Source organism: Corvus cornix, chromosome 21, assembly GCF_000738735.6.
Source record: "Corvus cornix cornix isolate S_Up_H32 chromosome 21, ASM73873v5, whole genome shotgun sequence".
Classification (NCBI taxonomy): domain Eukaryota; kingdom Metazoa; phylum Chordata; class Aves; order Passeriformes; family Corvidae; genus Corvus; species Corvus cornix.
The window spans coordinates 4483173-4537220 of NC_046350.1; the positions used below are offsets into that span (position 1 = coordinate 4483173).

The 54048-nt window shown below is 40.8% G+C and overlaps 1 protein-coding gene and 1 long non-coding RNA gene across 13 annotated transcripts; one reads left to right on the forward strand and one right to left on the reverse strand.

Moving 5' to 3' along the window:
* Positions 1-4555: 4555 nt before the first annotated feature.
* LOC104693299 lies at positions 4556-9297 on the reverse strand. 2 transcript variants are annotated; one of them, XR_002046937.2, is made up of 3 exons: positions 9260-9297; positions 7327-7422; positions 4556-5723 (listed from the first exon to the last, which is right to left on the reverse strand). It is a non-coding gene; the product is annotated as an uncharacterized LOC104693299 (long non-coding RNA). The 2 variants fall into 2 exon arrangements; XR_752523.3 differs by lacking the exon at positions 9260-9297 and adding an exon at positions 7989-8481.
* Positions 8521-43567, forward strand: GNB1 (G protein subunit beta 1). Of its 11 annotated transcripts, none has more exons than XM_039564011.1 (13): positions 8641-8954; positions 17899-18003; positions 27121-27172; positions 32945-33052; positions 33659-33697; positions 34325-34431; positions 34848-34911; positions 36626-36788; positions 37584-37650; positions 39085-39286; positions 39563-39779; positions 41420-41531; positions 41845-43564. In XM_039564011.1, the coding sequence occupies exons 4-12, from the start codon at positions 32996-32998 to the stop codon at positions 41524-41526; spliced, it is 1023 nt and encodes a 340-aa protein (XP_039419945.1). In that variant the 5' UTR covers positions 8641-8954; positions 17899-18003; positions 27121-27172; positions 32945-32995; the 3' UTR covers positions 41527-41531; positions 41845-43564. The 11 variants fall into 11 exon arrangements, with proteins under 11 accessions (XP_039419948.1, XP_039419949.1, XP_039419951.1 ...); XM_039564012.1 differs by lacking the exon at positions 17899-18003 and adding an exon at positions 25638-25700; XM_039564014.1 differs by lacking the exons at positions 8641-8954; positions 17899-18003 and adding an exon at positions 8521-8543.
* Positions 43568-54048: the final 10481 nt, after the last annotated feature.

The following is a 54048-nucleotide window of genomic DNA, read 5'->3' on the forward strand; positions in this document are numbered from 1 at the left end:
GAAGAGCAAAAGAGTCATTGAGTTTCAGTCACATCCAGATGCTCAAAGTGAGAGATTAATAAATAATAAATAGGAGTAGCATCAATTACAAATGCCAAAGGGGGATGATGTCTCTGGATGCATTTCTGCTGACTGGTGCATATTAGAAAACCACAGAGTGCTTTTAGCTTTGACTCCAACATTAATTTTGGCAGCGGAAAGAGGTTTTATTAAAAGTACTGAAAATGTCATTCATCTTTATTCGTATTACATTTCTTACAAGGCTTTAAACCCCAATATGGAACTATGGGGAGATGAAAAAATTGAAATTGACTCATCTGATCGTAAAAATAAATGAAACTCTAAACACGTTCTAAATAGTAAGAAGTACATTTGGGTATTATATTTCTAATACTGTAAGGTGGTGCTGATATTATCTGTTTTTCAAGGTTTGTTTTTTCTCTAAGGTGTTCTTTTTGAATCCCTTACAAACTAAATTATTTGTAGGTATGCTATGATGGTAGCGCATAATCCATAGGGGAAAAAAATAAATAAAAGGTGGGAATGTGAAGAACTGAAACAATTCAATTACTATTTTTAAATTCAAAGGAAACAAAACTATTCTTTGAAGTACTACCCAGTAATCTAAGAGGTTCAAAGTTCTGCTGTAAGCCCATCCATTTATTCAGAACTGTCACCATGTTTTTTTGTCTATTTTAGTTAAGCGCTGAAATGAATATTGATAATGCTGGATCTTTTCTAGGATGTTCCAAAGCTGAAGTTAGTGGGAAATTTGAGTTACTTACAGTCTAGGACCCCTAACCTGGAATTCAGATTTTTCTGCTGCAAATGCAAAATTTCCAAAATCCAAAATGAAAAAAAAAAAAAAAAAATTCTGATGCAAATCCCTACTGGCACCACTGTGGCAGAAATCCCAAAAGCCCAATGGCCTTTATGTTGTATTGGATTGGCACAACACACCCCAGAAACAGAACAGCACAACTCCACCTCAACACACGTTGGCAACACTGGGGCTCTGTTGCTGAGCTTTTGGAGGTGAGAAATGGGCATTTCATGTTGCTCACGGTGTAATATGAAAGCTGGTTTCCAGCTGTTACAGTTCTTGAGTAAAAATGTCTTTAATCAAGCATCAAATCTCAACACACAATAATCACCTACAAGTAGATTTTATTCTCAGGTCTGAAACTAGTTTGTTCAGTGAGTAAAAAGTTAAAGATTTTTAGAGGTCACTGGGATTTTATGGGTTTTCTTCCTAGTTTTGTGTTTGTTCATGACAATGTTATCATTGGGGAAAGGGGGTGGTTTATGTTACTTTGAGTATCTATTTTTTAATGTATTTCTTGACTCTTTAGAACTTCTTAGTCCAAACTTGTTTGTGTTTTAAGGTTTATAAAAATATTTCCCATCAAAATTATTTCTTCAATAAATATTTTGGCTTGACTAAGCAAAAATAGACATGTACAGGGGCTTATTTTTTTCCACTATATGTAATTGTATAAAAACTAAATTTCACATGCTGTTTATTTACTAAAACATTCATTCAGCCTCTGAAAATCAGACTGTGTTGGCTGTTTGTACTTTGTCAGTTCCCTTGAGCAGTGGCTTGAGAGATGTTACACTTCATATATGTTTTGTTTTGCTGCTTGGAAACATGAATTTTATAAGCATGTTTTTTGTAACAGGTCCTCACATGGAAGGGTTTCACAGAATCAGGATCTTTGCTGACAAGTGGTTTGAGATTTGGGATATTTACTGTAACAGATCCCAGAGGTCACAAGAAAGTTCTCTTTTTTGTAAATTTAGAACCCAGCCCAGCCCCTTGCTCGAAGAACATGAACTTTCAGAGATAGAAGTGTAGAGCTCGGCTGCAAGTTCTTTCATTCTGAGCAGAAATTGAACTGTATTTTGCTTGGTCCCAGGACATTTTCCCAAATAAGTACTTATTTTTGGAGTACAAGATGTAACCATCACTGAACCTATTCATTTTATTACCTACAGCAATTAAATTAATGACTACTGACCTTTTCAAGCACACCTTATCCCTCTTTAAGGCAATTAGGCTTTGTTTGACTTCCCACAGATTCTCCAAGGACAGTGGTACAAGTCCCCTGACCATGAATATTTTTGGTTTATGACTGCAATTTTTGTTTTCTGGATTGTGGATTCTTGCAGCAGCACTGAAGTTCTCCTTCAGCTGCAGGTCAGGCTCTTTGAGAGAACAGAAATGTCTGGTAGCAGCTTCCCTAGGACACACACCTGTGCCCACTTTCCCAAACTGCTATGTCAAGGATGGAAGAACGGGATGGAAGCTCTATGGGAATCTGACACACAGCAAGATAAGCAAATTCTTTCTCGAACTTCACCACAGGTCTGGTGTGTCTGACATCATGGAAAGTTTAGTAGCTAGGCTGAATTCTCAATGTGGATTCTAAACTCCCAGCATCTCCTGGGTCCCAGTTGTTTTTCTGTTAGTTGCTTAGGGAACCCCTTGAGGAAAGTCCCTTTAAATGGGGAAATATGAGGCTTTAAGCTTTTCCTCAAACTGCTTGATTAGCATTCATGCAGCCCAAATGTTACTTACTTAAAGGAAGACCTACATGTGTGCAATTGGTTGTGTGTTTATAGATGTGTACATACACGCTGCAGAATCTGATTTCTAAGATGATTATAACAATTCCCTTTGTTGCTATTATATTATTTTCCAGGAACACCAAAGGACTTTTAAAAGCCAAGCTACAGCTTGCAAGTTTAAAGGTACAGCAAAAAATGTAAACTTGCAACAGATAACTGAGTACAAAGGAAAACCAGAATAATCCCCAGCACATGGAAAAGAGCTCTGATACAATTCTGATTGTAGGGAAAAAGCACTCAAAGCTATTCTTCTGGTTTTCTCAAGATGGATTTATACAAATAGAATAAAAAAAAAATGGGAGAACTGGTGTTTGTTAAGTGCATAAGCATGCTCACACCAGCCTTGAGACACCTGTTTCAAGGTTGGAAGATGAAAAAACAGAAGAGTTCAGAACAGAGCTTACTCCCAGCAGAGGAGTTCTGTATTTTGTTGAACAAGTACCCACATAGATTACAAAACTCTGTATCACACTGTAGGATTGTATCACAGTATAAAATCATGTGTTGACTGTGAGGAACAGTAGATCCAGGTTCAAGCAACCCCAATATTTCATCTCCCTTCTTTCTATAAACTGCTGGGTGTTGGTGGCTAAATAATTTTACATCATTCTGCTGCAGCTTCCTATGTTTTTTTTTTTTTTTTTGCTTTGGAAAATGCTTCAAGTTCTGCTAAACATAGGAACTAGGAATAAATTTGTATTATCGTTGAAGTCAGAGATACCTGTGACATTGATTTTTTAAAATGGGTCACAAGGCAATAGGAGCAAGGTTTTTCCCTGGAAATAAAAGCACCTCCAGCCAGAATTGGTGAGAAAACAAGACTAGAATTTGTGAGAAAACAAGACTGGAATTTGTGAGAAAACAGGACTAGAGATAATGCGTTTTAGGACATGTAGCCCAGTGTGTCCTGTTCCAGTGTAGCTTATTGTGCTTCTGTTGAGGACGAGCTCTTCAAAGACAGTCATATACAGACATGATTATATATAACATATATATAACATTCCCAGGAACACACCCAGGACAGCTGTGGGCCCTCACAACTGTGCTGCTTCACTTACACGGCAATGGATTTTTCCAAAGGATTTTGAAGTGACTTGCAAAGTCTCCCAATGGTTCTGAATTAACTGTCCTTGAACCCATTTCACAGATAACCCATCCTGATCCTCACCATAAGAAAGGAGTTCAGGATCATCTTCCACCACTGTATCAGTTTAAAACTCAGGTGTATGGACTTCCCTAATTGACATGAATTCAACTCTCAGAACCAGTTCCCCTTACCTTAGAACCTTGTCAATTATATTCTCTGCAGACTAACACAGTTCTGCTAATTTTATGTGATGTTCTCAGAAGTCGTTTAAAATAACTCTTTTGTTCCATAATAATAGGGAAACTGAAAGAAACTGTGAGAATGCAGAATGTAACTAAGGAGACTGAGCTACTCCTACTTTTTGCTCTGCCTGGCCCCACTGAGGATTTATATTCAGTTTTCTTTTACTTATTTATTTTCTCTAATGAATGATCTTGATATTCTGCTACCTGGGTCCTTCCTCAGAAGGTAGCAGTGATGATTGTCATCCAATTGTCAAAGAAGTGACAAATAACAGCAGCTTGGAACAGCTCTGAATAAGGTTAAAAAAAATAAAACAATAGTAAAAAAAAAGAGTTCTGAATAGACTCAGGATTGAAGCATAGCTGAAGTTTAGACATTGTATAAGCTTCCTTTAATTTTGGTGCAATGTCAGGAGAAATGAGAGTTCTGCTTTGCTTTAGGGACCAATTGGAGAACTTCAAACTAATCCAAAATCACGTGAGTGTCTCCTTGGCTCTCTCCAGGGTTCACAGAAGGCACTCTTATAGCCATCAAAGGACACAAAGGCAGACAAAATGTTATGGAATGGGAAATGGTGCCGGTGTGATTCTGGAATATGAGGTGGAGTTTTGAGTCAGTCTATTTAAAACACTTATCTGAGGTTACAAAGAAAGGAGGCAAACCATAATTATTTATTATTTCAGCAGTATTCTTATACCATCCGAGGAGCTATGGAATCTTGAGAAGTGCTGATTTTTCACCCTTTTTCAGAAAGCATAAATTATACCTGTTTGGTGACAGTTATTCTTACAGAGACCAGGAGCATCTTGATTTACCTTAAAAACTGTGCAATATTTTCACTCAGATACCAATATGTAAATTTTGATTATAACAATGTTAGCGGCATGCAAAAATTAATTACTTTATGAAGTGAAACTGCCCGAAGTTTCATCTAACTCAGGATGTTCCCTACGAAGGGGTTAATGTCAGCTGATTGAGAAAAAGGTGCAAGAAGTTTTGCAATGGAGAACTATGGAGCAACCTTTTTACAGAGAGGTTTTCTGTGGCTCTAACCCAAGAGGAAAACTGTAACTTCAAGGTGGACTAACAAAAAACCATAAAAATTGGTTTTATTAATTATCTATACCAGTTCTTCAGGTATTTACAGGTATTTTCAGCTAGTTAGTTTAGTTACAAACAATATTTTTGCAGTGTGTAGAAACAGATAAACTTATGTCTGATAAATCCACTTATTTCTGGTGATTTGCACACTCGCCCACTGAACACTAAAAACTAGGGCAGTTTATGGATCTGTGTGCCCATACAAAAAAAGTTAAGATTAAAAATGAAAAAGAAATTTTAAAAATAAAGGTAATGCCTGTGCAGTAGCTTCCAGCACGGGACAGCAGAATAAACCACCCTGTTGCACACAGCAAGGTGGGATTCTTCTGACAGGTTTTAAAATGCAGCAAAACTGATTTGTCCAGTGAGATTTACAAACCAAACCCACCCCACCTGGAACAACCTCCCCTCTGTAAACAACCATTTCCAATCCTCAGGATCCCTCCCCATAATAGCAGTGGAACTGTACATCAGTGAAATTTCTCACTGGAGAATAAGATATAATTAAATCACAGGATCAGAAACAGGAACTATTGCAACAGTTGTATTTTTAGGTGTGCTGAAAGCATTAGCTGTGTGTAAATGTGCTATAAACACTCCTGACTGATCCAGATTCCTTACCCAAATTCCATGGATTTGAAGACGTGGCAGAGCACAAGACCTGGGGAGAGAAATTCCCTTTAGCTCTCATGAAACAGAGAATGCATAAAAATTAGAATGCAAGAAAAAAATTAGAGATTCCTAGGAGAGGATAAGATCTGAATGTGTATTTTATTAAAAAAAAAAAAAAAACAAACAAAGCATGTTTAGTTATTAGAATTGGTAAAAGAATGTAAGAGAAATATAAGGAAGAAAAGCAGTATCTGTATGATAAGAACGTGCAATGGGAAAAAGGCATGCATTAGTTCATAATGATAACACTTGTAATTATGTAATTTATGATATAATTAATTCACACTACAATTGTTCTAGTCCAATAACAAAATCTCAATGCAGCTATTTTCTCAAAGAAGCAAAATGTGATTTACTATTTGCTATCAATCTCAGAACGTTATTTTTGTTCATTACGCAGATTTTTTTGCTGTATGATCCAGTGCTAGCTGAAAATTTTCCACAAAATCTTGTAAAATTGAGAAATTTTTCTTTGTAAAACCAGGATTTTTCTTCTTCTTCTTCTTTTTTTTTTTTTAAATCCTTTATGGAGAGTACCTTTTTTTTGCCTGATGTGGTAAATGGTCATTCTTTTCCACACAAATGGTGTATTCCCAAAAGGATATTTTAATCTCTGCTAAGACTAAAAGCAATCTCTAACTAGAAAATATTTAATTAATTTTTAAAAATCATGCAATTTGCCTACTATAAATCTCCCTGAGATTTAATGACTAAAATATTGTGTGTAACTGCTTTTGAAATCTGTAGGCAACTTTGCAAATATCTAGTAAAAGTTGTGGTGTTCCTTAAGCACTTAGATTTAATCAGTATTTTCCAGATGGGGATGCTGGATGAATCTCTAGCCTCAAGAACATTGACATCCCCACATGCATACAATGTGGTTCCAGAGATTTTAATAGGATAATTCCTGTCCACATTTCAGGGGTGGAACAGAAATTTCCCCATGGTTATTGGAAAGAATATTAGCAATTTGGGACAGCAATTCAAGAATAATTTATTCTAATTTCAGTAAATTTCTTATTTCGTTATTTGTAAATCTCAGGGTGATGAATTGAAGCTTTAGTGCATCATAAAGGTTATTTTAAAACAAACATTTGATTATTATAAAGCAAAGGCTTAACCACACGAGGATCTAACAGCTTTTCATAACAGACAACCTGAATAATAGCCAACCCACTTTCCTACAGTTTAATTGGCAAACCTGCTCTTTCTCTTTCTAATTAAAGGTAACCACACCTCCCTTCAGAAAGCATGACAGAAGGAACACTTTGGTTTAAATTCCAGAGAAGCAAGAATCTACCGGGGGAAGAGTTTGCAGAAAAAATATTGGCCTCTTTAACCTTTTTTTTTGGTTGTTTTTTGTTGCGCTTTGTGGGGGGTTTTGTTTATTTTATTACAGTGTATTCGAGCTGGATAGGTTTGAATTGAAAATTGGCTATAATGCTGTGGGTTGTTTCACTTTTTCCTATAAACCTATTTTGGTTACCAAGTAATGTCACCTTTCAACAAGGTATAAACATATACTGGGAAAAACCCACAGATTTAGACCAGTGACAGGAGGAAAAGTGATGCAATACTGTATCTCTACTTACTTTTCAATATTAATTAGGGTTTCAGTATGCGAGTTCTGGTGTGAAATGATTCCATTTTGGTAACATCTCTCCTGCCTGGTTTGCCTGAGGTCCCGCCTGCAAGACAGAAATCGCAATTTTTATGCTTCTTTTTTGGTTTTTTTTCCCCTACTTTCTCTTTCATGCAAACCCTTCCAGAGCAGTGATAAATGCTGTGAGGAGAATATGAAAAGAACGCTGTGGAAACTTTGGCTGTGTAAGTACCTTTATAAGCAAAGCTGGGAAAATAGAAGTTCTAAGCTACAGAATTGCTACTTGTCAAGTTCCTGAGGGAAAGATCACAGAATCACAGATTTTTTTAGGGTTGGAAGGGCCCTCTGGAGATCACCCTGGCCAAGGCAGGGTCACCGGGAGCAGATGAAGCAGGAACGTGTCGAGGTGGGTTTGGAATGTCTCCAGAAAGGGAGACTCCACGCCCTCCCAGAGCAGCTGCTCCCTGCCACCCTCATGGAAAAAAAGCTCTTCCTCATGTTGAGGCGGAACTTCTGGTTTAGTTTACAGTCATTTCTCCTCGTCCTGTCGCTGGGCACCGCTGACGAGTCTGCCACCATCCTCTGTCACCCCTGGGAGATATTTTTATTCATTAATGAGATCCCTCCTCAGCCTTCCCTTCCCAGACTAACCAGGCCCAGCTCCCGCAGTCTCTCCTCACACGATGATATGAAGGTATTTATTGCTTGCCAGCCTCTTGTGAGCAGCATTTTAAGGCCTGTGGCCTCTCTCCCGCCCTTTCACACTCCGCAGCCCGGAGCGCTCCCATTTGACGTGGTGAGGGGGCTCTGCCTCTCCCAGCCCTGAGCTTAAACACCATTTGTGGGTTCAGTTTCGTGTCTTTCTGTTCCCATCCGGCTCTTTCAGACTTGTTTTTGGCCTGCAGGGCCGGCGAGGCGACCGCGACCCCCCCGTACACCGCCCGCCCTCGCCCTTTGTTCGCTGAGGGGAGGGAGCGCGCGGGAGCGCGGGCGGGAGGAGGGAAGCGCGCGGCCGCCGCCAGCGTAAGGGGCCGAAGGGCGTTGCCCGCGCGCGAGAGCGCGCACCGCGAGGCTCCCGGGAGCGCGCACCGCCCGCCCTCCCTCCCGGCCGCGCTGGGCGGGTGCCCGGTGGAGGCGGCGGAGCCTCCGGTGAGGCTCGCGGCGGCCGGGGCTGTGCGGGGCCAGGGCGGGGCGGTGGAGCCTCCGGTGAGGGTCGGCGGGGAGCGGCGGGACCGCGCGGGTCGGCGGGCCGGGGCGGGGCGGGAGCCGAGCCGGGGTTTCCCGGGCGGGCAGCACGGGCGGGGCGGAGGGAGGAGGTGAAGGAGGGAGGTTCGCCGCGCCCAGGCTGCCGCTGCCCGATGGCTGCGGGGAGCTGAGCGGGCTGAGGAGGAGTCGAGACCCAGCGACACCCCCTCCCCCGCGGATCCCTCCTTCCCGCTCGGCTCTGCCGCCTTCCCCGGGACCCGCCGGGCGCAGCGCGGGCGGCTCCCCCGCTCCTCCTCCGCCGCCTCCTCCTCCTCCTCCGCCCCCCTTCCCTCCCCAGGCCGGCGGGACGCGGGCAGGACCGCGGGCGGCGGACGGACCGGCCCGGTTCATGAGCAGCGGCCGGGAGGGCAGGTAACCGTGTGAGGGGTGCGGGGAGGGCAGGGGTCCTTCAGAACGCGTTTCCCGCCCGCCGAACCCCGGCCGGCCCCACCCCGGGGCCATCTTCCCTCGGCTCCCCCTCAGCCCCGCTCCTTCCCCTCCCCCGCGCTTCCTCCTCCTGCCGCACTTCTCCTTTCCCTCTCCTTTCCTCCCCTGTCCTCCCCTTCCGCCGCCGCACCGGGGGCCCCCCGGGGCCGCCGCCTCCTCATCGCCCCCCGTTCTCGGCGACCCTCGGTATGGCGGGGTTGGAAATAGCCCCCCTCCCCCGCGCTTCCCACCTCCTCGGGGCTCCAGCTTCCCCTAAAAAAGAAGTGTGTTTGTAGCTGGAGGAGGAGGGGAAAAAGGTGGGGGTGGGACTGATTCCCTCTCGAAGGCTTCCAGGCGAAAAGGGAGGAGACCTCGGATCTTGCGGGGTTCCATTTTTAATTGTAATTACGCTGTAGTGGTCTCTGCTAGACGGTTTTGGGGTCTTGTCTTAAGCCACAAAAGGCGAGTTTCCCGAGCGATCCAGCCGGCAGAGGGAATATTTGGAGAGAGATTCAAGGGGAAAAAGAAGCAATGGTGTGTCTGCTGTAATGGTGGAAAACTGATTAAGAGGAGCCGGGGGTGAGACAAACAGGGTAAGGCTGCTTCCAGCACCCCCAGCCAGCCAAGGGCTCGCAGATGGGGCTCATGCTGGGTGTGCTGGGCGAGGGAGGGGTAGGGAAGGTTTTGTTCTCGTTAAAACCGGAACCGAGGATGGATTCAAACCGCATATTAGTTCCCCCATGTATTATGGTGCTGCATATTTTTGTGTGCCCGTAGCAGCGATAACGAAGATCATGGAGGGTGTTTGCTACAATAGAAAGATGGAGTTTTCTCCTTGGAAATGCTGTTTAAAATATTACTTCAATTCCTAGCTTTTTATCGAAAGGCTTTCAGCTTTTTTTTTTTAAATCCATGCAAGGGGTATTGGACGTGTAGGATTTTTAACAGCTTTGTATGGAATGAAGATGTGTAAAGCCGTGCATGTAAATATGAAAGAGATGAGGCGTTTTGTTAAGAAAAAAATCTTGTCCAGAAGAAAATCAGAGTGATATAGAGGTTATCGTAAGATGTCAATTTATCATTCCTGAAGATGAACTGAAATTTTAACGAATGTGATATTTCATTATTCTCTAACAAAGTCATGGCTGGGACTCGTTTTAAACCAGGCATCCTTTCTAGGATGTGCCGACTGCCACGTTATTATGTATTGTCTCCACGGGAGGAAATAGGAGGAAAGGACTGTAAATGTAGGGCTTAAGTGATTATTGAAACAGCTTTTGAGAATAGTTGGCTCAACTTGGAGAGGTGATTTAAGACTGAAAAATTAAACATTTTGCTGCTGTAGGATGTCTGCACCTAATCGTGAGAGATTTATCCCATATTTAAGCTGATCTGGACACAAGGATGTGAATCGAGACAAAATGCTGTCGATGTCTATGTGAAATACGTGTGAGGAAACGAAGATGATATGTTAATACCTAAATCCGTCCTAAATGTGGTAGATCAGAGTTATTTCTCTCCCTTGTGTGCTTGAGGAGAGGAGAAGGAGAAGGGGTGATAATAGTGTAGTTGTTTTGGTGGCTGCAGATTAGCCAGGGTGTGTGTTTGATTTTCTTTTTGCTGTGAATGAATGGATCTCTCTGTGCCTGGGCCCAGTAGCTGCAACAAGATGGCGTTTGCAGCAAGGCAGCTCTCATTTTTCAACTCCTCCTCACCCCAGCTTTGCCAAACTAGATCTTATTTCGTAATTGTGTTTTAGATTTACTTTCTCGTTCTCTTTGCTTTCTTCTGTTCTGGGGTGGGGGTAGGAGGAACATTTGGAAGATTGCTGCGAGAAATCTGTGGGGTTTTTTTCTTAATTTTTGTGAGCTCCTCCAGATAGGAACTAGGTGGGAGGAGTAAATAGTTTTATTGAAATGTTCACATAGGCTCTTAACTGAATAAAGGAGTGACACAATTTTCGCTTTTACCTTGCAGTGCCTGCTTAACACCACCAAAATGTTCCTGGCTTTTATTAAGCCTGTTGCTAAAAAACAGTTTTTAATTGTAGAGCACAGGTATACAAAGACTGCTGGGCCGTGGGTCTGTGCTGGCCAGGTAATCATCAGATCAGAGCCTGTGCAGACAGGTGTCTTTCTGTGGCACAAAAGAGTCTCCTGTCTGCTTCAGAACACTCAGAATTTTTAAGACTGCTGCTGACCCAGAATTACTGCCATCCTCTAGATAACTGTTCTTTTAATGGGTGGGAATAAGAAAGGCTTGGGGGATGTTAAAGCAGCTCCGTGTCTGAGAAGTAGTCTGTTTCAAAATGACATTACAAATTTTTAAAGCCTTTTATGTGTGTTTTTAGTACCTTTTAAGAAAAATGGACTTTTGATTTGTAACTTTTGTGATATTTCACTATAATGCCAAGCTCCTTTACTTTGGTAGCCTAAATAAAATAGCTTGGTTAATATTTGATATACTGGACTTAGGCTTAAAACAATACACTTCCCAGCAAGAAAAATAAGAAATGCTTGTTATGTCTTCTGTATTCAAATGACCTCCAAACCTTTGATAATATCAAACATTTTAGTAATGTTTATCTATGACTTAATATATAATCAGTTGTTTGTTAGTTTATTGTAGTAACCCAGCTGTAGCTCATGCAGAAGGAAGCTGGGAAGCAGCAGAGCTCATTTTCAGTTGAGGCTTCTGGTGCTGGTGGTTTTTTTAGTTAAAAAAAAGCTGAAATTAGCTGAGTACATTTTACTCCTTTGGTGTTTCAAGAACATTTTTTTAAAATTAAGAATACTGTCCAATAAGCTGTTAGTTCCATTTGATGTTAATGTCCTGTTAAACCTGAAATTACTTGTGCAATTTTTTTGTTACTACTACTTTGGCTTTTTAGTATGGGATCAGAAAGGAGCAGAGTGAAGTGAGATTCTGTTTTGGGTATGATAAATGTAAATTACATTTATCCTTGTTGAGTCCTTGCAGCTGCTAAGTCAGTATGTAGCAGGCATCCTAGCATGAAATCTTTGACAACATGGTAAATTAAAATTCCACAGGAAATCTTAGCAGAACAGTTTTTTAAATCACCTCCATCCCTCATGGAAATTTGGAGATGCTGTATTTGGACTTAATGAGAATTCTTGTGTAAGTAATCAATGAAGTTCTGTATAATCAGGGAGTGTATAGAATTTTGTGTAGCATTATTCTTTATATCATCCCAGAAGAAAACACTCCACAGCTATTAAAAATTTTAAAACTTGAACCATGAAACGAGTTTACTTAGAATAAGAAAATCCTTCAACTAATGCAATTTCAAGGCCCTTTAATTATCGTAGAAGTATATATTGTGTTTGTAGGATGCCTTTTCCTGAAGTTAAGCAAGATGTTGGCTGCACTGTGTAACTTCCTGGTGCTTTGGAGGCTTCGATTTGGTCATGTGGAAAACAACTAAACTGTTTCTTCTTAAATAGTAACTTAGTTATGATTTCTCAATCCCTGTGAAACCAGATGCCAATTCATCTGAAACTTTTGTTGTTTTTGTAGATTCCTACCAGGCCTGGAGCTGTGGTTAGGGATGTTAAGCAAGTCTTAGGTTCAGCTGGTTTTATAGTTACTGCAATAAAAAATTGGAGTTGTTTGCATTCTGTGAAACCAGTGGTAGATTTGTCTCCCCTACATAGGGCTCAGCTCATGTTCTAGGCACTGAATTGGATTAAATTCTTACCGTCCATGGATTTTGCCTCTCAGCATTAGTGGATTGGTAATTGATATTCTCAATTTTAATATCCAGTTTTAGCCATATGGCACACTGTATTATCTCAGGAATGGCATTTAGCGCTGCTTTGTTACGAGCAAGCTGAAATGGGAAATTGGGCATTCCAGTGGTTGAATTACACTTAGGTGAGTTGTCTTTGGAGTCTCTAATGCCTGTGGTCATGCCAGAATTTTAGATGGGGACTTTTTTTTTTTTTTTTTTTTTTTTTTTTTTTTACAGGATTTCACTGGTTATGTGGCAGAAAAGAAGTATAACCTTGAAAGCAGCTTGCTTGCATTAATGAAATGTTTCTTAAGCATGTGACTGAAGATAAAGTGGACATTTTTTGAAGGGAGTCTCTTGGTTGCTTCAAGTGCAGACTGAAAATGAAAAGAATACATACTCCATTCAAAATGTTTTTTTTCTCCCCACTGATAAAGTTGGAACTAGTATTAGTCAAGGTCATGATAAAAAACAAAAATACCCCCAAGCCCCTATGTTTCTATTTAACATAGTGTCTCAATTTATTATTTCTTCACAGGGTGTCCAGTGTGCTGGGGATTTTGTGAGTGTGGATTTGTTTTTCACCAAACAGAAATATATGCAGAATCCATAGATACTTGAGCCAACTGGTAGTTGAGCAGAACATTAAGAGGTTTTTAAAAGCTTTGAGCTGGCTATGAGCAGTACCTTTACTTTAGATGCCAAAATAATCAATGTAAATTGCCGTGGAAGGCTTCCTAGTACAAAAATATGGACACTCCAAGATAGGTTTTGAGGCAGAATATTGCATTTTTATTGAAGTAGTAGAGGATTTCCGAGTAGAGAGAAAGGAGATGGTTAGCCTTGGAATACAAAGGCACACTTAAAAATAATTTTATGAACATAAAAATCACGTCTTCTTGGCCTCTTTCTTTAACAGCTGACCTTCTAAAATGAGTTCTTTGTAATTAACATCTTGTAAGAGTATTCATTTGTATTAAATACTTGTCCGTTGCATTTATTAGAGAGGTGCAGAATGTGTTGTGATTTATTAGTCTCTTGGAATATAATGGAATATTTCTGCCTGTCTGGAGGGCTTGAGTGTACTGGTTACAGGGGGTGATGTTTGCCTTGCCCGGTATATTCTTAGAAATGCAGGAATTTTCTGTCTTGAACCCAGCTAGGGAGTAATGACAATATTCATGGATGCCATCTGGAAGCAGCCAAGATGTGGTGTTGCTTGCTATGTATATCTTACGCTCAGTTTTAGTGGGGGTGCTGGAATTAGATGCCTACATGGGAATTTTTCTATGTGTTAGCCAAAAAAAATACTTCTTTGGGGACATTATGGAAGTGTAATTTGTAAGGAGCCTTGGAAATAATAACTTCTTAATTCTCTCCAGGATTTTCAGCACTGGCCTAAAGTGGCAGAAAATAAGGATACATCCAGATGTTACACATTGACCTGGTTATTGATATTTGGGGGTGGAGGGGAGTGTGACAGGACACAGGAATAAGGGCTTGAGAAAGCAGTTAAAAAGCAAATGTTGAGATATTGCTGGATTTAAGTCTTGATAAAATCCAATACAAATCACTCCAGCAGGTTTAAAATAGGAATACTTCAGAAGGTGTTGCAGATATTTAGGGGACCTGGATTGGGGTTAATGAATATGTTCCCTGTGTCAGATATTCCACGGTAATTAAGAATTGTTGAAAACAAGGTATTTTTGTCATGAAGGGAAGACCTACAGTTATTTCTGTATTTGGTGGGACTGAAGGGTTAAAATTTGATCATCTTGTGCTGTGTCTTATTTTGGAATCCTAATAATGGATAAGTGAAAATGAGGCTGAAGACCTGAGGAAGGTGATCTGAGGGAGCTTAAAGGAGACAGGCTGTAAGGTAGCTCTGTAATTGAAGGTGGTAAAGATAGGCTAAATCTTGGAATTCTTTTCATAGGTGGTGTTTAGAACTTGATGAGGGAAAAATTAGTGGCAGATAATACAGTGAAGGGAAAGAGGCTGGTTAAAAATCTAGTTGCCATTTTAATGTGAAATGTAATTCATTTCTGTAAGTAGTCTGTCTGAAACTGCTTCATTAAAAATAAGTATATTCATTTGATGAGGTAGAATATCAGCTTGTCATCTGCAATTTCTAAAGGTTCTGTGTTTAGAAGAGAAATATATTCTAGATGTTATAAGGATTAATTCAATTGTGGACAGTTTAATATTTTTTCTGTGCATTCCTACCTTGATCAGAAGAAGGTTTGCCTACAATTTCATGCCAGTTATGTTTATCATGTTTTTTTCAGATGAGAATATTTTTGATGTCTTCTCGAAAACTGCAGTAATGCCTGCCAGCACTCCCCAAAAAAAGAAAATATTAATTATCTGTAATTAGATAGATTAGATAATTTTTTGTAGCTTTATGTAACGTGGTCCTATATTCAAAGCTATGTATAGATTTTTGTCACTATTTTAAGCTTGTTCTTTTTTTCCCCCAGCAAAGGGAAAAAAAAAAAGTAAAACCAAAATACTTCTCTCTGGAAACTCAGAGCTCCATCCAACTCCATCTAAACTCCTGCATGCTGTGTATCAAAATAGGTTTAGGGAATATTTTATCAGTTCAGATATCACTGCTGATTTGGCTCACCCTCATTGCAAAATCAAACTGTGTTGGGGATGAGGGAATAAATAAGAAATTTCAAGGCTTTCTGTATGACTTTGAAAAAGACAGCTGTGGGTGTTGGCCTTCGCTGACAGGAAGGTGATGCCTTGTCTTCCTGCCTTGTTTTGTCTTCTGTTACAGTAACCTTAATTACAGCAGCTGATGCCAGTTATTTTCTTTCTTAAAGAAAAAGAGTTTCTGTGTAACTGTTACAGGTGAGCTGTTCATTCTGTGCATCTCGATTTTCTTACTGCATTTCTGGCTTTTTTGCCTGGCTTGGATTAGATTTAGGGAACCATCTTAAAAGTCTTCTCAGGCACATGTGCTTTGTGTTTATCCTGCCATTTCAGGATGTACTAAAATCTGTCAATAAATAGAGGTTATCTAAAATTACTTGCAAAACCACGAAGTTATGTGACAAGCTGAGTGGGTTTTGTTTTATTTTTGTGAAATGTTGAAATTTCCAGCCCTGATCTGACAGAAGAATTTTTAATTGTGTGCTTCAAAGTGGAGTTTAACTTCCATGGAAACAGAAATACTCATGCCCAGTATTAATGGGGTGTTCCTTACTGTAAGGACTTTCTCACTGGCACATCTGTGCTAACATGGGATATTTTCCCAGATTTCTTTTCCTGAGGGCGACTGTGCAGGATGTTGAGCTTACAGATGTTGTTGGAGATCACATGTCCTGTTTGTATCTGTCCAGATGTGCCTTGCAAGCTCGGGGTGTTGCTGCCCTTCTGTAATCTGTGGGAAATAAGGCTTTTTCCTGGAATTGGAGAAATTGAATCTCTGGAATCACACAAACCACTTTGTATTCAGTCCAACTGTTTGGAGTTTTTTGTAGGTATTTGAGGGATTTACCAAAACAAATGAGGGATAGGAGGTGGGTCAAAGCTCCAAGGTAAAACCATACAGAAGATGGTATAAATGTGCCTTTTTTTGTTGATGCAGAGATCTTAAAAGTTAAAGCTTGGTTATCATCAGTAGTGAAATTTGTAAGGCCAGGCAGAAATGTTCACTCTGTCGACAGCACTGATCAGAAATCCCTGAACTTACTTCTTAGTTTGATATTTGTGCAATACTGATATTTTCTAGTAAGATCTTTGTGGTGAAACCCAGTGCAGAAAGTCTGGTTTAGTCATATGTGTGAAGTTCTGTTGTGTTTATTTAAATAATATTTGAGCTGATACATCTTGGCTAACACCAAATGGTTCAAGGTATGTTTTGAATGTAACAATGCTTGAATCTCAAAATAAAAAAGTAAACTTAGGTTTCAGTATCTAAAATACTCGAGTTTATAGCTGCATGATACAAAACTTACTACGTTTTGTTTCCAGTAAATGATGTAACAGAGCTAAACAGAGCAGGCCTACGCCTGCTTCAAGATGCTGAGAAGAAATCTGTTTATGGTCCTCTTGCATTTTATCATTTTGGTTCCCAAAACTTTGGGGTTTTTTTTTTGTTGTTTTTCAGATAGCCTAACAAATGTGTTGGGAGGTTGGTGTGGTAATTTTCTCTGTTTGTCTAGAAAAACAAAGTAGATGTGATAGTCTGCTGAAACCTTTGGTGCTTGAAATAAGCTGATACTGTACTAATTAAGGAGCTGTCTTTGTTGGAGCATATGTTTGATATTCCTGTTGCATGTTCTCTGTGAAGTGGCAGAACTCTGAAGATAGGCTGCTGTCTGTGTAACAAAGGTGGTGTCTGTACAAAGATCAGGAACGGGCTGCTTGATGCTGATGGCAGTTTAATTGTGCTGCAGGTTACCAAGTCCTGGATTTCGCTGCAGCTGTCAGATATTATCTGGCCAGCGCCTGAAAACTTACTGTGCAAGTTCCCTGCTGAAAATGCTGTGTAGTACTCAAAGAAAATAAGACTGAACAGGAACCATTTAACAAATTTAAATCTTGACAAAGTAGTGGGGTCTTCAATAGGTGCCTGAGGTGCTGGGGAGGTGGGATTTTGTGTGTGGAAACTCAAATATCATAGACACTCTGGACAGTGAGGTCAAATTGGTTTGACTTAGATTCTTCCTTTCTCCTAACTATGGACAGTAGATGAAATTTCAGCATTTCAGGAGGTACTGAAGTTCAGCACTTCAGGAAGTGCTGTGGTTTATCCTACTGAGACACTCACAGCTGATGAAGGGTGGAGGGAGCTTGTGCAGATCTTGCCTCTGGGGCTGGAAGGTCTGGGCAGAGCGGTTACCCGGTGGGAGCACTTAGCAGCTCCAAGCAAGCACCCTGTGCTGGTGCTTATCCAGAGGGGCTGTGTGAGGCTCTTGGGATCAGGGCAGAACCTCAGGAGCTCCAGGGCTCAAACAACTTTCTTGGCTGCTGGTTTGGCACCACTTTGGAGGTATTTTTTTCCATAGAATAGGTGGGATTGTCTTCTGATGTTTTCAGTTTTGTCTTTCTCAGTTAATTCCCTGGTGTTACTTTATTTTTTTTCTATTTATCGTGGATTCCTCTATATTTTGATCACCTAACAAGATGGATACCATCTCCAGGAATGCAACTGATACTTAAAGATTAATGCCAGAAGTTTTCAGAGGGTTAATGCAGATCCTATGGGAAGAGGAATGTCCAAGGGTGAAAGTGAGTATTTCCTGCTGTACCTTTGTGCTTTCTGCTGTGATATTGGCCCTGGGCTGTACTCTCATATCAGCACTGAGCGTTGTTGCCTTGTCTGTTCCCAAACACTACTTCTCAGTCTGATGGATTCAAGGGCTCCTGCGTTACTCGACTTTTCAGGCTCAGCCTTGCTTTTCTTGTTCTTCCGTACCTTATTTTGTACAAACAGTACACATCAAAATAAAGCAATTGGGAGAAGTCAATGAGCTACTCAGGGCATAAATCATTGCTATCAAAACTAATGGAGCTGCTTGCACATTGATTAAAGATGGGGTATGTTGATTCTGGGGCTAGAGAACAAAGTATTGCTCAGTCTGTTTTGGGTGAAAAGATTAGAGAAGTCATGCCATATTTTAATCTCTACTGAGTATCTTTTATCTGCTATATGCATATAATATATTTTGTTGATTTTAAAGTCCATTGAAATACTACTTATCTTCAGACTGGTGCTGGAAAGCAGCTGTTTTTCATGGTGTAGCTAAACTTATTCTAACAGTGTTCTGTTAATCTCTTACTGAAGATCAGTGTGCTGTTTGAATACTGAATTCTTATTTCAGTGAATTAAATGTATTCTGTTTTTTAGCTGGGGCTTGGATAAAGATCTTTTACACAGTTGTAAAGAATGAATATTTTGCTTTTAGCTGATCTCTGAGGCTTTGTACACTCCGTGTAGCAGAGGCACAAAGGAGCAGATGGTTTGTTCCAATGTCTTAACTCCCCTATTTTTGTTGGGGCAGATGTGACAGCAGCTGTGGTGAGAAGGTAGTTATCAACTCACGTCCAGCCTGACTCTAAGATGGGGGTTACTTTTGTTGCTTCAGTTGGATTTTTCCTTCTTATTATTTTTACTTTATAAAAGCTTAATACAGTAAAAGCTTGCTTGCTTTCTCTGAGTCGTTCCAAGGCAGAGCAGAAAGAAGAATCCCTGTTTCTGAAGCGCTCTCTCAGGGTTTGATCCTGACAGTGAAAGGCATTTTGGGTGGAACTTTTGATCTGTGTGGGGAAGCATAATTGAGATTTGATAGAATATGGACTATCTTGCTGCTCCTGGAAACACAGTGTGTTTCTCATTAGTGTTCTGAGGGCCTTGGTGCAGTGAGACATGGCAGCATGTGAGGTTCTCAGCCTGTGCCTGCATGCTCAGAAGAGGGAAATGCTTTTCAGAAGCAGAGTTGTCCATAAAAGATCACTTTAGATGTGTAAATGTCTCCCTTAGATCAAGAGTAGAGATACCCCAATTTGATTGGTTATTCATCCTTGGTTTTTAATGGCTTTACTTTTAAGGATGTAAAAAGTAGGGTTGCTCAGTGTAGCTTTCTGGAAGTTGGTTGTATTTTTTAAAAGGGTGTAGACAGGAAGCAGCTGATTCTCCTTTGAGTCAGTTGACTCTTTATTAGCTGGCATATGTAGAACGAAATGGATGATTCAGCTCCTGTTGATAAAATAGTGGAGCTAAAATTTATGGAAATACAAAATACAATAATGGGGATTTCTGCTGATTTTCTGTGCTTATGCAGGCACAGAGTGTTACTGATTTCTTTTTTTTTTTTTTTAATTAGTATTTTTCATGTCAATTCTGCTATTTTTGTTTCTGGGTTTTTTTGTCTTGTAAATAAGTGATCACATAGCCCATTTCCTCCTCTAATGTAATAAATATTGTAGTGAGGATCTTAATGTACCTGCTGATGTCACTGTGTTGGTAATATCTGAACACGATTTTTAACAAGGTGAACATCATTCCAAGACAGATGTGTCAGCAAGCAGAGCTGAGAGAAATCCCATCCAGGCTTTTGGAACCTACTTGTTCTCTTTCACTTTAATCCCTGACAGGGCAGCTGATCCACTTGATGGATTTCATTGTAATCTTCAGGATTTTGGTAACAGGAGGTGCCTCTGCCAGGTTTTGCATCTCCCCATTCATTTATTTGCCTGTGAATTCAGTGCAGTGTGATCCAGTCACATGCTGGGCTCCTCTCAGCACCTACTGGGAAATATTTGGGGAGAGCTCCTGATGGAGAAATACATCAATCTTTGTGAGGACTTCCTGAGCATTTTTAAATCACAGAAAATGAACTGAAGGCTACTTGAAAATTGGCTTACCCAGAAGTGACTTTTAAAAGACAGTATTTGGGTACTTAATGGGAATTCTCAAGAATTACATTTCTTAATAGGATTGCAATTTACTAAGAGCATGTTTTAAATTGTGGATTAAAAACTTGTTTTGATACCTGAATAAACATGGTTTAAATGTTGACTTCTACTAAAAAGAAACAACTGTATGTATTTAGGTGTGTAAAGTGTTTTCATTTGCTGTGTAATGATTCTGTCACTGATTTGTCACACTGGGACACTCTGAACTGCACCTACAGCTGTGTGCTTCCATTTCTGGCTTCTAGGAGAAAATGTTGTCTGTATGGCTTGGATTGTGAGCTGCCCCAAACCTATAGATTCAGCTGATAGACATGAGACATCACACATTTTCTGAAAAGATAATATCCTGATAACGGTGGCATTACTTGGTAATATCACAGGAATATTGCAGTCTTACTTTAATTATTAATTATTGAAGCAAGACTGCAATATTCCTGTGGCGTGTGTGCTCTGCCCTGCTTAGGTAGACACAGATTCTTGTGGGTTTGCAGATGAAGTGAAAATACCAGTAAAAACTAGAGGTTCATGATAAAAGGGTTGAAAGAAGCAATGAAAAATGACAGTTGAAGTAAGAAACAACAATTCTGTTACTGTAAGGCTCTGCAGATGGAAGCATCTAGTAACAAATGCTTAGTCATTTCTCTGTTGGTTAATTAATAGTAATATATTCTCCTTCAGTGCTGCCTGTGTTTTGTTTGTCAGTCTGAAGGGAGATGTCTAGTAGTATGGGACAGCAAAATTGCTTGGGTTTGGATAAGGGGTTACTTTAGGAAAGTGACAATTTTCAGTGACTTTTTTTTTGATAAATGTAGCTCGAAATATATGCACAAGCAGATCCTAAGTGTTTAGTGCTTACTCTGGTTGTTTTGGGGTGTTTTTTACATTCTTTTTAAATTGTAAGATCAGGAAGGAAGACTGCCAAAAACATCACTGGCTAGTTGGATAAAATTGATGAGGTTATGTATAAATGTGTTGCTGTTCAGAATGACTATCTGCATAGAGACAAATTTGAATAAAACCTAGAATATTGGCTTATTGTGATTTAATAAATACAAGTTTGTTGAAAACTTACACTAAATACCAGTGATTTTTGTTCTTAAAATAAGTTACGTTTCCATCCATGCTTCTTATGAGGAAGTGTAAAAATGCTCTTAAATGGGAATTCCTCTGAGAGGAAGACAGAAAAGAAGAGCTGTAGTTAGGAAATCTTTGGGCTCGGGCACTAAAGTACCAAGAGTTATTAATATTCGTGAACTACTTCAAAGATCTCTTAAGACCCTTCTTTTTAAAAAATGTTATTTTAAGCATTTGGCTTTAGGCATCTGTTAAACTTGTAATATCAGTTCTTTCCCTTTTTTACAGAAATTCTCTGCTGTACCTAGAATATTAAGATGATTTTTTTTTTAATAATGCACATGGCTTCCAGATGCATTTAGAAAGGATTAATGAAGTGACCTGTTACAGTCCAGATTTTTATGCTTAAATATTGCATCAGTATGATTCTTTTTTTAAATGTAGGTCATGGGATTAGCATCAGGAAATGTGAGTGTTTTGCCAACATGGGATTCTGTCTTCCATGAAGACAGCTGGAGTTTGTGCAGTGTTGGTGGCACAAGGAGACATGGACCACTTCACATCAGAGGTGTTTATTGCAGTCATGTGTCCTGCCATGATCTTAGCATTGTTGTCTGCTTGTTAGGCTGCTATTTTGAGAAAGTGGTAAACTATCCAAAAGGTTTATTTTCAAGTACTTGTTAAACAGAGGGAGGGATGACTCTTTGGAAAATCTAGGCATGCAAGCAAGAGCTGATGGATTATGCATGATTAGCATTTTGGTGACTTTCAGTAGGTGTTGTGTTGTGTTACTGTGTGGTAACAACCTCTGGCATATTGAGGAATTTGAACATTGAAGTTTAACTTTTATGGTGAATTATTCATATTCTGTAGCAGTTTTGGAGGAGACAAAAACGCACTGTTCCTCTGAGACAGTAGCTCCAGTTTGGGACTTCGAATGTGAAAGCGCTGTGCTGAATTTGGGTTTTGCAAGGTCTTTCAAGGTTTCCAGATTTGTTAATATTTTGTTTCTTCCCTGAATTTTCTGAAATAAAAGCCCAATTTTATTTTTTTCTTTTTCTGAATAGTAGCAGCTGTTTATGGTGGATGGGTTTGGTCTGGGGTGTTTGTTACTTTTGTGGGGGTTTTGGATTCTGAAGTGCCAGATTGAAGCAGTGAGGCACTTGTGAATTGCCTCACTGCTTCACTGAAGGCGGTTTGGTGGAAGGCGACGTTGGCTGATTAGAGGCTGTTCTGTGTAGGTCTGTTGTGCCTGCTTTTTCCTGTTGTATGTGCAGTTTAGTGTGAATGAGGTTACAGGATGAAGGAATGTGGCCAGAACTGGAAGGACCCTAGAACTGACCTTCATTCTTTAGCCAACAATTTTCCTGTGTTCTGTGCAGCAAGGAGAACTTTTTTTATTCCAGATGTACTCTTGTAGGTCCATTGAGCAGAGTAGAAAAAGTGCACAAGTTTCTTCCGGAGGAAAACATTTCTAGAGTTCTTCTACTTGAAACAAAACACACAAAATCTCTAAAACTCTCAACATCAGTGACCCTAGAAGTGGGACCTGTCGCTCCATATTGAGCTATAGGTAATAGTGGAGCATTTGTGAAATCAGGTTGTTAAGTTGCAGCTATTTTTAGCTTGTGTAATTATCATTTTACTCGCACACTATATTGAAAATGGAAATTTGTGAGCTCTCTAGCCAGCCAATGTGGCTGCTGCAAGATGAGCATTAACACTGATCGACCTGATGCTTGTTTTGTGTGTACTTCCCACTAATATATGGAAAAATGTCTACTGAGCACAGCGACTGCTTCAGCTGGGAACTTGGCAATTCTTCAGCACAAGAAGCAGCCAATACCTCCCACAGAAACATTCAGCTGTGCTGGCCTTGCACGACACAAGTGCTTTCAGGAAGTTTTCGAAGGAGTTGTACAATCTCCTGTTGTCCCTACCAGGGTGAGCTCTTTGGCAAACCTGTTAGTAAGGTATTGCTTGCTTTTCAGAGTTTGTGTGCTTGGAAATTACAGACGTGGCAGATGGTTCCCAGAAAGGAGACTTCAAATAAAGGAGGAGTTGTATCCTTTCACTCCAGCGTATTTAGATTTATGAATTTGTAATTATTATTTTATACTTCTCTAGGTTGTACTTCAAAGCTGCCCTTGGAGGAGGTGACAGCAAAGACTTGGCTTTCTGGACTCCAGGTCTGCACTCCCCAGGGAAAGTCTGAGCCGGAATTAACTCTTGGAGGGGCACATGCCCAAAACATCCATCAAGCTGCCAGCTGTCTGCTAGAGCTCTTAATGTTGATAATTAGGATCGAGTCATTAAACCGAGGATAGGGTTTATTTGGGAGTTTTTTGTGTACAGAATAATCTTGAAACTTTAAATTTGAAACTTACAATTACTGTTATCTGGTGGCACATTGGCATTTCATGATGTTGGCAGTGATTCGGCAAGATGGTGTAATCACTTGGGCATCTAGATACTGTTCTGTGATAATAATCAGCTATGTAGACTATAAGAAATGATTTTAATAAACTAACTTGCAATTGCTGGTCGCACAGACGTTATCTCTGCCTTGTGAGTGATATATTACAGTGGTGATGATGTTGGGTACCTGAACAGGAGCATCTGCAGGCTAAATTAGGAACTGCCTGCCTCCATCCAGCCATCCCTGCTGGCTCAGGGGTGCTTTTCACAGGGGTGCAGAGCAGCAAAGTAACTTCACTTGAAATTGCTGGTTTATCTTAATAGTAATACTGAGGTTTGCTAGTAGGTTTTTGGATGGTTTGAGGTTTTTTGTTGTTTGTTTGGGGTTTTTTTTCCCTCCAGTGAAGTTATTTTTGAGTGCCTTGAATAAAACAACCCTATGTGCCACTCTCGCAGGAGGATGTGTTATGCAAGACATTTTTAAGATTCAAGTGGTGTAATGGTCATGAAAACCAGTTTTTACTAGTGTTGGTTGAGATCCAGGTTAAACTGTGTTGGTAAAGCCACTAAAATACGTGTGTACAGAAGACTGCACGCATTGATTACACCCCCCACTGAACACATCTCTCAGCTTCTCTGTGTTCTTACAGCAGGGACAGCTGCTGGGAAGCCTGGGCAAACCTCATCCCGGGGTTTGAGCCAGATCCTCAGTTGTCTGATGCCTGGCCCCACATCAGGTTGTGCATGAATTGCTGGTGTGTTTTAAGGACTAGAATGCCTTTGCAGCGATTCAGATACTAGCCTTGGCATCGAGTCAATGTGTGTGTGAAGCAGTCTTGAGAAGGCTGGAATTAATATCCAGAATATTTGGGGTTTAAGTCTCTCATTGAATCTGTAGGTCAAGAGAAAAACGTGTTTATGTGGGTAATGGCTTTGGAGAGGGTACAGTGAGTGTGTTTAATCTGCTTAGGAAGTTGCTTCATTTTGGAGAGTTGTTCAGATTTCCTACTATAAAATAATTCAAAATGCTTGCCGTACTCTTACAAGTCCTCTTTCTTCCTTTTCTTCCCTGCTTTCCCCAGCCTCATGAAAAAAGTTGTGGTGTCTTTTGCAGAAGTGTCTTCTTCATATGGAGACTTGTATCTGGAATATGCTGGAGTCGAGATTAATTTTTAGGCTGGGTTGTCAGCTCAGAATAACTATTTCAGTATCTGTAAAGAAAAAGGGATATTGGGCTGGCAGCAGTCAGTGAGTACTTGTCATAGGGAAGCTTTACCCAGAAATGACGAAGCTTTTGACTTCTGGAGTTACTTTACTCTTTTTTAGTCCAAATGGCTGTGCTGGTTCCTCTCTTGGAGCAGGAGGCTGTGGGCATGTGGGGACACCAGGAACACCGACTATGTGTGGGGCTGGCTCACCTCCAGGTGCTTCGGTGTGGTGGTTTAACCACTTGAACCATGCTCCAAGTGTTCTGTGGAACTTTTTGTTCTCTCCTGTTTTTGAAACCCCAGTTTTTGGTGTCAAGGACCTGCAGCTCTGGGCTCAGCAGGGCTGTCAGGGCAGTGTGCGGAGCTCCTTACAAGAACTCTTTGCTGAGCCAGTGCTGTGGTGCGCAGAATGAACTGGCCTCTAATTTTCATGTTGCTTTTACCAGGCTACATTTTAGCTAAAAATGGAAGCTTGTGGCAATGCAGATCTTTTTTTCATGAGTAGCTTGTCTACTTTTGTCCTTAAATGAGCTCCATCTTTAAGGTAGAATTGAAAATATCTTCGTTGCCAGGACTGCGTTCTGTGAGCATCGCAGGGTGCTTTCAGCATCCTCAAGTGAAAACTTAACCCTTTGAAAAACAAGCTCAACTTTTGTGGAAAAGTTTGCTGTTATGCTTCCTTCCTCTTCTTGCAGGCTGGTTAAAGTGGCTTTTTTTTGTTTTGTTTTTTGTTTTTCTTTTTTGCAGAAGGCATATGAAATCTGCAACACCTCTCCTGCATTAATGAGGGTGCAGCACAGGACAATAATGGTGTGTGCTTTGGCCTTTGCTATTCTGTATTCTGTGTGCTGTTAGTGTGCCAGCATAAATTTACTTGTTTACATTTCAGGTAATTCTTTCAGAATTTCATTAGATTTCATTATCTCTGTAGTGGGGGCAATTTTTTTTCCTGTCAAGACTTCTGAAAGTTGACTGGAGTTGCTGTATTTTCAGAACTTTAAATGGTCATGTCACGTATTTGTGTCTGAGGGGGTGGAGTTCGGCCTCTTAAGTGTGAGTTACTGTTCTATGTCCCAAAGTGTGTTGTTCTGGCAGTAACAAACAAAACTGCTTACACTGTGATGGTTTCATAATCACAGTATTAAACTGTTCATCTATAAATGAGCTTGGGTGAGGATGATCCATATCCTAAGTAGCTTAACCTCCATACCAGACACTGAAGTGGTTTGTAAATTCTCCAGCTAGTAGTGAACTGTAAAATCAGAAACACGCATTATGTGTGAGATTTTAGTTGAAAGTGTGTGGAGTTTTAGGCTGGCTTTCTGATGTAAGGTCATTTTGCTTCAGTACCTTCTTGCTTTGTGCTCAGAATCATCTCCCCTGTCCTGATGCAGCGGCTTTGAACCCTCAGGTGTCCCCTGGCATCACCCCCCAGCCCTTATCTTGGTGTGTGACAGAGCTAGATCCAGATGTTCGGGATGTAGAAGTGATTGTTGGTGTTTCAGATCTTGGGGTGAACAAAAATATTGCTTTGTGCTGCCAGGGGAAGAAACTGTTCCAAAATGTATTATATTTTTCCCCTTGCTGCAAAGCCAGTTTGTTAAAGAGTGCAGTCCAGAATGCGAGTGTGTGAGTTATTTAATGTGTCAATTCTTTTTGTACTTTTTAATATCATTAGTGCTTTAAAGTTGTAACTCTTCAAGAAGAGCGGTGTGCTCTCACTTGAGCTCGTTAGTAGGAGGTTTATGTAACTTCTTCTGATAAAATAGATATCATGATATTTAACTGTGCTTAGAAGGCAAATGTACCTCAGGAACAGGATCGAGCAGAAATAATTCCAGTGCGTTGAAAATGCTGGTTTGGGGGGGGGCACTTTGTAGTACAGTGAAAATTGTATGAGTGAGTGAGACTATATTTTATTCGAATCCTAAATTCTCTAGTAGCATGGACTTCTCTATCAGTAGGGCAGGAGAACTGACCTCAGATTGCAGGAGTTTTCTTGGGAGAAGAATGTCAGAATGAGCTCCTTGACAGAAGCCCCGTCTTTCGGTTGTGTTACTGTTACTAAAACTGTGCCCATTTCCTTCATGAAGGCAGGCCAGCTGTTCAAGTTAGCTAACAGAAATAGTCTGCACTTTGATAGTAGTTTAATTTCTGTTAGATTTGTTGAGAAATTGGTGCTCTTTCTGATAATTACATTAATTGTGGTTTTGGTGTCTTTTTTTTCCAGAATTTACATGTTTGACAGCAGAAGTTGGCTTTCTACTGTAGTGAGAGAAAATGTAAGTAGAGAAAAAAGATGATTTTTTTTTTTCCCCAGTCCTTGAGAAACATCCTATTTTTAAAAAGTGGTTAACTTCATGTTTCTGGCTGTTAATCTGTGCAGCCTAAAATACCTGTTTTCTGCTTTAGCATGTGTATTCTTGTGTCAACAGGAAGGATTTTAAAATGGCCAGGAAACCTGCTAAATAATAGATGTTAGTGCCTGCCTTCTGTCAGAGAGGGAACTGGCAAAGCAGAGGGAGACCACAGATGAAACTGTTTCATCTCAGTGGGGCAGGGAACTGTAATAAATAAAATGATGAGAATAGTCATTCTCTCATGAATGAAAAATTACTTCTCCACCATGTTTGACAAAAGAAGGCCAAATTTCTTTTGAGCAAAGTGGCTCTTGTCAGAATGTTCTTTTCAATGTGTCAGTCTTATTTAAACAGAACCTAAAAGTTTCAGAGTTTATATTCTGTGTAATTGTAATTATTGCTGTTGTTCTTGGAGCAGTAAAATCTTCATTACCTTCCAGACTTTAACTTGAATTTCTGTGCAGCTCTATAGTCTGGGAGGAACATTGCTAATTGGCCAAGCATTTGCTCAGTTAAATCTGTTATTTTCAATTACTAGATATTTAGCTGTTTTTCAAAAAGCGGGCAGCAGGCTTTATTTCTCTACCCATATCTCCCTCTGGATCCAAAGGGACCCTGAATTCTTTCTTCCTACTTTAGTTTATGTAAACGAGAGAGAGAACACCTCAAATTTGTTCCACAAGCAATTCTGATCTCATTGTGTTTCCCACTGAATAGAAGTGAAATAAGAAATCAATCTCTACTCCTGAAAACAAAAAGAACCCTCAGCTTTTCAAAGCCAGTGTGACGTCAGCTCACTGTAACTAACAGTGAGTTGTGGATAATTCCTTTGTCATTGTGAAAATGTCCAAGCTGCTGTGCATGTTGTTAATAGGATTTGTGGTATCTGATAGATTAGCACAGCTTCATTTAATCAGATGACCTGCTCTGGGACTGTCTGGTGGCCATACTGTGAGCTCGTTGTTAAGGCTGTAAAGTTTGGGCTCTGTTTTTGCAAATGTTTTGCTTTTCAGCCAGGCTGGAGTGATGTGTATTGGCAGGAAGGAGGTTGAGGGAACAAATGTCAGACAGCCTGTTCATGGGAGAACAGAGATTTGCTAAACCTCCTTAGAAAATTACTGTGCTTGAGTAAAATATGAACAATTTATCTTCAAACCCTCTGTGTTACCAGACTTTGCATCCACAATGGCTTGGTGGGATTTATGTTAGGCTTTGGTGGTAGTAATGTCTGCTAAAAATACCTTGTGGCACACGAAGTTTGACCAGCAAGGGATAGAAATTCAAAATATTTGACTTAATGATAGCTGTGATTTCAAGTGTGGGGTTTTTTCTTTAATCTGCAGAGATTGTTCACAGGACAGAGAGAGAGGGTGGAAGACTCCATCCTTTTTTTTTTTTTTTTTTCCTTTTCTCAGTAGGAATGGTGTGAGAAAATTAAATAAAGAATATTTTAGTAAGCATTGCTTCATTGCTGTTACCAGCAGAGGAATTTCAGAGACGAATAGTATTTAACAGTGGAATATATGTTTGGATGGGTTGTATTCAGCTCTCAAGAATCAGGCTACAAATAAATGTGAGGGTGTTAATGGTATCTTGTTTTCAGTAACTGGACTTAATTGGATAAACAGCTTGAGCTGTGGAAACATTGGGACACTGGAGTTGTTACAATGAAATGAGTGAATTTGAATTCTTCCTCGGCCTTTGAATTTCTCTGTCACTGGTTTCAGAACAGTGAGTGAATAATTCTTACTCTTTAAATAAGAATTAGTCCACTGGGATCCTGAGTATATCTCAATTTGCAGGAAGCACATGGAAGTTTTGTAAGACTTTCTACAGTTTAAAAACTTAGTTCAAAGCTGTTGGACACACAACTGACTGACTGGACGTGCAAAACTCTGCTCTTACATTGGAATACAGCTCATGTCACTTGGAGAAAAGCAAACCCTGAGCTGTTCCTTTGACATAAATGATAGGATAAACCCTTTTGATACAGCTGAATTGTGAAGTTTTATCATATATAGAAAGTAACAAATCAGGAAAAGTCAATAGTTAGTTTTGCTGTGTGGGAAACAAAGGAACAAAGTGACTTTTCTATGGGTAACTTGTCAGAAGATATTAGAGGCTTGGGTCATCTGGAGTAGTGGGGAGTAGTGAAGTGCCCTGAAGTGCACAGATTGTTATCCCCAGCAAGAAGAGAATTACCCACAAGGTATACTGGTCAACAGGATTAGGGGAAATAAGCTTAGACCAGAGACACTTAAGTACTTCAGCCCCTGGAAAGGTCTTGAGGGCGTTCAGGAAAGTGAATGTGTTATTCCTGAGAAGCTGCCTTCAGGGACACACTCACATATTCCAAAGAAAGTGAGGTAAGCATGAGTTTGGCTCCTACCTATTTCTGCACAGCTATGGGGGTAATTTGGGGAAAAGGAGTGTGGAACCTGAGGAGTGACTTTTTTCCTGACGTTTGCTTGATTTAGAAATGCAATAACTTCTTTCAAAAGCAAAAAATAGAATCATCATCATCATCCACATCAAGCTTACAGGTTCTTCTAGAAATCTTCTTGGAAAATGGGGTTAAATGCCTTTAGAACATGCCAAGAAATAAAAATCTGTTTCAGGATACTCAGTTGTGCTTGTCTGTGATGAGCAGAGACTGTTCAATGGATGATCTATTCTGTAATATCAATAAATCTATATAAAAATTTCCCATCTACAAAGAGTGAGAATAGATAAAAGTATTTTTACCCATACATTCTTCTGACCTTATGTGATATCTTAATCTTTTAAAGATACTTCTTTTAATACAAGACCAGTAAGCTCTGATTTACAGTATAGCTACAAAGGACATGGGAGGCTGGAACACTTTCCTCCCATAGATCTCATATTTCTACCATAAATTTAGTTGTCTAAAACTTAGTATAAAAGAAATAGAGGCACAGCCAAGCTGCTTTGCTGTTTGTCCCATAAATTTTACAGTTTGCTTCAGAGAACTCCTATATTTTAATGCCCTTGGCTGCTGTAGGGTTGTCATTTCCTGAGTGAGTGAGTTCAGTCGTGTTGGCAGGAATTAGCACTTCCTGTTGATGTTGAAACAACAAAGACTACAAAGAGAATGTGGAAATCTGCTTTAAACAATTCCTGTGGATGCTGACAGAAAGGCATCTCAGAGTTTGGAGTTGCTTGGAATGCATAGGGGTGAAGTTGGAATTCTAAGAGTGAATCTGTCTTCAAGATAGGAACTTAGATGGATACAAGATGTTGCAGATGGGAAAATGAGCTTTTTTTTATGTGACTTTTTTCTTAGGATAAGGGTTCATCTCCTTAGGCCTCTCCCTGTTCCATGCAAAGAAGCTTTGTTTCATTTAAATGCAAGAGAATTCTCTCTCTGTGCACAAATTCTACAGAAATAAATTGGTGCTATTTTAAGGAGAGCATATCTGCTCTGACTGACGTGAGATTATTCCTCCTATTGTATTTTTAAATAAAGCTGCATGTAAAGTCTTCAGTGTAGTTCCTTGTACCTGCAGCTGGAATTCTTGGTATCCTGAGGCTTTATTGCAATCTCATCCACGAGTTGCTGTGACCTTGAGCAGAACACGAAAGTTTTGGAATTTCTTGCTCTGAAATAGAAAGGATACCATCTCTGAATTCTCTGTCTGGAGTGGTCAGTATTTGCTTAGTAGGAAATGGGCTTATATATTAACTTAGAGAATGGCAGAACTGGATATGAAAAAGCTGAAAGATCTGAACAATTGCAGTTTATTCTTAAATTAATTCCTTTCTGACAAGAGCAGTGCATTAGTGTTTCACCAGGTGTGTGAACTGCCCAGGAGCTGCAGACATGCTCAAAATTCTAACAGATACCCAGCCCAGATTGTGTCCTGATGGGATCTGATACCCATCCCAGTTTGTCTGAGATGCAGATTGAATACAACATCTTGAGAAACAAAAGAGCATTCAAGAGAAAAGCAGGATAATAAAACACTCAGGATGGCTTTTGTCTTAACTGGATTTTGGACTGAGCTGAACAAGCAATCTTAAAGGGGCTTAGAGATGACCCTGGAACCAGAAGAGAGAAGGAAGAGACCCAGTTTCACAATGAAGTGAAAGGGCCTTGAAAGTTGTATGAGTGGAGGTTTTGGGAGAGAAGCCAACTGAAATTCCTTTTCTAAGATACTGTGGGTTTCAGAGAAAAGGAAAAAATCGTAAATGATGCTATGACAAGATCTGGCATCTGTTCCTAGAGGTTTTCAGTTTGGAATAACTACTATGGAGAGAGCTTCAACCTAAGTCTGGTTATGGGGGATAGAAATATTTAGGGAATATTGAAGTCTAAACTATTTTGAAGCGTCTTTTAACAGTGGTGTTTGTTCTGCTGCTCTAATTTACCTTGACATTATGTTCTCTGTTACTGTGACTGGATAAAAATTTGGAAGTTATCCTCATCTTTCTCCTTGGGAAGGGCTTTAAGAGGAAAACAAAACCCCCATGCTTGCAAAGATAAATAAGCTGATTAAATCTTAACAGAATAATATGTAAAGCTGCTAGCAAAGCGTTTCCTTTATTTAATAGTAAAGGGTCAATTCTGGCTAATGAAATGTTCAAAAATCACACTCTCAGTGTTAATTTGTAAACTCCAGGTGTTCTGTGTAGTATTTGAAATTGGAACCAATTATCTTGTTCTGCAATAAAAGATAAAATTCATCAGCATGTTTCTTCAGCGTCTTCCCTTGCTATCAAGCTGCAGAGATTCTAAAACAAAAACTTCAGGAACAGCTGAGTTGGAGATGTGGAATGCTAGGGAAAATGCCAACAGTATCTTTCTGGAACAGAGACTTTTAAAGATAAATTGTACATTTTATAGGAAATATCCATATGATTATAATATTGGGAAACAGCCCAACAGTTGAGCAACTCTATAGGCAAAAGCTGAGGTTGTTTCAGTGGTTGTGATGTTTTAGAGAGCCTCTGCCTTGCTGGCTCTATAAAATACATAGGAGTAATTTGGTGCCTATGGATACTGGGAAAACAGAGGCTTAGAGGGGAGCAGTGACTCTTGGCTATGGTTTCTCAAACTCCTGCCCTCAACCCAGCAAAAAATGACTGGTTTTACTCTGACAACATGTTCATGTTACAGTCTGCTCTGGTATCTCAGACATTTTAGCAGTTACCAAGTAAAACCCTTAACATTTGTGAGTGATCTTCTTTTCTCCAGATAGCAGAACAATGTTTTTCTTAACCATGATGTTGCAGACAGTTTTTACAGCATTTTGCAGGTTCTTGTGTCAGTGTAAATCCTTACTCTTTGCTGGGAGGATTCCTTACTCTGTTCTGAAGACCTGCAGGGAAGTTCTGACTTCCATGTCTAAAATTGGTGTTACCTGCTTACTCACCCTTGGGCAACTTGAATTTATACAAAAATGAATCAGAAACACTAATGAAAAAAAGAAAGAGGCCTGGGGGAGAGAAATAAGTCCAAATTCTGTTTTATTTCCTGTGGCTGGAAACAAAACACATCCATTTGTGGCAACACCTTCTGCTGTGGAGATTTCAGACACGTATTTTTACCTGTTCTCCAGTGTTTAGAAATCAATCTGCCATTTTTTTTTCAAGTGCTGTTTGAAGTGGTTGAAAGGACTTGTAATTTCAAACTTGGATTTCTCCTAATTCTCCTGCTTCTGACCTGTCTTTCAGATTTCTGGTTGTTTCAGAGGTGGCAGTGGAGCACACCTTTAGCACAGGAAAATGAGCGAGCTTGACCAGTTACGCCAGGAGGCCGAGCAACTGAAAAACCAAATCAGAGTATGTATTGTGCCTCAACACAAATGAATGTGTCTTGAGGAGGACAGAAATGATGCCTTAAATGTTTCTCCAATGTCAAACTTAATGTAGAAAGGGCAAGCACATGTGTCTGCTTTAGAAAATTACTTTTTTGGTCTTTTATATTGCTTAGAAAATAATAGTTACATAAGCAATGCATAAAATTGCCGATCAAAATAAATGTGTACTGAAGTTTGTCTGAGCTAGAGCATAACTAAAGTCAAGAAACCTTAAAATAAGGACAGTGATAAAGTTAGTCAGAGCTTAGTCCAGTAAGGTCTTAAAAACCTCTGAGGTTGAAGGCTGCGCAGCCTGTCTGGACAAGCAGTCCCATTGCTTGAGTGTCTTTGTGGTGAAAGTCATGTTACCTTTCTCCCAAAAGAAGAAGAAATTTCAAAGTTCCATGCTCAATGTGTTTTGACAGCAGGCAGTGTATTATGTTAATGCTGCTGTTAGGATGGGTCCTCTCTGGGTGACAAACAGAAATGTTTTCTGAACCTTGGGTTCAGGGGACTTAATCAGCTTGACAAAACAGAGAAAGAAACACACAGAACTCCATCCAATTTCTCTAATTTCCTTCTCTTGCAGGATGCTAGGAAAGCATGTGCAGATGCCACCCTGGCTCAGGTAAGAATTTCAGAGTTTAGCAGGAATTAAGAAGATCTGTCTACTTTACAAAAAGAAAATGCTGTGGAAGAAGGTGAATGCAAGTGAATCTGGTTCTGCCTCCTGTAGCAATTTTTTTTTTGCCTTTGGGTGTTTTCTTCCAGAAATAAGTATATGTTTGTCTAGTTCCTGAGAGCAGTGGCCTTGAGCAGTGGTTTCTTTGAGTGACTCAGGACACATTTCTGCTGCTTAATGGAAAATAATGCTCTGCTCTGGAGCTGGGAGCAGTACTGTTGTCACCCTGATAATCTGAACCATAAGGCCTGCTGAGGTTAAACTACTTCAATGTCTGCTACATTTATCTATGCAGGAGGAGAAAACCCAGATCAAAGGTCTGAAATCCTAGAAGTCTAAGAAGATATGACCTAAACAAAACAATTTCTGGGAGTGTTTATAAATGCAGTAGGCTACTTGAGTCATGTGATAAAGACATGCTACTTAAAATGACATAACTTCTGAATGGAGAGTTTGAAAAAAATCAGTCAGTATTGAGAAAGTGGGACTTTGGGCTGCAGTGGAACTGTGTGTGAGATGTTACTTGTGAACAGTGAAGGGAAAAACTCAGAGTGTGGTGTTTTCCTGTTTCAGATCACAGCCAATATCGACCCGGTGGGGAGAATCCAGATGCGCACTAGGAGAACACTCCGGGGACACCTGGCCAAAATTTATGCAATGCACTGGGGGACTGATTCCAGGTGGGTACAAAACTGGATCACTTGGCTTCACTGCTCTCTGGAAAGCTGAGTGCACAGTTCTTGGGACCACTGGGAATTAATAATTCTGAGAGAACTTGAACAACCAAGAGAATTCAGAAACACTGAATGCCACGATTTTCCTCCATGTTTTTGTAATCCAAATCTACATGTGGTGCCCACATCCCAGTCCTTGTCTACTTGCCTGAAAAATTCTGAGGAACTGTGGAAATAGAATAGATATCATTATCAGTTGTCTTTTTTCCTTAAAAGCTTCATGTTAACTACTGATTCATTTAAAGAGAAACTAAATGCTACTGGTATCAGCTGCTTTAATTCTCTTTTCTTTACAGTGTTCATCACAAAGGTGTTCCTTGTGTGCCCACAATGATTGTGTTTCCTTTCTGTTTCCTCTCTAGGCTTCTAGTTAGTGCCTCCCAGGATGGCAAACTTATAATTTGGGACAGCTATACTACAAACAAGGTAAGGCCAGCTGGTCCATTGCTGTGTAATTCAATTGTGAATGCATCAGAAGGAAGTGTTACCCATCATCATTTTGGCTCTGTTGCTTTCCTAGTCCTAAATCCAAATTTTGAATTCTCCAGAACAATCGAGTTGTGTGTAAAGAACACAGCAGTGTCTTCAGCGTGTGAAAATGTGCACCACACATGGAGAACAAGGAAAAACTTTGTTCCAAAGAATGTTTTGATTTGTTTTGATACTGCAGAAAAGTGATTAGCAGAGAGCAGGCAGTGATGAGCGTGTTGCGCCAGAAGGGGCAGAGATTTAGGCAGAGCCATATTAATTTGTTGTCTGCAGTGAAGTCCTGAAAGACCTGACATGTTCTAGTGAGTCATCACTTCGTGGCTGCAGTCACACGAGGCAGTTCGGGACTACTTTTACTTTCATTTGACAGTGATTGGTAATTAGTGATCACGGCCACTGTTACTGTCAGCAATTCCCATGTAGCCCCTTGTGGTTTGGCTGACAGAGCTGCTTGAGTTTGCTGCATGGAACTGGCTTAATTTCAAAAAAATTTTCCTAGCTTAGCTCCTCCTAGCATTAAAATCAGTGTTACCAATGCACTGGAGCAAATGGCATAACTTTACTAAAAAGTTAATATAATACGGTTTGCAAGTTAAAAATAAACCCTCTCCTTTTTACCTTCATCCTCCTCCTTTGACCCCAGCCTGCAGGTAAATATAATCTTAAATTACTGTGACTACTGTAGGATGGTAAAATCATCACTGTACACCATGATTTCTGTATTGGTATCTTCAGTTCTTATATCAATGCTAATTAATCCATGCAATATTCTTTTGGCAGTTCCAGCACACACTGGAAGTAACAGTCTTGTCATCAATTTGATCTTTTCCTAATGATAAATTAAAATGGCTCAAAGTGAATATTCCAAATAGTTCTTTAGTAGAAGACTTCCAAAAACGAGCTGGTTGTGCTTTTGGGATAGGGTTGGGGTTTTTTTAACTGCTGTTTGCTGCAGGATCACTGATTACTGGCTGTCCCTCTGCTTCTAATGAAATCTTTACTTAAGGAATTCAGGAAGATTGTTAATATTGCATGAAAAAATCACCACAGTTCTAAGGACACCAGCCCTTTCCTAAAGACTTTATGAACACATTTAAGGGATGAACGTAACGAGTTAACAAGAGGGAACAGGTTTAGCTTCTATAATTATCTAAAAAAAGTTCTCTGAGCACAGAATGACAAGGAAACATGGGGTAGTTATTTAAATGTGAAGCTTGATTGCTTGCAGTGGGTTTCCAAAGAAGGATTTAAATGGCAGTGGAAGCAGCGATTTCCTTACTTGTTCATTCACAGCATCTAAGCCTGGAATTGGCAGTTTTGCTGACTGTGCTTGGAAGTCAATATTTTCCTGAACCTATAATAAACCAATAGTAATCAGAGCACTGAAATGAAATAATTCACTTTTTACCAAAATTGCTGATGAAACTGGATTCAGGAAAAGCAAATCTGAGGTTTTATGACGTCATTACTTGTTCTGACGAGCTTCATATGCAAGTTATCCCCAAAATAGTTTGATACTCAAACAGCTGGTTTTTTCTTGCTTTTCTGCCAAAAAGATGATGTCTGTCTTGAGAGACAGGTGAAAAACTTCCTGGTGGTGCAGCACTGAATGCAGTTTTTGAGATTAAATCCAGGCCTGTCTCTCTTTCAGGTGCATGCGATTCCCCTGCGCTCCTCCTGGGTCATGACTTGTGCATATGCTCCTTCTGGGAATTACGTGGCTTGTGGTGGGCTCGACAACATCTGCTCCATTTATAACTTGAAAACTCGTGAAGGGAATGTCCGTGTCAGCCGTGAGCTCGCTGGGCACACAGGTGAGTGGCTGCTCACAGTTACCTCAGCACACAGTGAAGATTAAAAAAAAAATATCCTTTAAATATAATCTCCTAATTAAAATCTACTTCTTTCCTCAGGCAGGACCTTAGTTGCACACTGCCTGGTTTTAAATGTTTTTTAGCAGTTTTTCTGCTGCAGAATTGAACGAAACTTACAGCTGGAAGTTGATGTTTGCAGGTTTTCGAATTTTTTGCTGTAGTTTGAATTCTGTGCTGTGTGAAATGGAGGTGGTTAGCAGGCAGACTGATTTTGTAATCAGTGTGGTTCCATTGATGGTTTGTCAGATGGGATTTCAGGAAAAAAGATCTTCAGAGCGTTCAGATGAAATTCTTTGATGCCACTGTTGGGAAACACGCAATGTCCGTGCTCAGGTCTTTGTACTGACCAGGAATGCAGTTTGGTTTTCCTCATTAGTGGTCTGATACAGTTGAGGTCATCAGCATTTGTTGCTGCTGGATGCAGTGACACTGAGATCCACTCTTTAAGAAAGTTGAGTCTGTGCAGTGCAGGCTCACTTGGACTTTTGCCCAGCTTGGCCAGTGGATTCCACACTTCCCCCTTCCTCTGGTTGGGTTGGGGTGGTCTGTAAAGAGCCAAACCACATCTTGACCAAAACATTGCAGATTCCTATACAAAAACCATCTGTTGCATTTTAGGCTTTTAGTGTTTCTTGCTGCAGCTTCAGGAGAGGGGAAGCAGCTTGTTAGCAAACCAGTATTGCCTTTGAAGGGTAATCTCTTGCCTTATCTGTGCACCTTTTATTCTGTTTCCAGGCTACTTGTCCTGCTGTCGTTTCCTGGATGATAATCAGATCGTCACCAGCTCTGGCGACACCACTTGGTAAGCTGGGACACTGGGACAGCCCTGTCAGGAAGGGCTTTTCAAACCCATTCTCTGAAGGAAACTTTGTCCTTCATAAACCTTATCATGACCACAAGACTGTGGTGATTGCTGCTCGTATGTCACTTTTGCTGGTAATTTCAACTCTGTGAGCCTTGGCTGTTTCCTTGTGCCTGGTGTTCTGAAGAGCCTGACCTAATTCTGTGTTAAGATGTTCTGGGAATTTTTTTATTAATATAACTATTTGGCCTTCAGGAATAACTGTATTAGACTAGTGATTTTCCTCAAAACTCTTTTTGTATTCATTATTTATTATTTTAAAAGTCATGTTTGGATATTTCTAATAAAGAATGTAGTTAATGTTGTTATTCAGAAGAGTTCCTAGAAAATATTCTACAGTGACAATAGCTGGGTTTCTTGAGGAGAATGTAGGTGTATGTCTTCATAAATACTGGTTTCTGAACTAAAAAAGGCCTCCATCTTTTTTTCATAGGTTTTTCTATTGTATCTATTTCTTTAAAAGCATTGCAGTTCTCCCAAGCAGCAGCACTTAGAGCAAAGGTTGTCTAATAAATACCTCTCCTACACAATGCCAGTCTCTTTGAATACCTGTTTATTAGCCCACTGATTCTGAGTAGCTATTGAATATATATGGGATTAAAACCAAAAATGTTTGGTGTTTAGAAAATCCAAAAAACTATAACAAAATGAGAGGTTTTGTAGAAATGATGCTCTTTATAAGAGAATACAGCTGCTTCAGGAGTTCCTGTAGTAATTCTGCAGCTGTTTGACATCACCTCAGTTCAGCCAAGCTTCAAAGGACTTTACCAAAGTGCAGGCATCTCTTGTTTGCATGGTTTGAACCTGCTACTGATGGGTCTGGTTTGCTAAGAAATTACAGAAATTAAAAATCCTGACTTCCTAAAGTGTTTAGACCTCTTCTTAAGGAGGTGATAGTGTTCTTTCATCCTTTTGTACTCTTACATATCACTGTAGTAGTGATTTGGCTGACTTGCAACTTCAAGATCAGACATAATTCACAAAGTTTCTCATCCTCTGTAAGTTTATAAAAATGAGAAACGCTGGCTCAGCTTTTGCTGTGGCCTTACCACTGCTGCTTTAAATGAAGCTGTAGTAGTACTGGATAACAGCCATGGCAGAGAACTTTGGGATGAACAGCCCTCACTGTCAGTCATCAGTTTTTTGCACTCTTTTTCAATTTAAAACCCCCCAATGTTTTAAAATTAAGGATAATTTTAAGGTCTTCCATGCACAATTAATCTGCAACAGCCAGATAGTTCAACCAAAAATGTTTATTTCTATTGTCAGTATCAATCTTGTTAATACTTTCTGGAGTTTTACTTCAGCAGTGATACAAAGACCTTATAAAGGAGCACAGACGTGTTGATTTGTCTCTTTAATTATTCTTTCCAGTGCTCTCTGGGACATAGAAACTGGTCAGCAGACAACCACATTTACTGGGCACACTGGAGACGTGATGAGTTTGTCCCTTGCTCCTGATGCCCGGTGTTTTGTTTCTGGTGCCTGCGATGCCTCTGCCAAACTGTGGGATGTTAGAGAAGGAATGTGCCGGCAAACCTTCACCGGCCACGAGTCGGACATCAATGCCATCTGTGTATGTAGCTGCTTCATTTATCATTTTCTATTTCTCTGGTCTCAGCTCTTCAGCATGATAAAGTATTTTCAGGGGTTTTTAAAATAAGTTTGTGGAGCTGAGGGAATTACCTGAAATTTGTGGTGAATGGAAACTGGGTGTTGGTTCATGAATTTCTTCACTGGGTTTGCCATATCCCAGTGTAGAGAGGTGCATCCTCTTGTTTGCTGTTTTCTGGTGTGATGCAGAGGGATCCAATCTGAAACCATGTGTGGTTTTTTCCCTCCCCCACTGCAGTTCTTCCCCAACGGCAACGCCTTTGCCACGGGCTCGGACGATGCCACGTGCCGGCTCTTCGACCTGCGGGCCGACCAGGAGCTGATGGTTTATTCCCATGACAACATCATCTGTGGCATCACCTCTGTAGCATTTTCCAAGAGTGGCCGCCTGCTCCTAGCTGGGTATGATGACTTCAACTGCAACGTGTGGGACACGCTGAAAGCTGATAGAGCAGGTAAATGGCGCTGGGTTGGAATACTGGAAACTCAGTGTGGATATTTTATTGGAGTCCCCACCCCTGGAGGTGTCCAGGGAACGTCTGGACGTGGCACTCGGTGCTCTGGGCAGGGTGACAAGGTGGGGACCAGCCACAGGTTGGACTTGATGGCCTTGGTGGCCTTTTCAGCCTCTCATTCTGTGATCCTGAATGTGTGGATTGAGTCTTATGCACAGATCTGTCAGCACTCACTGTCTCAACTTCAGAACTCTCTGAAAACCTCTTTAGGCTGCCCAGTGATGTTACAAATCCATTGGAATCCTGCTCAAGGATGGATGCTTGAGAACAGGAAGATTGCCATTAAAAACAAGGGCTTGGAGTGGATGGATATTCTTTTTTAGACTTTATGGCTTTGTTCATGCATTAACTATTCAAAGCAATTCAACATTAATGTTGCTATTTATACACAAGACTTTTTTTTTTTCCTGGTATTTGTAGCAGTAGTTGTAGAGACAACCAGCAAAACAACAGAGACTGGAGTTTATCTTTTGAGGAAACAAACATGAAATTCATGGTCCAAAGATGAAGAGAATATGACTTCAGTTTTTTAAAATGAAAACTTTTGTTGGAAAAAAGGTATAAATTTGGCCACAAATGTTTCATTACTCTCATCAGAACAGGACATGAGAACAAATATTCTGCATATTGAAATGTTCCAAGGCTTCAGATTGCTGGGCAGATTTGGCACTTCTGATACTAAACACTTGTGTATCTTCTGATACTGGCACTTCTGTATGAAACACCTTTGTGGTTCTGTATTCAGTATAAGTACTAAAGACTCTTTGGTGCTGATTTTGTTTTACCAAATTGCAGCACTTTCTGTTGCTGGTGGTAGAATGAGGAGAGTCCTATGAGCATTCTAATTCATGTAGAAAGATTAATTTCAAGTCCATCAAGAATATCTTGGCTCAATGCTGTGGACTGGAAAGCTTGAACATAATTAGGTTTTCTTTTTACCTCCTTGAAACCCTTAAATTAAAGGGGATAGAGGAAAATGTTGTCTCCCTTAATTCTTCTGTTTAGTGTCTCAATTCTTTTTTTTAATGGTGCTATAATTGAATTGTATTAGATCTCCATATTGCCAAGTAGATTGTATGGAGGAGTCTGTCTTGTTAATGTAGTAAGAGAAAATGGGATGAAAAATGCTTTAGAGTTCATAACATAATTCACTTTAACTTGTGGTTTTAAAATTCTTTACAAATGTAAAAATTTCGTAAAATTTAACTGATCTTTATCACTGTGGTGAGGAGCAGAAGCTGTGCAGTGCATGGTTGTACTGCATCTATTGCTGTGACATTGGCAGAGTCTTCAGGGCTGTCACTTCACAACTCAGGGGAGACCAGTAAAAGTCATAATAAGGGGAATATACAAGGAAAACTTTGGAATAATGCCTTTACTGAATTACCCCCTTGTGAACCCACCTAGCTCTGTCTGAGTCTGTGCTTGTAAAACCAGAGGCATTTAAAAATTCCAGCCATGTTTGTTCAGGATTTTTGACTGTAGAGGTTGGCTAATCCAAATGTGCCTTGGTGTTACTTGAACTGAGACAGGAAATCACCAACATAATGCAATTTATTGGTTACATTTCTCATTTCTAGGTGTCCTTGCTGGTCACGATAACCGTGTCAGTTGCTTAGGTGTGACTGATGATGGCATGGCAGTGGCAACAGGGTCATGGGACAGCTTCCTCAAGATCTGGAACTGAAGTAGGTGAGTACCCAACTCATTAAGGTTGGGTTGGGATGCAGAATGCTTTTTGATCATTCAGGTTAGGAAGTCACTGGGGAACAAACCCCAGCAGTTGGGTGGTTTAGAGCACCATTAGTTTAATGTATGCAGTGCCATTTTTCTGGTGGCCTATTTTTGACATACTGTACTTTGCTGTGTGGGTTTTTGAGTAAATAAATATCACTGGGAAAGTGGGGGGATAATGCCTGGATGTGTCAGTGGTGGGGAGAGCAGAGCTTGCCACTTGCTTGCAGTTTATCAAGTGCAACTCTCACCAGATGTTTCTGTGTGCCAGAAGAGCAGCGGACTCCACGACTGGAAGAAGTTTCCAACAGTTGAAAATTAAAAACGATAGCATATCCAATCCAACCATACTAACTTGGACCCCCATCCTCCCCAACTTCAAAGGGCAAGATCTTTTCTGTCTCCTGTTGCTGAAATGAAGAGCACAATTACCTTTCCAAGAAGAATTTCTGTGTTGTAAGCAAAATGAAATTGTGCATTCCTTTTGGGACCATTTTTTTTGTCTTGAGAATTTAAAAAAAATGAAACACTATCATAAAAAGCATGACCAGAAAATAAACTTGAGCATAATTGTGAAACAGTTAGCTTTCACTGTAGTTTCCAAGTTGAAGTTAAGGACTTTATCTCACACACTTGCAAATTTTAAAGTCATGTTTGTAGCAGATTTTTTTCAAGTTTCCTTTTTAAATACATTTCCGTATGTATTTAATTGAGCAAAACAAGGGAGTCCTAGCCCAGAGCACCTGGGGGTTGTCAACGCTGTAAATTTAGTCCCTAATTTTTTTTATTTTTATTTTCTAGTATCACAGATAATTGTTGCACAAAACTTGGCATATATAGGATAATGTTAAGCAGTAAGGTAACCAAGCACATGCTGTAAAAGGTAATGAATGCTTGTTTAAAGAATCCTTTCACCTTTTATGGATAACAAATGCAATCCTTGGTCCCTCCTGCCCCCCCTTTTTCACCACACTGATTTTTTTAATCTGTTTTGGTTTGTCCACTTGGAAGGGCAGTTTATATATCCTAACACTATCCTGTAAGTCTCAACAACCAGGAATCTCTGTTTTCAAAAGAGACCTATCCTACACTTGGGTATTGAGTCAATTCTTTGTGTATGAAATGATGTACAAATCAATGTTTTGAAAATAATGATCTTGAACTTTCTAAGTTAAACAGAAAAAAAAAAACCTTTTTTGATTGTTTGCCATATTGGGTGGGTTTACTCTTAGAATCGCATGCTGTAGAAATGCTAAAAAGTGCATATTGGACTAAGTCCTTAGATGTTTTTTCTTTGAAGAAATAACCTGTTTAAAAACTGTAACCATTGTCGCTGTATTCATTTATTGTTGCTACTCTGTGCATAAATCTATGAAGAACTCCAGTACAAAGCTATGCACGTTTTGGAGTAGCGTGATAAGTCACTTTTTTTTTAAAAAAAAAAAAAAGAAACAGCCTGTTCAAACAATCGCTGTCAAAGATTCTGGGGTGTGGGAGGAGGGAACCTAGACCATCTTCTTTATAAATCAGTTCCTCACAGCCAGTTCCTCTTGCAGGATGAGTCCTTTGCATCTGATCAGAGTCATTTTTGTAATGAGCAGGTTTTCCTGGCTTTCTTTTCAAATAAAATGTTAAAAGCAGCAGTGTTTGGACAGCAGATTGTTCTGTTAAACTTTCCTATCTTCTCACTGTATCCAGAAATGCTCCTTCCTAGCAGCAGTAGTAGCTTTTCTCCATTTTGTTTTTTCTGCAACATTCTGTACAAAAATGTGCTGTAATTGTGCGTTAGGCCTGGATTTGGCATAAAAGATGAGTTCCCTCTTACTCTCTTTCATGAAACTACTCTGTAGAGCTTTCTCCACGCCCTGTATCCCTCTTCACCTTTTGTATTTAATTTTAAAGTCAGTGTACTTCAAGAAAGCTGGATGCAAGATAGATACTATATTAAAATGTAATGTTATTTAAGATGTAATAAAGCAGTTTGACATGAGTTTTGACTGATCTGTTTTGCAGCTTATTGTTCAACATGTAGAACATCTTCTGAGTTGTGAAATAAACACACAAGAGGAGGAAATGCTGTCCCCAGAGAAATGGTTTGGTGTTTTTAAATGGTTAATGGTTAATTATTGGGCAGAGTATGCACTTAACTCCAAATTCAAGGAGCCAATACACTTCATGTGGTGCACATCACAAAAATGCTTTGTGCAAGAGGAGTGGAGCACCTGAAGTAGGAAATCAAAGCAAAATGCTGAGTAACTTCTTTTAAAACTTTTGTGTCCTTTACTAGGAAAAGAATTGAGTGGAACATCTTTGTGTTACTGCCACGTGAGGATCTGGCCACAGCAGCTCTGTTGTCACTGTTAGATTGACAGGGTAAGAAGTCACTTTCATGCTCAGTAAGAACAAAGTCTCCGCGAGGCAGAATTTTATCTTAAAAAAAAAAAAAAATTTAAAAAGGATTTTATAGCCAGAGAAGCAGATTTCTGAAATGAGGTGTTAAAAAGCAGTTGGTTCAACAGATTGGTATTGGTTGACTTGAGGGTTTGGTTTTGTGTTTTTAGTGGGTAAAGTCCCATCTCTTGTTCTGACCTAAACAAAAGTCGATTTTCCCTCATTTCACATCAACCAAGAGAAATTCCAAAGCCATGGTTTGGTCTCATACCAAACATGGAAATTCTCATCCTCAATGGAGAGGTTTTTAAAAGCTGGGAATATGGAAAATATGATGGTGACATTACTTAACTCTGAGCATTGGGGTTTTGGACTGCAAGAGACTGGTAAGTAGCTCATGGCTGGAAATGCTTTAATTTGGGAATTCACATTTAGTGGTTTCCAATTCCAAATGCTGTAGCTGGGGGCTTTCCACTCAATGTGAAATACTTTTATTCCAAGGGATGTTTCATATGTGACTCTGGTCTGTAATAAAATCAGTCATCTGTCTTGCCTTCCTTAATCTCAATCCATGTGTTAAATTCGTGTGTCCTGCCTATGCTGGCAGTAAAATACCTGCCAAGACAGTGGCTTCTTGTGACAGGAGGCTGGTGTGCAGCCCTCTGGGATTTACTTGAAATGCAAACAGTTGCAGTTGCCTCTCACTACTCTTATTTTTATGTTAAATATGAAATTTTATTTTATTTAAACACCTGTCACTGTGTGTTTGGTTATTCAGAGAGCTGCAACTGGAGAAAAATGGGTGTGCAAAGGGAGCTCTGAACTCTTGAGTCTGACTCTGGGCCAAACTCTCTTGAGTTTTGAATGCCTTTAATTTTAGGATGTACCCAAATGAAAATGATTTATGTAATCTTACCTACAAGCTCTACCTGTGGGCTTTGAAAAGATTCTGACTTGGAGATAGCTGTGGGATGTAGTTCCAGAGAGCAGCTTCCCCCAGCTGCTTGCAAATCTCTGGTGCTAATTTTGTGTTTCTGGTTCAGATTCCATGACCTGAGAACACAAATCTCTGAGAATGGGATTGGAATCCTCTCATGGAGTTTCAGGGAAGGGGTGAAGGAAGAGAGAACAAATTTCTCAATCCCAGGACCTTGAGTTAAGACCTTTAGCATTTTCTGTTCCCCTCAAGGCCTTTAATATCTTCATGAATTAAATAAAAGATCCGAGGTTCTGCTACCAGCAGAAAAGAAGTGAGTTGGGCATTTTACCTTTTGACCATTAAGTGCCCTGGAGTGTTTTAAATCAGTTGTGAAACACACTTAGAATGACTGATTGAATCATGCCCTATAGGAGCTAAAAATAGAATAATCTGGTTTCTGGGAAGTGGCAGAGTAAATAAAGAAGAATAAAACCTGTCACCCATGCTGAGTTCTGTGTGCCTTGGTCTGAAGCAAGTCAGGATCCTGTGTGGTTTTATGATTAACACATTTTAGTGTAGGTGTAACCATGAATTCACATTGGAGGGGAAAGAATAAAAGAAGTGCCTGATGAACGAGTTCTAACAGCAGCTGGCTATTTTTGCATAGTGCTGTTCTCTTTTCCTTCTCTTCATGCAATCTCTTGAGAGTGCCTCTGCTTTAACCATCAGGCTACTCAGTAATCTGAGTTGGTCTTTTTACGTTGCATTCCAACGTGTAAGAATTCTCCTGAAGCCTGTGGAAAGTTGGATTTGTTCTGTTTCAGGGTTCTGTGAGGAAGTTTGGAAAAGTGAAACCATAGATTTCAGTTTCCCTCTTGGCAGAGCAGGGATGCCTGGTGCATTCCCTGTCCCTCCTGCTGGGAATGGCCCTGTCACATGGCAATTCCCAGAGATGGCAGCAGACATCTGCTGTCCTGCATCCTCTCACACGTGCTTTTTCCTGGTAGATTTAAACACTATTGCTTTGGTCCATTATACCTGATGAGTTCAAAAATTCCTGCTCTGTCTCCTGGTCTTTTCCTGACCACTCTTGGGTAGCTGTCCTGTCCTCACTGCCCTTGTGGCATGGGAATCCCTCCATCACTCCCAAATGAGGGCTTTGAGCCCGACCTGCCTGGCTGCTGATCCAGCCTCACTGCCCAGGTTAAACCCTCTCTCCAGGAAAGACTGCTGGGACAATCTGCAGTTCCCATTTCCTGGCAGGAGATGGAACGTGACTGGCAGATTCCTGGCCTGGCCACAGGGCCACAGTTGGAGCTGGACTTTGCCTGCTCTGTCTGTAACCTGGTAGTGCAGACAAGGGAAGAATTTCTTTGTGTAGCACTCACTCTATGGGTTAAATCAATTCAGTGGAAGCAGGAAAGCTTCAACTATTGATGAATTTTGAGGTCCCAGGTCAGTAGTTGATGTTTCCTTTTGATAATCTGGGGCTATTCAAAAGTAAATTCGTTAAAGGAAAGCCAAGTTGAATCATTCTGAGACTGCTCAGCTTTTTCTTCTAATATCAATACTAAAGAGTCTCCAATGAGTCTTTTTAAATAAGGGATAGTAACTGCATTGGTAAAATTATCCAGTATTTCACTTAGCTGGGAAAAAAGCCATAGAACTGTGAATAAAAACAGAGTGAACTTCTCATTGTTTAGAGAGCTGGCTGCTCAAAACTTGCCCTTTAGGAATACAGGCACTCCATAATACTCATTCAAGTAATTCCTGGCTTAACCCAAGACAATTTTGTCATAAAATAGAACAAAGAGAATCTTCCTGCTTTATTATTCATAAGCCATTTGCTCTGGCTAAGTGCAGTGAGATGTGATTGACCCTGAGAGGGAATTGTCTGGGGAGCTGGAAGTGCAAAATGAAAAGTTTATTTGATGTAACAGATTTTTAAATGGCAAAATAGATGAGGGAGGGGAGTGTCTGTTAAAAAGGGGGTGGGGGGGAGAAGGTCTGTTAAAAAGGCCCTGAAGATGGGAAAACACTGAGTTCCCAGGAATATTGTCTGGAAGCACAAACAATGCAGCTCCATCTGGTGGTACAAAACCCATGAAATGGGTGGTCAGTGCAGGGAGAACGTGTGTGACAAAGCAGCCTGTGCTGAATTTGGCTGCAATTCGTGTTCCTGCACATGCAGCCCCTCCTTCCTGCGTCTCCAGGGTCCATTGAACGTGTGCAGATTTTTCCATAAGGCCTTACAAACAAAACAAGCTTTTCCTAAGGTTTACTTTTAGAGGGATTTTCTTTCCCAGTGTTTTATGTAAAAACCTCAGATGGTGAAGATGGAGAGGTTAAAAAGGAGCCAGAGTTAACTGGAGCAGGGGCTTGTGGACAACTTTAAACCCAGCTCTTATTTAGAAAGGATTCCCTGCACTTCTCTCCAGCCCCTCTCCCCCACTATTCCTGAACTCCCTCTCACAATTTTTGCCACGCTCTGTCACAGCCCTGATCAAAATCCCTGCTCTTGTCAGCCTCCATCCTCTGCTTTAGGTAGGAATGGGGATCTGGAGTCTCTAATGAAGATATTTAATTGGTGCTCATGCTGATCTCAGCCTGGTGCCCTGTACTGCTGTGCCAGGCAAGTCACTCTGCAGTGGAAATTTGGATTGTGCTGTCACACACACTCCTGTTGCACCAGAGAGAACCATCACATGCATTCCAAATCCCTTGTTTATAAAAGCAAACATATTTTAAGATGTATAGAATTGTAATATTTAGGGTGTTTTTCTCTTTTGCAAAATCAGGGTTGATGTTGAGTGAGGAGCAGTAGGCAGCAGCAGCTCCTTTCCTACCCTGGCTGGTGCTTGGCAGGGTGAGTCATCCTGGAATAACACGTAACTGCATATATTTATCTCCACTTCCATTGATTTTTTCACCAGAGTTCCTTATCTTTGCTTTATTGATTTATTTTCTGGGGTATTATAAGCAAAACTGAAACAAGGTCCAATGGGAATAATCATGTCTGATCCTTGGGTCCCTAGAACTGTTTCTTAATCCAGTGGGAAGAGGCAGACAGGATTTAGAGTGAATGGGAGACAACATCTGACATTTAAAATTACTCAAGTTATTTTTTTTCTGTGTTCTCTTCCACACAGAAAGTGCTCAGAATGTCCTGTTAGTACCTGAGGGTCTTTCACTTCACCTTGGGAAGCCAAAGTTCATCCCACCTTCTGCCAATAGAAGAATAAAAATAACACTGGTACTAGCTGGAGTTGAACTAGCTGGAGTTGACTAGCTGATTCTCCTGGAATCACTGAAAATTCAGCCTCATACTGATTTGTGTTTTTCTTGTGTTGAAGAATTTAACAATTCCTTCCACCCTGAAAGCAATAAAAAGCAGGTGAGGAGTGTAAGGTGAGACATTGAGCTCCTGTTAAGACCACCAGCTCTCCCTTGCCTCTGGCCCCTGCAGGTTTTTTCAGAGCCCAGGAGCTGTTTAACTGATAAAATAGCTGCTGTTCTTTGCCTAGTGGGGCTCTGAGCCTTGAATGAACAGTAAGTATTCAGGGAGCGACAGCTCTGGGAGTGATGGACACCAGCTTGCACTAATGAGAGATCTGGGAGCTTTGCCAAGGATGACTGCATCACTTAATTGAACAATTCTATATTTCATCTGCCTCTTGCATCAGACATGTGTTTAACCCATTGCATTCTGAAATCTCAGCAAATCTTGGCCCAGGTGCCAGAGTTGCCCAGGGAATGAGCTCTGAGTGAACTCTAAAGGAAATCCAGAGAGCCAAGAACACTCAGCATGGAGGAAAATGAGTGAGATTCATTGGCCAGACTGGTGTCTGTCAGTGGCAGCTCTAAAAAGTGATGTTGGAATTAAAAAATGATCCTGTTGAGCCGTTCTATCTCCCTTCTCCCAAGGCTTATTTCAATCAAGTGATAGCATCAGACGTGGTGGCAGGAAATGGAGCAATTACAGATAGACCTCAAGGAACAGCTTATCAGAACTGAAGGTTAAACTTTCATAAGCAGAAGGATCATTCCTGTTCTTTGAAGCCTGTCACTGTTCTATGCACCAAGAGTTACTTAACCAGAAATAAAAGATGGGGGCCAGGCAGCCTCTGACCTCAGCTCTGATGGGAAAGTGAAAGTTCCTCACCGAGTTGTAGAGCTTGAATTAACTAATTTCTCTTTCTCCATTAAAAAAATAAATCCAAGCTCTCAGGCCTGCTTTATGGTGTGTCAGCTGTATGCACCTTTAGAGTCCAAATTATCCTGCCAGGTCTTGGCACTTGAGCCAGCCCCATCAGTTAAAATCTGTGGTGCATTCTGGATGGAGAACAGGCAGTTAAGGTTAGTGGTACCTGTGCCAAGAACTCCAAAACCTGCTGTCCTCCTGTTGGTTCTGAATAGTTGAACTTATTTATACACTATTTCTAGTGCCTCACTGTTTATATTTTGAATGGGAAGCAGCAGCACTGGCAATATTTGCTTTTGCAGGGTGAGGTTTGCAAAGAAGCCTCTTCACCTGAACCATTTTCTCTTTTTTTTAAGAAATCCAGTAAGAAATCCATTGTTAAACCTGTGTGTGCCCATTTGAACCCCTTTGCCACCTTGATAGACCTCCTAAAAGATTTCATCACATTCCTGTAACTGTAATATTTGGGTGTGAGCCAGGGACAGCACAAATATCCCTAATTTTACAGTTTATTCTAATAGAGATCATCTCAGGAGTTGTGTCTGGCCGAGTTTTCATGGGACATCCTCTGCAGTTTTAGCACAGGGATTTCTAAGCCAGTTCCTCCTACTCGGTGCTGGTTTTTTGGGGGTGGTTGAGAGGCTTTAATCCCGTGCAGTGTGGACACCCAGCTCTGTGGAGGGAGGCCAGACCATAAAATAATTGTCTGGGCCCTTTGAAAAATTACATAACTGGGCAACTGCACCGTATGGGAAAGCACCTTGGATCTTCCCCCCTTCTCCCTCCTTTTCCATGTCACAAAGCCAACAACTTCCATCATTAATCCAGAGCTTTTTAGGGTCCAGTTGTGAAACAGGCTGCAAGTGAATTTAATTTGTATCCCACCCTTGCAGGCTGGCTCAGATCCAGCCTGGGGAGCCTGAGCAGAGCCTGTGCATTAAGCACTAACTCGCCGCAATTATTTAGGAGCTTTCCTTGCATGAGTGGTCAGGTGCTGTGAACATCAAATACTGCTTTTCCTAGGCTTGTATGGCATTTGGGGGCTGACTTCCAGCCTCTAGTCATAACTAAGTAATTAACTAGCAGCTTAATTATATCAAAATAATTTGATTTCTGGTCGCTTACGTTGAAATTTTGGGTTCAGTGGGATGTTTGACAGAATGTGCTTGAACTTCCTGATTTTACAGGAGGAAACAAATATGAGGTGTAGAGAGCAAGACCCTAAAGTTCATCAGAAGCTTTTTAGCTGTGGATTTTGCCCCGTGCTGGGACATTTGTATTCACACAGAACAGATGCTGCTCATCGATAATCGATCAATGACTGCTGTATTTACCTCCTTTGGCAAGGAATCTTCCCATGAGGAGCGTGAAAACCGCACCAAATCCGCTGTGGTGCTGGATAACGGGACAAAATTTGCCTCTTTTTCCTGCAGAACGTGTCCGTGAGAGAGAGAAGCGGGACCCGGCTTCTGCTGCCACCTGGTGCTGGCGCCCAGTTTGGCCGGGGAACTGGTCCCAGTGATCCACAAGGCAAATGTAAGGGTCTTTCTCGACGTCCAGGCTTGGCCCAAGGGCAAATGAGACACCAAAATATAGGCTGGAAAAACAGAGGAGAAATTATGAATATATAAACATATATAATACAGGAATATATGGCACTGGTTCCAATGGATTTGTGGGGTGTGGAGTAGCTTAAAGCCCATGCTAAGATGCCACTTTGATGGAACACAGTGAGCAAACACCATCATTTCCCCAAATACATTATTTATAGCAGCAAAGATGCCCCTCAGAGCACGTTGTATTTCAGTGGTTTGGGGATGGACAGCTGCTCTTGTCAGGGAATAATAGTTACAGACAATATTTCTGTAAAACCTGCAAAGCACCTCCTGCCACATCCTTCTGGCCCTCTTAGGTTTCCCAGGGTGAAATGTGAATTTTCTGCATTCATTTATAGACATTAAGTCCGATGAGGAGGAATTATTTCCTCTGAACAAATTGATCTTTACAGCCAACGTGCAAAGGAGTAGCAACCCCAAATTTTTGTGCGTTCCAAACAGATCTAAAAATGCAGGGAATTGTCAGGGAAAAACAAAACTGAGCTGACCTGGCTGTACTTTCATAGAGGCGGTGGGAGCAGCATTACTGAGCTCAGGCAAGAAGTTCATCTTTGGTGTTTGAAAACCTTCTGAGCTTAATTAAAACCTTCTGAGCTTAATTAAAACCCTCAGTGAAGAGCTCTGCCTGATCCCAGGAGCAGCAGAGGGCACTGCTGCTGTTCTTACAGCAGCTCTTCCCTGGTTTCCAGGGTTTCAGAGAAACACAGGATAGGCTCAGTGGGAAGGGGATCATCGAGTGCAGCTCCTGGCCCTGCACAGGACACCCCAAGGAGTGCCCAGCTCTGTGTGGGGTTTGGAGCAGGGTTTAGGGTGTGATGAGCAGCAACTGCACCTCCTGTCCCACACTCAGGGTGTCCCTGCCCTGGGGACAGAGGAGTGACAGGGTCCCCATGGCCCTGCGTGTGGCGTCTCTGCCCAGCCCTGAGGGGTGGTGAATGCAGCTGGACATGACAGGGCTAAAACCGAGCCTAAGGAATGTCTGACCTCCTCAGGGATCCCCAAGTCCTCTTTTCCTGTGGCTGGGAGTTGTTCAGTCATGGATTTATAAATGTGACGTTGCTGACCTGGTTACTGAGCATTTTCTTTCACAACAGGTGGATGCCCAGGGACAAAACAGGAAGGACAGGCAGGATTCAGGATCAGCCACGGAGCCTGGGAATCTGTGCTGGTGAGTGGGGAGCACTGCCAGCACTGGGAATGATAGAAAGTTCGTTCTCCAGCAGTACAGGGAGAAATTGGAAATTGCAGGAAACAAAAAGGTATCTGCTGGGTTCAGAAAAAGCACATTTTTAAGGAAGAGGTTGTTACCTGGGAGAATGAGGTGGAGGCAGGTCTGCTGGGAGGGCAATGTGCACAGATGTTATTTTGGGTGATATCTGGGTGATTTTTTGCAGGTTTTTTAAGTAGCTGCCTGGCCACAGAATTAGGAAAATCATCTGTGAAGAAGGAAGGTAAATGGGTGTCTAAGTGTAGCTAGTTAGTAACCATGAGAACAAATCTACCAGAACAGACTGGTGCGCTTTTTTTTCTGGTACTTTTTCTAATAAAATGTTTTGGGGAAAGGAGAGGCTTCACTGGGGGCCACAGTTACTCTCAGCCTTCTGTCTGAGGCAGCAGGACCAGTAATTTTACCCAGGCTATTGTAAATGCAGGTGCAGAGCTCCTGAGTGTGTCATTCTTTTATCTGAAAAATTACCCCGCTCTTTTCTATGAAGAAAAAGGATCATTTAACTACAGTGCAGGCTGTTCTTTTAATAAGGGGTATTGGGGAGGTATACTTCCTTTTGTGCAGAGGCAAAGGATATCTGCATCACCTTTCTGAGAATTAGAACAAAGGGGGTGAACAGGAAGGTTTTCAAATGCATCTGTGATCTGAGCATCTGCAAAATACAAGGGAGTTGAATACATGAAAAGAAGAAGTTAATAATGCTGGGCTATAGAGAATTCTGATGCAAATGAACCAGAAGTTGGCAGAGACCAGTCTCTTTTCATTTCTGTTTTTGACAGTCACAAGAGTGTGATGTAAGGCTTATATTCAGAATTAATCCTACCTTGCGCTGAAGCTTCTGGATTCCAGACTGATTTCCTCTGCATTTTTGTGGTTCTGATGATATCAACTGCTTTGATGTTTCTGGTTTCAGAATTAGATTTCATTTTTCCCTTTGCAGAGATTTTTTCCAAGCATTAATTCTGTCTCTTCAAGTCCACGTTGTGTTGGCATTTGCCTTAGTTTGACTCTCCTCTTGGAGAAAAGTTCCATCTGATCCTCAAGAGCAGACTGGATCCAAGCACTTACTTCTGAAGATCTTCCATCAAGATTTCAGGTTTCTCAACAAGAAAACTAAAATTTGTTTTAAAGGTGTCCGGGTAATATCAAGTCGCTGGTCAGAATTCTTTCTTGTGCTATCAAATAACTCACAGGGCAGCACAAACCTGAAAGTCAAAGGAATAAAGAGCCTCAATTACAAAAAGAAAAAAAATAACCGAGGATGAGCAACTTTTTAAATCCAGGGATTGTTTTGTGGGGGTTTTAACCAGTGTTTAATAGAGGGCTGGAGTGTTTGATAAGCAAACGACTGCAACGGAGCAGAGCCACACGGTGAGGTGATGCCAGTGACTTTGCTGATTGGGGACAAGAAAGCTCTTGAACGTCAAACTGCGGAGTCTTAGGGCTGCAAGGAAATTTTTGGTAATGACCAAGCTGCAAATTGGCTCCCTGGTGGCTCTGAGAGCAGAAATTGGCGTTAACTCCTGGTGAGCTAACAAGGATCAGCCTCCCTGCAGGATGGCTCTTTGTGTTTGCAGTGCTCCAAGGACTCTGGTACCTGCCGAGGCAGCTGGTTTGGGATAAGGTTTTGTTGTGGCAGCCTAGACAAAACAATGAGCCTCCCATCTGCATTCCCTTTGGAACAAGAACGTGGTATTTCACACCTATACAGAGCCTGCAGTGGTAATTCTTTCCCTTGCCAGTAACAATAACAGGGTTTGGCCTGGTTTTTTTTTGGCCTGCCACCTGTTGAACTTGCACCTGTTGCTATTTCAGCCCATTCCGAAGCTGCCAGTGCCTGGTGACACGTGGTAACAAAGAGGAATCCAGTGCAGAGGAACCATCTCACTCTTGTTGGCACTCCTCAGGTTATTTTCAAAGTCTGGGCAGTTATGGAAGCTGGTGACCTAACTTCCTCCATTCTTACAGCACGGTGTTTATCTTGCTCGCTCGACTTGGGTGACTTCTGGCAAGGAAAGGCCCCAGAATAACGAGTCCCCCCAGCATCAAGGGCCAACTGGTAGCTGGAGTGGCAGTTTCAGTATCTTTGAGCAGTTTGTGATGGCGTTGGGGTGTGTTCT

Coding starts and splice junctions, on each gene's coding strand:
- GNB1 (XM_039564014.1), top strand. CDS start 32,996: ATGAGCGAGCTTGACCAGTTACGCCAGGAGGCCGAGCAACTGAAAAAC. Junction 33,053..33,658: donor AACTGAAAAACCAAATCAGA/GTATGTATTGTG, acceptor CTTCTCTTGCAG/GATGCTAGGAAAGCATGTGC. Junction 36,789..37,583: donor TGAGCTCGCTGGGCACACAG/GTGAGTGGCTGC, acceptor TTCTGTTTCCAG/GCTACTTGTCCTGCTGTCGT.